This window comes from Hylobates moloch, unplaced genomic scaffold, assembly GCF_009828535.3.
Source record: "Hylobates moloch isolate HMO894 unplaced genomic scaffold, HMol_V3 SCAFFOLD_9, whole genome shotgun sequence".
NCBI classification, from domain to species: domain Eukaryota; kingdom Metazoa; phylum Chordata; class Mammalia; order Primates; family Hylobatidae; genus Hylobates; species Hylobates moloch.
The window spans coordinates 18,585,753-18,656,053 of record NW_026652284.1 but is presented as its reverse complement, the minus strand read 5'-3'; the positions used below and the strand labels follow the sequence as shown (position 1 = coordinate 18,656,053).

General features: G+C 47.9%; 2 protein-coding genes across 10 annotated transcripts; one reads left to right on the top strand and one right to left on the bottom strand.

Annotated features, from left to right (window-relative positions):
- Window positions 1-15,601: 15,601 nt before the first annotated feature.
- Window positions 15,602-23,251, top strand: PLA2G2D (phospholipase A2 group IID). Of its 2 annotated transcripts, XM_032760992.2 has the most exons (4): window positions 15,602-15,689; window positions 18,673-18,817; window positions 19,537-19,643; window positions 20,950-23,251. In XM_032760992.2, exons 1-4 carry the CDS (start codon window positions 15,602-15,604, stop codon window positions 21,093-21,095), a joined length of 486 nt encoding a protein of 161 aa, XP_032616883.1. In that variant the 3' UTR covers window positions 21,096-23,251. The 2 variants fall into 2 exon arrangements, with proteins under 2 accessions (XP_032616883.1, XP_032616884.2); XM_032760993.2 differs by lacking the exon at window positions 19,537-19,643 and having other exon boundaries at window positions 15,612-15,689.
- Window positions 23,252-43,248: 19,997 nt separating this feature from the next.
- PLA2G5 (phospholipase A2 group V) lies at window positions 43,249-66,290 on the bottom strand. 8 transcript variants are annotated; one of them, XR_009214866.1, is made up of 6 exons: window positions 50,671-50,894; window positions 50,349-50,398; window positions 48,990-49,134; window positions 45,277-45,383; window positions 44,310-44,591; window positions 43,570-44,167 (listed from the first exon to the last, which is right to left on the bottom strand). XR_009214866.1 is itself a non-coding variant. In XM_032759158.2 (5 exons), the coding sequence occupies exons 2-5, from the start codon at window positions 50,386-50,388 to the stop codon at window positions 44,467-44,469; spliced, it is 417 nt and encodes a 138-aa protein (XP_032615049.1). In that variant the 5' UTR covers window positions 50,389-50,398; window positions 64,836-65,107; the 3' UTR covers window positions 43,249-44,466. The 8 variants fall into 8 exon arrangements, 7 of the variants coding, with proteins under 7 accessions (XP_032615049.1, XP_058300095.1, XP_058300094.1 ...); XM_032759158.2 differs by lacking the exon at window positions 50,671-50,894 and adding an exon at window positions 64,836-65,107 and having other exon boundaries at window positions 43,249-44,591; XM_058444112.1 differs by lacking the exon at window positions 50,671-50,894 and adding an exon at window positions 66,243-66,290 and having other exon boundaries at window positions 43,570-44,591.
- Between the last annotated feature and the right edge of the window lie 4,011 nt (window positions 66,291-70,301).

Genomic DNA, 70,301 nt, shown 5'->3' with positions numbered 1-70,301 from the left:
GCTCCAGAGGCTGCGGGGAGCAGGCCCCAGCTTCACGCTGCCTCGCACGCTGGCAGGGGAGTGCCAGAGCAGTGCCCCTGGGCAGGAGGCAGGTGACATATGCCCTAGAAAAAGGAGGCTCCACCTCCTCCTCCCTCCCCCACAGCCCTGCCCACAGCCAGCTGGTACAGTCCCCACCCCTAGGTGCTCTGGTCTGCCTGACTTGGGGGTTTACATACCTGATAGGAGAATCAGTCTTTCCCCATAACGCATCTGAAAGGAAATTAGCCCAAAGGCCTCTCTCTCCCCATCTGAAAGATGTTAAAGATACAACATCACTCAGTGACACTTGTTGAAACACAGTAAGGTAGGCTTTGTTCAAAGGGGCCATGGGGACAGGTGTAGGGCCATGGCAGTGGGTTCCACAGTGGGGAAGAGACTGGACTCAATGGCAGATACAATAAGAAAAAGCGGGAATTCATAGCCAAGGAGCAGGGTGGGATCTGAGGATGGAAAGTTAACCAGAAGAAACATCAGGGGTCGCGGGGGATTGGGAGACTCTGGCTAAACCGATCCACCAGGATTCCTGCTGAAGGCAGGTGGGTTGCTCAGACATCACCTGGGGGCCACGGAGGATGAGAAACCCAATCAGATATGGAGGACAAAATTGAGGATTCTACCTAAACCAACTTAGCAGGGTTGCGACATTGCCAAATTCGCCCTTGAAGGGGGCACAATGATCTGATGGAGAGCCTGGGGGGCCTGGTTGTCAGCACCATTTGCCTTTTTTGAAGGGGGGTGGTGTGTATGAGAAAGATGGGGCTGGAGAGAATCCAAGGCAGTGTGAGCTCTGGGAGCCCCTCTCAGGGCTGAGTCACCTGGGCTGAGCTTGGGGGTTTGAGCAGTCGCACTGAGAGAAGGTCCCATGCCAGCACCCCCACTTCCCAGCCATGAGGCCTTGGTAGGAGAGCTCCCTTCCCTGGTCTCTGAGTTCTCAGCTGTAAGTGCACATAACAAGGCCTCACTGAATGAGGGTGATGCTCATACGAATCAGGTGTCGTGGTGGGTGGGGGCAGGCATAGGTGCCCAGTTAAAGATCTGATTGTTACAAAGTAGAGGCCCGAGCACAGCATGATCACTCACACCTGCAATCCCAGCACTGTGGGAGGCCAAGACGGAAGGATTGCGTGAGGCCAGGAGTTTGAGACCAGCCTGGGAAACATAGTGAGACCCCATGTCTACAAACAACAGCAAAGTAGGGGCTGATCTCCAGCCTTGGGGAGAATTGAGATGCCGGGAGGGGACGGCAAGGGAGGCAGGAGAAGATGACTCTTGGAAGTTGACACTGCAAATAATCCCCTCACCTTCAAGTTGATCCATCTCTCTCAATGTCCTCAAACCTGCCAACAAAGGGCAGAAGAGACCCCTGGGGCTTCCCTTCCTGCCCCTAGCTTTGCCAGCCTCCTCTTCTGGCTCTACCAAACCACAGTCCACATGTCATCCCCCTCACCCAGCCCCAACCCTTCCTCTGCCCAGCTCCCTCTCTGTGGATCCAGGTCCATCTCCTCTCCAGGAAGTTATCCCAGAAAAACCCCACTGCATCCAATCACAGGTCCTTGCATGGGAGGGTGTTTATTTGCATTTGGTGATGTATTCCAAAACATATACAGGTGATGCTACCTGTATATGTTTTGGTTTATGAATCTTGACACTTCCTTCAGACTGGGGATCCTGGAAGGAAGAGGCCTTTGTTTCTTCCAAAAGCCTAGGGCTTCCCCCTTGGGACAAGGCTGCATCTGCTTCATCAGACTGGGAGTGATTGGAAAACAAGACTAGTCTCTGCCTTCACTTGTCTGCACAAAATCTGGCTTCTATCTTTGCCTCTATTTTCTCAAACACCACTTAATGATGTCACCACACTCCAAAGAAGGAAGAATCGAGAAGTAAGGCCCAGTATGTCCAAATCCTGAAGATAAGGAAGAATCGAGAAGTAAGGCCCAGTATGTCCAAATCCTGAAGATACAGCCTCCAACCTGCAGATAAGTAGAGCCACTCCGACGTAGGTCGAGGAGGCCAAGGCTGGGGCCGGGGACCCCTGAGAGCCTCTGAGCAGCATCACTGCTACTTTCTCAACTGGAATTCCCACTGGACATGCTGGTTGGGCTGGTCTTCAGAGAGGCTTGATCCTTGAGGAAGAGGACGGGCTCTTCCCTCTCCCTCCACCCTCCCCCTACCAAGCTCAGAGTGCTCAATAGCGAGTCAATAATAAACTGGTTGACCCAGTAATTCCACTTCTGGGACTGCAAACCAAATGCCAACTTGAGTGGCTCCTAGAGACACTGAAGGGGTGTTTTCTTGATGCTCCCCCAACCCCATTAGAGGCAACTTAAATTAGGGGTTAGTTAAGCAAATTATTAGCCATCCACCCATAATCATGTTTTCAAATAATATTTGTTGATACAAAAAAAACCACCCTGTACTACAAGGTAATAGCATTTTTAAAAAGGAGTTGGTGTACACAGGTATAAAAATTATCTAGAAGGATACAGTGTAAAAGCATTAGTAATGGACATCTTTAGACAGTGGAATAAATGGTGGTTTTTATTTTTTTATTTGTAATTTTTGGTATTAAAATGAGTGTAAAAATACATTCAACAATTACAATAAAATGGTCAATTTCCTCAAAAGACACAAAGTCACTCAACTGGAAATAGCTGGATGTCTATGAAAGCCGCTGAATGTGTAGTTTAAAATCTTCCCATAAACAAACTCCAGGTCCAGATGGCTTCACTGGTGAACTTGACCAAATACTTAAGGAAGAAGAAACACCAATTGTATTAGTTTGCTAGGGCTGCCATGACAATATACCACAAATAGAGGGACTTCAATAACAGAAATTTATTGTCTCCCAGTTCTGGAGTCTGGAAGTCCAAGATCAAGATGCTGGCAGGGCTGATTTCATTCTGAGGCCCTTCTCTGTGGCTCGAAGATACCATCTTCGCTCTGTGGCCTCACGTGGCCTTTCCTCTGCGCATGCCCATCCCTCGTGTGTCTTTGTGTGTCTAAATTTACTCATCTTATAAGGACACAAGTCATGCTGGAGTAGGGCCCACCCTTGATTCCACTTAATCACCTCTTTAAAGACACTATCTCCAAATACAGCCATATTCTGAGGTACCATGTGTTAGAGCTTCAAATTACACATTTAGGGGAGGGGAAAACAATTGAGTCCATAACACCAATTACACACAAATTCTTCCAGAATATTTAGATAAAGAAAATGCTTCCCAATTCATTCTACTAAGCCAACATTATTCTAATACCAAAACCAGATAAAGACATTACAAGAAATGAAAACTACAAGACTACGATTCCTCATCAACATAGATAAAAACATTCTTAACAAAATATTGGCAAACAGGCAAATGCTGGTAAACAGGAAAATATACCATGACCTAGTGGGGTTTATCCCAGGAATGAAAGATTGGTTATGCATTAAAAATCAGTCAATGTAAATATACCATGCTAACAGACTAAAGAAGGAAAGCCATATGGTCATCTCAACAAATCCGAGAAAACAAAACAAATGCCATTTGACAAAATCCAACATCCATTCCTGATTTTAAAAACTGTTCACAAACTGAGACAGAATGGAACTTCCCCAATTTGAGTAAGGATATCTACAGCTGGGCGCGGTGGCTCACGCCTATAATCCCAGCACTTTCGGAGGCCAAGGCTGGTGGATCACCTGAGCTCAGGAGTTCAAGACCAGCCTGTCCAACATGGTGAAACCTGGTCTCCACTAAAAATACAAAAATCAGCTAGGTGTGGTGGCATATGCCTGTAATCCCAGCTACTCAGGAGGCTGAGGCAGGGGAATCGCTTGAACCCGGGAGGAGGAGGTTGCAGCAAGCCGAGATTGCGCCACTGCACTCCAGCCTGGGCAACAGAGCCAAACTCCGTCAAAAAAAAAAAAAAAAAAGAAAAGATAAAGGGCATCTACAAGAAACCTATGGCCAACACCAGGCTTAATGGTGCAAGACTGATGCTTTTCTCCCGAAGATTAGGAAGAATGTCCACTCTTATCACTTCTATTCTACATTGTACTGATGATTACAGTTAGTGCAACAGCCAAGAAAAGAAATGAAAAGGCTTCAGATTGGAAAGGAAGAAGAGAGTTGATGTCTATTGGCATCAACATAATAGTCCATATAAAAAATCCTGTAGAAGCTACAAAAAAAGCTGCTGGAACTAACAACTGAATTTAGCAAGGTTGCAGAATATAAGATGAAAATACAAAATAGTCACAATAATTGTACTTCTACATACTAGCAATGAATAATTGGACACTGAAATTTAAAAAAATATTTACAATAATATGCAAAAATATGAAATATTTAGGGATAAAATTGACCAAAAAACGGATACTTGTACGTTAAAAACTATAAAATGATGCTCAGAGAAATCAAGGAAAACCAAAGGAAATCAAGGGATATGTCATGCTTATGAATCAGAAGGCCCAATATTGTTACAATGTCAATTCTCATTTGTTCATTAGTCACTACACTCTCAATCAAAATCCTAACAGACTTTTCTTGTAGAAATTGACAAGCTGATCCCAAAATTCATATGGAAATTCAAGGGATCCAGAATAGCCAAATCAACTATAAAAAGATGAATAGTATTGCAGGACTTACACTACCTGATTTTAAGACTTATAAAGTGGGCCAGGCGCAGCAACTTACACCTGTAATCCCAGCACTTTGGGAGGCCAAGGTGGGAGAATTGCTTGAGCCCAGGAGTTCAAGACCAGCCTGGACAACATAGCAAGACCCCGTCTTCACAAACAAACAGACACAAATTAACATGGCTTGGTGGTACACACTTGTATTCCCAGCTACCCGGTGGGCCGAGGCAGGAGAATTGCTTGAGTCTGGGAGGTCGAGGCTGCAGTGAGCTATGATTGTGCCCTGCATTCCAACCTGGGTGACAGAGTGAGACTCTGCCTTAAAAAAAAAGTTACTGTAATTGAGATAGTATGGTATTGATATAAAGATAAACAAATAGGTCAATGGAACAGAATAGGTGATTGAGAATCAGATTTACAAATGTGGAAAATTTATTTTTGACAAGGATGCAAAGGGAAGTTCATGGAGAAATAACAGAATTTTCAGCCATGTTGCTAGGCCAACTGACTATCAACAGAAAGAGAGAGAAATAGAGAGAAAGAAAGGGAGAGAGAGGCAGGGAGAGAAAGAAAAAAGAGAGAAAGAGTGAGAAAGAGAGAAAGAAACAGAGGGAGGGAGAGAAAGAAGAAAGAGGTTGAGAAGGAAAGAGGGAAACAGAACAGGGATCAGGGAAGGAAGGAAGGGGGAGAAAGACAGAAAAGAAATAAGAATTTCAATTCATACCTCTAACCATATACAAAAATTAACCGAAACTCATCACAGGTCAAGGGTGCTAAGACAATTCAATAGGGGAAAAAAATGGTCTTTTCAACAAACATTGTTGAGATAACTGGATACCTATATGCAAAAGAATGAAGTTGAACCCCTTCCTTACACCACATACAAAAGTTAACTCAAAATGGATCAGAGACCTAAACGTAAACTATAAACCTTTTTCCAGCCTGGGCAACATAGTGAGACCTCATCTCTGCCAAAAAAAAAAAAAGAATGAGCTGGGCATGGGCATGTTTGCACATGCCTGTAGTCCCAGCTGTTCAGGAGGCTGAGGTGGGAGGATTGCTTGAACCCAGGAGGTCGAGGCTGCTGTGAGCTGTGATGGTGCCACTGCACTCCAGCCTGGGTAGCAGAGTGAAATTCTATCTCAAAACAAAACAAAACAAAACAAAACAAAAACAATAAACTTTTAGGCTCAGTGCAGTGGCTAACACCTGTAATCCCAGCACTTTGGGAGGCTGAGGCGGGTGGATCACGAGGTCAGGAGATCGAGACCATCCTGGCTAACATGGTGAAACCCCGTCTCTACTAAAAATACAAAAAATTAGCTGGGTGTAGTGGCAGGCGCCTGTAGTCCCAGCTACTTGGGAGGCAGAGGCAGGAGAATGGCGTGAACCCTGGAGGCGGAGCTTGCAGTGAGCCGAGATTGCGCCACTGCACTCCAGCCTGGGCGAAAGAGCGAGACTCCTCTCAAAAAAAAAAAAAGAAACAATTTCTACATTTATAACAAAAATATTTAGATAATGACCATTTCACCAAATATTTCCTAATCATTAAGCTGTTAGCTCTGGAGAGGGAAGCATCAAAGGTCATTATTCCCATTTTATGGAGGTAGAAACTGAGGCAGCAAGCTGGGAAGCCATGTGTCTCAGCCCCATGAACCAGGGAAGACCTGACTATAGGCGGCTCCCTGAGGACCAGGCCAGTCCCTCTGAGCAGGTCTCTGTCCTGCAGGGATCGCGTGTGCATACCTGGGGGCCAGCAGGATGGGAGCAGGCAGAAGAAAGAGAGCAATGACCTATCAGCTGCTCACCTCCTCCAGGAAGTCTACCGTGTAATCATTATTTTCTCTGGCCTCTCTTAACACCTGTATTAGTTTTCCAGTGCCGCCATAACAAAGTCCCACAAACTGGATGGCTTACACAATAGAAATTTATTTTCTCACAGTTCTGGAGGCCGGACATCTGAGAGGAAGGTGTCAGTGAGGCTGGTTCCTTCTGAGGCCTCTCTCCAAGCTTGTAGATGGCCACTTTCTCCCTGTCTTCACATGATCTTTTCTGTATGCCTGTCTATGTCCTGATCTCTTCTTCTCATAAGGACACCAGTCATATTGGAGTAGGGCCCACGCTAGTAACTTCATTTTAACTTAATCACCTCTTCAAAGGTCCTATCTCCAAATACAGTCATATTCCGAAGTATTGGGGGTTAGGACTTGAACATATCGATTTGGGGTGGGGGACACATGGGCTGTGGTGCTGCCCATGACAATACCATATGGCTCCTGACTGCGGGCCTCTGGGGGGAAAAATTAGGCCGACAACAACATTGACTTATACATTTGAATGAATATCTTGATAAAGCTGTTTTTTTGTTTGTTTGGGGTTTTTGTTTTGTTTTGTTTTGTTTTTTGAGACAGAGTTTCGCTCTTGTCGCCCAGGCTGGAGTGCTGTGGTGCAATCTCAACTCACTGCAACCTTGGCCTCCCGGGTTCAAGAGATTCTCCTGCCTCAGCCTCCCCAGTAGCTGGGACTACAGGTGTGCACCACCATGCCCAGCTAATTTTTGTATTTTTAGTAGAGATGGGGTTTCACCATGTTGTCCAGGATGGTCTCCATCTCTTGACCTTGCGATCCACCCGCCTCAGCCTCCCAAAGTGCTAGGATTACAGGCATGAGCCACCACGCCCAGCCAATAAAGCTGTTTTTAAAAACAGATTATATGACTCAGCCTGAAAAAGGAAGAAAATTCTGATATGTGCTACAACACAGATGAACTTTACGAACATTGTGCTAAATGAAAGAAGCCAGGTAGAAAAGGAGAAATGCTGTGTGATTTCACTTATGTGAGGTACTTAGTCAAATTCATGGAGACAGGAAGTAGACCCTGCAGAGCCCCACCAACCTCATCTGCATGTGGAAAAAATAGTGCCCAAAATATAAAATGTGCTTCGAGGAGCAAGAAAGATAGAAGAATTCTGTGCGTGCCCAAGTGCTATTTCCTGTGGAGCGGATGGTGGACCTTTCCAGGCTAACCCTTCTGCCAGATCTCATGAGGCTGTGAGCCCCTGTGGAATCATATTAATAGGAAGAAATGGCTCTGTCCCACCCACATAAGTCAGCCCACTGGCCCTCCCAAAATAAAGCCTTGCCATGTCAGCTGAGCATCTCCAGAAGCGTCTCGGGAGCCTCAGCTGCTCATATCCCTCTGCCCTGCTCCCCTGGCCCCAGTGTTGACACTCACAACTACTCATGGAAGCCTTGGCACCCACAGAGATTGGGCCTACCCCAGGGTGCTGACCTTAGATTCCCCCAAAGCTGCAGACTCTCAGGGTGCCAGGAAAGTCGCCTTACCTTCCAGTCTCAGAGCCATACCATGCTCTGCATGGAAGAGGGGCATGCCCCCAGTCCCATCCCACGCCACAGTGACACCCTCTATCACCTGTGCCTTGCGTAGCCCCTCTCGGTGACCAGAGGGGTGCCAGGAGGTTCTACAGGGTTCTCTCTGCAGGACTCCAGCCAAACCCACCAGACAATTATCTTGTTGTCCACAGTCAGCCCTCCATTCCAACTCCTCCGGCAGGGCAACCAACTTCTATGCAAATCAGTGTGAGCCCCTCACCTGCACCCACCGGACAGGCCACCAACTATCTGCACTGCCCAGGTCCCAGCCAGCTGGAAAAGTGTCTGGTCACTCTGAGGACACTGTAAGTTCCTGGCGGGCAGGGCCTTGTCTTACTCCTTCGTCTCTGCACCCTGCACAGTGTGCTGAGTCTGGCTGGGGCTGGCACAGAGTAGGTGCTCAGGAATGTCCGTGGAATGGAATCATGTGCTGGGCTCCTGTGGGACTTCCTGGAAGTGTGCTTTTTGCCTCTCATGAGCTAATACTAATAACAGCACCACCAAATACCATTATTGAGTGTTTATTCTGCATGAAGCACATTGCCAAGTGCCGTGCATGCCGCACGTCTAGGAATCCTCATAACAATCCCACTAGCTGGGTATTATCAGTTTCCCCTGCCCCGTGTAACAGATGAGAAAACAAGGGGAGTCAGGATCCATGTCAGGTTTGTCTGACCCCCAGGCGTCCTTCTGGATGCCCAGGCTCTGCAGCCTCCCACCAGACGTGGCCTTTATGAAGCAGCAGGGGGCTGGGCTGCGCCTAAACACAGGAAAGAATCTTCCAGCAATGACCATCTGGAAGCTGCTGGGCATGGGGATTTCAAATGATTTTGAAAGTGCCTTCTCGTGGCCACTGGCCTGGGAATCCCCCCCATTGCACGTGACCAGCTTTGTGTCATTCTGAAACAAGACTCTCTGGGCTTGAGGTGCAGAAAGAGGGCAGTTTGCCCTGTCCCTTGCCTGAGTTTGAACCCTAGACCTTTTCCTCCTATTACTGACCACTTACCATGTGCCATTCATGCTACCTGTAATCATGACAACATGCCTAAAGGAGATGCATCATTAGTGCCATTTTCCAGATGGGAAACTGACACTCAGAGAGATGAAGCACCCGGATCAAAGTAACACAGTTATTAATCTAGAACCCAAAGACAGAGCTTTCTGATATCAAAGCTGGGGCTTTCTTTCTACTACAAGGCCTTGGTTGCTCATAATCTGGAAGGATACTTAATAATTTGGAAGGATGTCCAAAGGACTTCCTGCTGAAGTTTGAACCTATTTTTTTTTTTAAGAGACAGAGTCTCAGCTGTCACCCAGGCTGGGGTGCTGTGGTGCAATCACAGCTCACTACAGCCTCGAACTCCTGGGCTCCAGGGATCCTCTTGCTTCAGCCTCCTGAGTAGCTGGGACTACAGGTGCAAGCCACCCTGCCTGGCTAATTTTTATTTTTGATAGAGATGAGGTCTGGCTATGTTGCCCAGGCTGGTCTCAAACTCCTGATCTCAAGTGATCCTCCTGCCTCAGCCTCCCTAAGTGCTAGTATTATAGGCACTACAAAAAAAAAATTAAACCATCATCCTCATCCTCATTATTATCATTCAAATGCATGGTAATGTAACATACATCCAGGAAAATGCACAAACCTTAGTGAACAGCGGGATGAATTATTGCAATGTGAACACACCCATGTAACCAACACCAAACAGACAGAACATCGGCAGCAGCCCCCGAAGGAAGACCTCTAGTAACCCCCTCTAATCAGCACGCACAGCTGTGGGGAACTGCTGTCCTGACTTGTGAAATCACACATGAGCTTGACTATTGTGGAACGTTGTAGCAATGGAGTCTCACTCACACTCTGTGCTCTTTTGTGTCTGGCTTTATTTTTCGTTCTATGCTTGTGGGATTCATCCATGTCCTTGTGTGTCATTGTGGTTTGTTGACACGGTGTACTCATCGGTTGACTATACCGCCACAGGTCTCTCCATTCTGCTGTTGACAGGCATTTGGGGGGAGTCTAGTTGTTTAATCCGTTTCCTTTGATTCAGATGGAGAAAAGTGGGTCACTCTCCCACAAAAGCTAATCTCTCCCTCCTCCCTCTTTCCCGCCCTGGGGAAGCCCTTCTCCTTTGCTTCCCTCTGATCTTGAAAACCTATGGGAATTTGGAGCTTCATTTCAGGTACACTCTGGCAGGCTTTCATGGTGAATGGAATCCAGACAGTGGGACTCTTCTGGTCAACAGGACTTTGCACGGGAGGTCTCCTGCCATGGGCTGAGAGGACGTGCTGTCACCTTGGGGGGTATTCTTAGGAAGTGAGAAAGAGGGTCCACTTTCTTCTGGTCTGCAGTGAGGGTGGAGGCAGCCGACTTCTAGGCTCTGCCAGCTCTTCTGGCTTCCACGGTTGTCTATGCTGGGCGGGTAAGAGAATTCATATGGCAGTGCTCCAAGACGCAGTGACTCATCCATGGAGTGGAGATTATGACAGTACCTACTTAGATTTATTATATGTGGAGTTCTTAGGGCACTACCCCCACACACACAGTAAGGTGGGCTCCAGCAGAGCTGTGGTCTAACCCAAACTCTGCCGTGTACCTGCTGTGTGACCCTGGTCAAGTTTCTAACCTCTCTGAGCTCCAGCTTCCTCACCTGTAATATGGGAATAGCAGTGTCTTCTTCATGGTGTGGCTGTGAAAATCAAATGACATAAGAATTCAGGGCCTGATATATGGTAGAAACTCAGTCGGCAGTAGCTATTTTTAACAGTCTCCCCTCTCAGCAGCTGATAGCCTTCCTGCTCCCTTCCACCCTCCACCTGGAGAGCTTGCCAGGTTGTGGCCTAACAGTATCATCAATGTTTTTCCGACTGTTGCCAGGGAAGTAAAAACACACAGACTTGCTGATATGTCCCAAGAAACAACCAGGCACCATAGACACTAAGACCTGCTGATGGGCAGAAGCAAGGGGGTTTCAAATTCACAGACTTTCAGAGAAAGGAAAAGGCATGGAAACCTTTATATATTCATCCTTATTGTTAATTATTCAAATGCAAATTATATAATGCCTTTTTTTTCTTGAGATAGGGTATCGCTCTGTCGCCCACGCTGAAAGAGGTGCAGTGGCATGATTGTGGCTCACTACAGCCTCAAACTCCTGGGATCAAGCAATCCTTCCACCTTAGCCTCCTGAGTAGCTGAGACTACAAGCCCACATCACGATGTGCCGTGAATTTTACTTCTTCTTCTTCTTTTTTTTTTTTTTTTGAGATAGGGTCTCACTCTGTCACCTAGGCTGCAGTGCAATGTCTCGATCTCGGCTCACTAAAGCCTTGACCTCCTGGGCTCAAGTGATCCACCCACCTCAGCCTCTCGAGTAGCTGGGATTACAGGCACACAGGACCATGCCTGGCTAATTTTTGTATTTTTTGTAGAAACAGGGTTTCACCATGTTGGCCAGGCTGGTCTAGAATTCCTGGTCTCAAACAATCTGACCACCTCCGCCTCCCAAAGTTCTGGGATTACAGGCATGAGCCACCGTGTCCGACCTCCCAGCTAACTTTTAAATTTTTAGTGGAGATGGGGTTTCACCATGTTGCGCAGGCTGGTCTTGAACTCCTGGGCTCAAAAGATCCACCCACCTCAGCCTCCTAACTACCACACCTAGTCTCCAAAAATCTTTATGTCTTCAGACCCAGAAATTTCACTTCTGGAAATGTATACTAAAGAAACCATCAAACAATAGAAAAATGCTCAGTAATGACACAAATGATAGAATTAGTAGTTGGAGGACATTGAAAGTTATAACTACGGTTGTCCTCATTTATCTTCAGGGGATACATTCCAAGACCCCCAGCGGCTGTCTGAAAGCACGGATATGACCCAACCCTATATAGACTGTTTTTTCATATATGAGCCGTACAAATGTATGGTAAAGTTTAATTTATAAATTAGGCATGGTAAGAGATTAATAATGACAACTAATAATAAAACAGAACAATTATGACAATATACTATAATAAAAGTTACATGAATGTGGTATCTCTCTCAAGAGAGAGTGACAGCCAGTGTCACGGCTGGGCGCTGTGGCTCACCCCTGTAATCTCAGCACTTTGGGAGATCAAGGTGGGCAGATCACGAGGTCAGGAATTCGAGCCTGACCAACATGATGAGACCCTGTCTCTACTAAAAATACAAAAATTATCTGGGTGTGGTGGTGCATGCCTGTAGTCCCAGCTACTCGGGAGGCTGAGGCAGGAGAATCACTTGAACCCGGGAGGCAGAGGTTGCAGTGAGCCAAGACTGTACCACTGCACTCCAGCCTGGCGACAGAGTGAGACTCCATCTCAAACAAACAAACAAAAAACCTCAGTGACCTGTATACGACAGGTCACTGAAATTTTGGAAAGAGAAACTGCCAGGAAACTGATAAAGGGGAACTACCATAGATTCTCTATGTTTAAGGATATAAAAGAAGCCAGGGACTGTGGCTCACGCCTGTAATCCCAGCATTTTGGGAGGCCGAGGTGGGTTGATCACCTGAGGTTAGGAGTTCGAGACCAGCCTGGCCAACATAGTAAAACCCCGTCTCTACTAAAAATACAAAAATTAGCCAGGCATGGGCGCATGCCTATAGTCCCAGCTACTCGGGAGGCTGAGGCACAAGAATTGCTTGAACCTGGGAGGTGGAGGTTGCAGTGAGCTGAGATCACACCACTGCACTCCAACCTGGGCAACAGAGCGAGACTCCATCTCAAAAAAAATTTTTTTAATTAAAAATAAACAAAGGAAGATGAGCGTGTTAAGTAGAAGCACAGAAAATATTTAAAAGACCCAGATTAAATTTATAGAGAGGACCAAATGCACTGAGATGGGAAAAAAACAGTGGATAGTATTAACAGCAGATCAGAGAATGCAGGAGAAAAGGTTCGTTACTCCACTTATTTTAAGCAGTGATGATGAGGGTGATGATGAGGAGGAGGAGGATGATGGGAGTCACTGCAGCTGACATTTACGGTCTCTAGCTGTGGACCAAACCCTGTTCACGTATCATCTTTTCATCCTCACAGTAACCCTATGAAGTAGGTACTGTCATCACCCCGTCTTACACAGGAGCAAAAGGAAGACACGGAGCTAATAATCAGCTTGCTCCAAGTTAAGCAGCCAGAATGTCAGGGAGGCCAGGCTGTTAACCCAGGCAGTCTGGGTTTGAATCCCATCTCCCCAGTCCTCTTAACCTCCCGTGTTGTGGTTACTGTAATGGCATTCCCTGGATCAGTGAGGCTTGGTGCTATGTGCTTTATGGACATTGTATCTAAATCTCACAGCCATCAGAGAAGGGAGGGACTGTTGATCCCATTTTGCAGATGAAGAAACCAAGGTTCCTGGAGATGAAGTAATTTGCCCAGGGTCCCACCATTGGTAAGAGAAGGAGCCAGGATTTGAACCAGATCTGTCTGATCCCAAACCTTGCCTGCTGGATATGCCCTGGGGCTTCTGGAGGTGTCCGAGGTAACTCTGAAGATGGGGCTTTTGAGGACGCTTTGTAGCATCAATATTGTGCCTTCTCTCCCTTTAGGGAAAAGCCTTCTAGAATCAACAAAGGGCTTGTGGCTACTTTTGCTCTCATCCCTCCATATCAGATGGATGGAGGGTGGCGTGAGTTCTGACAGGTAGCCACATGGCCCACCAAGAGTCCCTGTCTAGAAGATTGTCTATAGGGTAAGGTACCACACTGGTAAATGCACAAAACTATTGAGCCTACATAGGAGGGGGTGCAACAAAAAATGTGCCCAAGGCATCTACTTTGCTTGCTGTTTAATTACTTTGCATGTAGATTGTTGACACACATATGAGCTGGTCAGTTGGTTGACTGAGTCAAGGAACAAAGGCAATAATCAGATTTAAAAGGGAGGGAAGAGAAGAGAGAAGAGAGAGAGAGAGAAGCTCCTAGCAGTGGCTGTTGCTGGCATATTCTTTTGGATGAGCTGATTTGCTGGCAACAGAGGTCAGCCTGGGCATTCTGTCCTTAGACAGCCATCTAACAGGCATCAAAGCTGTGGGAACAAGGTTCTTGGTGGAGCCCTGGTGGCTGACCTTCTCTGTGTCGTGGCCATGCGTGTCCTCCCGTCAGCTCCTCCACCCAAGTTGGGCTGGCTCCACCCCATTTGCCTCATTAGGATTCTCACATGTAAACTGGGGCAGACCTTCTGTAGGGTAAGTTGTCAACACATATCAATTGCCTGCCTTCAAATTGTGTGTGTGCTTTGACTCAGCAAGTCCACATTAGGAGTAGATCCTATGGAAGCAGTTCTGGACATGTACTGACTGAAATTTGGCCTTCTTTCACTCTACGGTCTAGATTAGTAAAAAAAATATCAGAAGCCACCCATATATCCATCAATGGAGCTTCATTAGATAAACGGTATAACAATATAATAATATATATAATAGTATAATGAAATAGGAACCTGCCTTTTTCTTTCTGAGATGGAGTCTTGCTGTCGCCCAGGCTGGAGTGCAGTGGCACAATCTCGGCTCACTGCAACCTCCGCCTCCTGAGTTCAAGCAAGTCTCTACCTCAGCCTCCCGAGTAGCTGGGATTACAGGCGCCTGCCACCACGCCCGGCTAATTTTTGTATTTTTAGTAGAGATGGGGTTTCACCATCTTGGCCAGGCTGGTCTTGAACTCCTAACTTTGTGATCCACCCGCCTGGAGCTCCCAAAGTGCTGGGATTACTGTCATGAGCCACCGTGCCCAGCCAGGAACCTGCCTTTCACAGTGTTACTAGAGAGGAATATTTAATGACATAGAAATATGTGCAAGTTATATCAGCAAATGAAAAAATAGGCTATGAAGCACTGCATATATAATATTTTCCTAATTTGGTTGGGGAAAAGTATGGAGAGAGAGAGAGACAGAAAGAGAGACAGGCAGCAACAGGACCACAGAGGGACGTACACCAAAATGTCAATGGTGCTTAATAGGTTTACAAGTGATTTCAAGTTTATTGTTTAGGTTTTCCACATCTTCTACACTGAGTGTATGTTTCTTTTACCAAAAAGGGCGTGGTGGGGAAGCCAAGGCATGGTGCTCACACCTGCAATCCCAGCACTTTGGGAGGTTGAGGTGAGATGATTGTTTGAGGCCAGGAGTTCGAGAGCAGCCTGGGCAACACAGTGTTGTCTTAAAAAAAATTGCCAGGCATAGTGGCTCATGCCTGTGGTCTCAGCTACTTGGAAAGCTGAGGCAGGAGGATTGCCTGAGCCCAGGAGATCGAGATTACAGTGAGCTATGATCATTCCACTGCACTCCAGCATAAGTGACAGAGTGAGACCCTATCTCAAAATATACATATATATGAATATAAATAAATAAATACATTAAATAAGTAAATAGGGAAAAAAACATGTTTAAAAAAAAAAACTCCCCAGTGCCAGAAAAGTGGAAGTGAAAGAAGCATGTGTTGCCTCCATGAGAGTGGGGGCTGGGAGGGAGGGCTGGGCGAGGCTGTGTGGGGTGCATCTGATATAAAGGGGCAGCCTGCATGGAAAGGGACTGCCAGCATCTGCCTCCACTGCTCTGTGCTGGGATCATGGAACTTGCACTGCTGTGTGGGCTGGTGGTGATGGCTGGTGAGTCGGGGATGGGACCCAGGCTGGGAAGGGAAGGAGGGAGGCCAATGTACCCCTGTGCTCTCTTTCCTAGATTGGGGGGCCGCTGCTCTGATCCCCAGGACCCTGGCCCCTACTCCCCAATCCTTCTGCCCCTCTGCAAAGAGCCTTCAGTAGCCACCAGTCTCCTAGCATGGTAGCTTCAGCCAGAGAGCTCTGGGTGGCCAAGCTGTGCCGCACGTCTCTGGACTGCTGTGAAGGTTCAAACTAGAAGTCCAGCACCAGGGTCTGCTGCGCCCATGATGATGATGCTTTGGACACAGGTCACTTCATCCCTGCCTCTCCCACTGAATAGGAACAACCTGTACAAATGCATAGTACTCCATATTTTTAGAGCCATTTCATGTTCATGATCTTCCTTGAACCTGGGAAGAGGGTTCCCTTGACCTTCGGTGAAGAGGGGACAGTTTCTATTTGATCTTAAGCAGACCAAATATAAAGTGCAGTTGCTAGCAAATTGGCCATTTTGTCCTCAATCCGTCTCAAAATTGTGATTTTGGAAAGGGCTTGCATTTTACAATGTAGTTTCATGTTATCTCGGGACTCCGAAATTCGCTAGAGGAACATGTCTCCAGGATTGCAGCAAAAACCATTAGGAAATTTGCAATCGAGCTGCAAAAATTCATCTCTCAGATGTAAAGAGGGAAGACACCATAGAGATCAAATACACAGATGAACCTGCAGTCAAATGCAGGCCCCGCCATCTCTTGGCAGTATGACTTTGGCCAAATCACCCAACCTTTCAATACCCTCATCTGTAAAATGGGCACAACACCCTTCATAGGGCTGTTAGAAGGACTCTAATGGGAAAACAGATACTAAGTGTTGAGTAAACGTAAATAATAGCTTCACACATGGCACATGCATGAAAGATGGCAGTAGCACCTCCTCCCACCCACTGTGTCCATCCCTTGGGAGAAGGAGCTTCATCCCTGTCAGTGGCAGCCAAGGGTGGGAAAAGTTACCCAGGCAAGAACTGCTGACAAGCTAAGCCAGTTCACCAACACCTCCCCAGCCACAGCTCCAGCTCCGTTTCTCAGGCTGGGTCCTCCTCACCTTAAAATTATGGCAAGTAAGACCACCCAAAAGCATTCTGAATCAAAGCTGAATGTATTTCTCACATGGCAAGAAAGAGCTGCATCATTCAGGTGTGAGTTCAGTTTATGTATTTCTGAGCCCAGATTGAAAGAGCTAGATTTAGGGCAAAAAAAAAAAAAAAAAAGAGGACAGGGGTACCCTAAGAAAGGGAAGATTCTGAATGCGGGGCTCTGGTTGATCTGCAAGGTTGTCTGCAGTTGGGTTCCTTATCATGGAATCCAGGAATCTCTGATGGATTGTGTATGATTCCAGAGGGCCCAGGATCCTTCACCAGTGCAGCCAAAGCTTAGCAAGGCTTCTCTTGTACATGTCTTAACAGCTAGAGCCACCATGTCAAACAGGCATGGCAACATGGACTCCCACACATTGAGGGGACATACTGGGGACACGATGGCCCAGTCACTTTTAGTTGCAACCCAAGGCCACCCGTGTGTGGTCTCATTCTTTGTCCACTGCATGAGTTTCTCCCAACCACCCTTCCCACCCCAACGGGCCCCAATGTGGGGCTCACCCACTGTGTACTATTGACTTCATTTGCCTGAGGCTGGGTGTGGGTTCCATAACTAGACTCACTCGAAGAGGGGCTGCCCAGCCCAGTCTCCCTGAGACTCTGGGCTCCATCGGGATGTGTGCTCCCTGCATTATCTAATCATCTCTAGGAGTTGCACACAGGCACAGCTCCGTTCCCTTCTGTCATCTGTTTCTCCCAACCTCTCACTTGAATTCATGGACTTAATAAATTTTATTTCTCCTAACTCAACATAATGCATTCCTCTCTCCCAGTAAAATAAATTTCCCTTACTATCAATTCTAATCAGCAGTTATTATGAGTGAAATAAAATTATCCATGAAAAGCATTGATTTCTAAATCATGCTGCCTCCCAGAAGACCCACACACTCTCTTTATTACAGACTCAGATTTTTCTAGGGGCTGGAGGTAAGAAGGGTGGCTTGGGACCATTCCTCCTATTGTGGAGTTGGAAATCAACACCCAGAGACAGAGAATGAAACCAGACTGTTTTAAGTGATGAATTCTGGCTCCATTTACCAGCCACTAAGACTCTGAGCAAGTTACTGAGCCTCAAACTGCTCATCTGTAAAATAGGGATTAAAAATAATATTCATTGTACCAGTGTTGGTTTTAGCAAATGAATCACAAGTAAGATGATAACATTTGAGGAAATTGGCTAAGGGGTATACAGGAGCTTTCTATCTTCGCAACTTTTTTGTACATCTGGAATTATTCCAAAATAAAAAGTTTATTTATTTAATATAACAGTAATTATCTAGCCAGATGGAGTCAAGAAATCAATACAAAAGAAGACCTATAGTAACCACTCAGTAATTGTCACTTTTTTTCCTTGAGACAAAGTCTCACTCTGTTGCCCAGGCTGGAGTGCAGTGGCACGATCTCGGCTCACCGCAGCCTCCAGCTCCCACCTCAGCCTCCCAAGTAGCTGCGACGACAGGTGTCCACCACCATGCCCAGTTAATTTTTGATGTTTTGTAGATACAGGGTGTTACCATGTTTCCCAAGCTAGTCTCAAACTCCTGGGTTCAAGCAATCTGCCCACCTTGGCCTCGCAAACCCGAGATCACGCCACTGCATTCCAGCCTGGGCAACAGAGCGAGACTTTGTCTCCCAAAGTGCTGGGATTACAGACGTGAGCCACTGTGCCTGGCCTGTCGCTATATTTTTAATAGCAGCAGTAGATGTCGTTTTATTATTATCATCATTTGAGGTCACTCATTTGGTCTGGGCAGAGCAGAGGTGCCGTCCTGTGCCCAGTGGTGCTGCCCTGAAATTCATCTCCTCTCCTCTCCTGGTTGCTGGGCTACTTGGCAGGTGTGATTCCAATCCAGGGTGGGATCCTGAACCTGAACAAGATGGTGAAGCAAGTGACTGGGAAAATGCCCATCCTCTTCTACTGGCCCTACGGCTGTCACTGCGGACTAGGTGGCAGAGGCCAGCCCAAAGATGCCACGGACTGGTAACTCCTTTCTCAGGGCTGGCAATCCTATCCTGCCCCCGACTATGGTACTCTTCTTTTCTCTCCACCCACCTATTCATTTAGTTGAGTTGAATCCATTTTGTTGAGCATCTACTATGTGCTAGAAACCACTGAGTGCCAATACGGTCCCAGCCCTCCTGGAGCTTGCCTTCCAGAAGGTTCCCCAGGGTCCCTGAAGGCCAGACATCCCCTTGCACTCCCATCCCCTACTCTAGTGGCAATGCCCAAGTTCACTCCCCACTGCAATGGACATTGGTTTTTTAAAGCCCCTCCCGGCACCTCTTTTTTTCCGTTATCTCATTTGATCTTCGTAACAACCCTGGGAGTCAGCTAGAGGAGCGGTGAGAGCCAGCCAGGCCTGGGGACACTGCCCTGATCTGCTACTTACAGGCTGTGTGACCTTGGGAAAGTGTCTTGACCTTCCTGAGTCTCAGTTTCTTCATCTCTGAAGAGGGGATAATATGAGTACCTCCATCCCATGGTGGTTTTAAGGAGTAAGAGAATGCGTAGATAAAGCAAGTGTCTGGTGCATAGGAATTGCTCAAAAAATGTTAGTCATCATGATCCTGAGGAAGACTGCAGCCCTGCAGGCCTTGACTCTTCCCAGGTGGGGACACGGGTTCTTCTCCGGTGGGGGGAGGAGCCAGAGACCCCAGTAGGCCGGGGACCCATGCAGCTGTGCACCCTGTCTACTCTAGGTGCTGCCAGACCCATGACTGCTGCTATGTCCACCTGAAGATCCACGGGTGCGGCATCTACAGGGACTATTACAGATACAACTTTTCCCAGGGGAACATCCACTGCTGTGAGTACCCAGACCTCAGGGCAGGAGCTGGAGACCCCAGGAAGGGAGTTCTGGCTCTCACTGCCTTCACAGCACAGCTACTTGACCTCTCTGTTTTTTTGCATGGGTCCACTGGCTGCAGTTGGGCTGTGAAGAGGCAAGAATGGGTATGGGGATATGGAGAGGACCCATGGGAGGTTTGGCCCCTTTAGCACCTGGAATTCAGGCCCATGACCGACCAGCTTGGTGACCATATTGCTTAACCTCTCTGAACCTCAGTATCCTCATCTGTAATCTACCCCATTAAGTTATTGCAAGAACTAAAATGAGACAGACAGAATGGGCCTCACAGGATGCCTGCCATAATAAATTACACAGAGCTACCGATTGGCTGTTACTTTCATCATCACTGATGCTCGTGGCAGCCCGTCGAGGATCAGCAAAACCCTGATTGTCTCCATTGTACAGACCAGGAAACCAAAACTAGAGTGGGGAAGTGTCTGCCTCCAACTCACAGAGCCTGGGCTGGAACCCAGGGCACCTGGCCCCTGCATCCTTTCCAGCATCACAAGCATAGAAATGTAGCAGGTCCTCAGGGCTGGGAATCGAAAGGGCTCATCACAGCAGCTGCTGTTAATTGAGGGCTTCATAATAATAGTAACAATAATATCCAACATTTATTGAGCACTTACTATAGGCTAAGTGCCTTGTCTCATGATAGGCTAAGTGCCTTGTCTCATGACAGCCCCCTAGGCAGCTGTTGCCATTATCCCCGCTTCACAGACAATGAAACCGTGATTCCTCCTGCCCGGGAGTCTTTGCATAGACTGTTGCCATCCCCCACTCCCCAACCCCAGCTTCCTCCAGGAAGAGCAGACCCTTCCGATCTCAGCTCAGAAGCTCTTCCGCCCTGTTTTCTGATCTCCTAGCCCAGACCCTTCCGATCTCAGCTCAGAAGCTCTTCCACCCTGTTTTCTGATCTAGCCCTGCATGGTTCCTCATGTTAACTTCGCATAGTTGTTTTTTGCTCTCTGTGGTGCTCTAATACCTGCCCCTCTCCCATGTCCCTATCGTTCAGTCCCCTCCTGCCATGACACGGTAGGTGCTCAATAATTGTTTAATGAATGGGTGAATAAATAACTGAAGGTGCACTGGCACACAGGGTGGTCACGGTACGTGGCCAAGGTCATGCAGCTAGAATCGAGGTTGCTGGGACCGGTACCTCCACGACTGAGCGGGAACTGCACTGACTTCAGAGGCTGCTAGACTCATACCTGCCTCTGCCTCGGATAAGGACAAACACAGAGCCCCCCTCCTCTGCCCACAGCTGACAAGGGAAGCTGGTGCGAGCAGCAGCTGTGTGCCTGTGACAAGGAGGTGGCCTTCTGCCTGAAGCGCAACCTGGACACCTACCAGAAGCGACTGCGTTTCTACTGGCGGCCCCACTGCCGGGGGCAGACCCCTGGGTGCTAGAAGCACACACCCTCTACCCCGTTCCTCAGCATGGTGCTCCGGCATCCCCACCTCAGTATCTAACCTGAACCAGCCTGGCTTTTCAAACACTCCGGGAGGAGGTAGTCCCAGCCTCCCCCAGAACCCTCTACCAAGGCCTTCTGACCTTCTGAAGCTTTCCGAATCCTCCCAGTTGAGGCAGCAGCTGTGTCCTCTGAGGGTGGATGGGCATCTTGGGAGAAGCCCAAGCAAGGGAGCCCTCAGAGATGGTGTTTGGACCAAAGCATCGGGGTGGGGGAGGGGTCTGCTGCTGTCCCCCACCTGCTGGCCCCCCGGTCCTTTCTCACCCCCTCCAATATAGTCTCAGAGCTACAACCGGAGCAGCCACTATAAAGGGCAATATTGATCTTTCTGTCCACGTGGCTCTATCTCTTAAAATCTCAAGGCCCTCCACTGTCCTAAGATAAAGCCTCTCATAGGTGTTGAGGACCCCTCACAGTCCGGCCGTGTGACCCTCTCCCCAGGCAAGCTCTGAAGTCCCTGCAGGTGGAGGCCATGCCTGTCTTAAACTCGGTTGCATCCCTGGTGCTCAAAGCAACACTCAGAACCAAGAAGGAGCGCCGTAAATCCTTCTTGGGTGAAGCACTAGACAAAGCTCCAGGCACCAGAGCCTTGAGTACTTTCTCCTGCCTCCAGGCATTGGCTCAGGGTGAATTACAAGGGGCTACTGAATGGCTATTACTTTCATCACGACTGATCCCCACCTCCTCCGGGTCAAAGGGCTACTTTCTGGAAGTCTCCCTGGGCTGACTCCTCCTCCCTGACTGCAAGGGCTCACTCCGTCCTCCAAGCTCCCACAATGCTTCATGGCTCTGCTGCTTACCAAGCTTGGCCTAGAGCAGCAAATGGAATTTCTCTGATCTGCCCCAACTAGACTGGAGCCCCTGAAGGACGGAGACCATATCTGTGCCATCTCTGTTTCCCCTGTTTTCCCACATACTAGGTGCTCAATTCCTGCCTGTGAATGGAGTGAGCCCATAATGGATACACAGAGGTTGCAGCAGAAGGTGTGGGTACCTCACCTAGATCTCCTCCAGGCCCAAGGCCCCTCTCCCTGAGTGAGGCCAGGTGTTGGCAGCCAACTGCTCCAATCTGCCTCCTTCTCCTAAATATTGCCCTGGTCTACTGGGAGCTGCCTGCCCCCCTGGCCCGCCTCTCCCACCAAGAGGCCATCTGTCACTCATGGCCAGGAGAGTCTGACACCATGGAGGGTACAATTGCCAGCTCCCCTGCGTCTGTGCAGGATTGTCTGGGTGGAATGACACTCTCGAATTGGGATGGGGCTGAGGCCAGGCCTGTCCTGGAACCACCTGTCTGCTTGGTCCGACCCCGTGGGCTATCCAGTTTTCCTGGTTCCCTCACAGGTTTCTCCAGAAAGTACTCCCTCAGTAAAGCATTTGCACAAGAATCCTTGTCTCAGGCTCTGCTTCTAAGGAAAGAGATTGAAGAGGGACAGCTTTTTCCTATGAGGACTCCCAATCTGCCATTTGTATGTGGTTAGCTGTTTCCAGCCTGAGGGCTGAGGCACCTGCAGTCGCCCGCACTCTGGGCCTGTGGCACCATCTGTGCCTCAGCTGACTGAGCAGCTCTGAGATGTGGTGACTCACGTGAGGTGGTGTCATAGGAATGAAGGACTGTGGGCACTGGGTTCAAATTCCAGTTCAATGCACCACTCCAGATGGGGATACCCATGGGGGCAGCTGTGCCTGTGTGGGGGAACAGGATAGGGAAATCTCCGTACCTTCTCAATTTTGCTGTGAACCTAAAACTGCCATGTAAAGATAAAGTCTAGGCCGGGCATGGTGGCTCACGCCTGTAATCCCAACACTTAGGGAGGCTGAGGCAGGCGGATCACCTGAGGTCAGGAGTTCAAGACCAGCCTGCCCAACATGGCAAAACCTCATCTCTACTAAAAATATAAAAATTAGCCAGGCATCGTGGTGGGCACCTGCAATCCCAGCTACTCGGGAGGCTGAGGCAGGAGAATCGCTTGAACCCGGGAGGCAGGGGTTGCAGTGAGCCAAGATCGCAACACTGCACTCCAGCCTGGGCAACAGAGTGACACTGTCTCAAAAAATAAAATAAAACAAGATAAAATAAAATAAAATAAGATAAAATAAAATAAAATAGTCTAGTTTGAAAAAAAAAAGTCCACTTATATCACTGACTAACCATGTACCTTACAGGAGGAAACATTGTCTGCATGTAAAGTATAAATGAAAATAAGAAGAGACCAGCCTGGGCAACATAGACCTCATCTCTACAAAAAGTAAGAATTTTTAGTTGTTGTTGTTGTTGAGACAGGGTCTTGCTCTGTTGCCCAGGCTGGAATGCAGCAACGCAATCGTGGCTCACAGCAGCCTCGACCTCCATGGCTCAAGTGATCCTCCTGCCCCAACCTCCTGAGTAGCCAGGCACCCAAACGCCTGGGTAATTTTTGTGCTTTTTTGTAGAGATGGGGCCTCACTATGTTGCCTAGGCCGGCCTCAAACTCCTGGGCTCAAGTGATCCTCCTGCCTTGGCCTCCCAACATGTTGGGATCATAGTCGTGAGCCACTGCACCAGACTGAAAATTTTTTAAAAAGAAGAAAATAGGAAGGTGTTCATGTTTGTATTAAATAAGATTAGTGTAGATTAAATTCTTAGCACAACAGGCACCTGGCACAGGGCATTAACTTTAAATGTTAACGGCATGGTTACTGTTGTTTCGTAGTGACCAGATCTAAAATCAACCCCAAGAGAAATCAGGAGGAGAAAGTGTCCTCCTCCTTTCCCGCCAAGTCTTCTCCCAGTGCCACTGGATGCATTTATTCAAGAGACATCATCAGGAGCTGACGACTCTCTCTTATTTGTCTACCAAATTTGGCCCAATAGCTCCCTATGGCTTTGCAGCAACATCTCTCTTAATATTCATGTTGGCTGACTTAGCCATTACGATCCCCATTTTTTAAGTGAGGACCCTCCTGAGGTCCTACACCCCGAGAAAGGCAGAGCCACAGCTTCGCCCCAGCCTCTTCTTGCTCCGCTCCCTCGCTGCGTCACGTTTGTGTTGGTTAAGAAGCTTCCAGCTAAAAACTGTGACTCAGTGGGCTGAAACAATGCAGGAATTTATGATCTCACATGATGAGACGTTCAGAGAGGGGGTGGTTCCAAGTCCAGCTCTTCGGCGCTTGATATCATCAGGGCCTGGTTTCCTTCCTGCACCTGGCAAGCCACCCTCTGTGTGTTGGCTTTGCCCTCTGGGCGACTCCCCTCACAGCTCCAAGCTGGCAACCATGATGCCAGCCCTCAGGCCAGGACGTGACAGCATCCAGCCAAGGAGACGCTGTGTCTTCCTCTCTTCCTGTGTCTTTTCGTTTGTTTGTTTTTTTGTTTTTGAGACAGGGTCTCGCTCTGTCGCCCAGGCTGGAGTGCAGTGGCGCAATCTCGGCTCACTGCAAGCTCCGCCTCCCAGCCATTCTCCTGCCTCAGCCTCCCGAGTAGCTGGGACTACAGGTGCCCACCACCACGCCTGGCTAATTTTTTGTATTTTTAGTAGAGACAGGGTTTCACCGTATTAGCCAGGATGGTCTCGGTCTCCTGACCTCGTGATCCGCCCACCTCGGCCTCCCAAAGTGCTGGGATTACAGGTGTGAGCCACCACACCTGGCCCCCTGTATCTTTTTAATAAACCCCCCAGCACCACCCAGCAGACTTCCCTGCATGACAGGCTGCCCTAACCCAGAGGTTACCCAAGACAATGGGATGAGCCTTGTTGGTTTAGATTTCTTAGGATTTATTTACCACCAAGAGGGAACAGGATCAATGTCCCTGAGGGGTTGGGTAGCTGATGGAATTTGTGTTGGGTGAGCAAGCCCAGAGCCAGGGACTGCAACCTGCTGTCACTTTGGCCGGGAGCAGAGCGGTGCCTGGGGTGCTCCCACCTGTGACAACCTTATCACAGGGCAGGCTTGATATGTAGTAGACGATCAGTAGGGATTTGTTGAACAAATAAATGAATAATGAATGAATGAACGAATGAATCTCAGACTGGTAAAGACACGGGATTTATTCAGATGAGGGGGCTAGAGGCTCAGGTGGGAGCAGGACTTGGAACATCCCCCCCTGCAAGTTCTTGTCCTGAATCAGTGTCCAACGATTGAAACTGGATGAGAGGCACCAAGGAAGGAGTAATTCCCAGGAGAGCCTCTGTTCTCCACTTGCCCCTCTCAGTGCTCCTGGATGGCAGAGGCAGCCAATGTGCTTCCTGTTCCCTCTGGGGTTAGGCTGTGCCCGGTGTGGGAAGCGGAGTGGACACTGAGCACCTGTGGTGCCCATTCACCCCTCCTCTTACCTACCTTGAGGCGCTGGTGCTGTTACTGCATTTGACAGTGTAGAAACTGAAACTCCAAGGGTGAGTCACTGGCTGATAAGTGGCAGGGTTGCGATTCGAACCCAGGTATCTCTGGCTCCAGGGCCATGTCCCACTCTATCTCCCACTCTCTTGACTGAGACAGTCCCTGACTCACCCCTGGGTGCTCCTAGGGGAGGACTAGCCACACCCGGGGACTACCAGGTGGGGGTGATGTGTGTCAAAGGCAGAAACCTACCCATTGGTGGGTACAAGCCTCAGGCCACCTGGGATACAGGGTTCCACCTCCAGGGAGCCCAGCCCAGGGACAAAGTGACAGGGACGACTTCTCCAAGGCCCTGCCTGTCTTTCCAGCTGGATCCTGCTTCCAAATGCCCATGTTCATTCCCCACATCCTCGCCTTGCTTTGATGTGCAGGAGGGGCTGGGCTCCTGCCACCCCCTCCCCACCCTACCTCAGTGTCCCCTTGAGGAGGACTAGGGGGCATTCACACGTGGGGTTCCTGACTGAGGTCAGCCAGAGGGTCACCCTGACCTCAGGGCACCAGGGCAAGCTGAATAGCCCATGTCTCCCACTGGGTGGCCTGGCTTGTTCTCTAGAGCTCAGAGTCCCCTATTTTTTTAAAATTTAAAATAAAGAAGAGATTTTTAAAGCAGTTTGTAAAAGCTCAAAGCAAGGTAAGAGAAGGCAGGCTGAGGATTCCTCTCTGGTCCCTTTCAGTTTTTGGTTCCCGGCCAAGCCCTGTCCACCTTGGGGCCTCTGCTGGGGGATGCCTCCCTTGGGTCGTGGCAAGATGGGCTCCTTCTTCACCCAGAGCTCAGCTGAACTGCTTCTCCTTCCAAAAAAATGGCCCTGACCTGATGGTTTTCTTAATCAGCATTCAGCAATTCACTTCTCTCACCCCAACAATCGACTGGAATATGAATGCCTTGGACACAGGAAGGACCACAACATTCCCAGCATCTAGAACAATGCTGGGGGCATAGGACATTTCTGTTGAATGAATGAATGAATGAATGAATGAATGAATGAATGAATGGGGATTGATAGGAAAGCTCCTCCTATTTCTTTCAGCTGGGCTACTTCCCAGCTGTGTGACCTTGAGCTTGTGGTTTTGTTACAAGAAAGGGATACGGATCTGGACCCAAGAGAGGGTTCTGGGATCTCACACAAGAAGGAATTCAGGGTGAGTCCACAGAGTAAAGTGAAAGCAACTTTATTAAAAAAAAAAAAAAAAAAAGAAAAGAATAAAAGAATGGCTACTCCATAGGCAAAGCAGCCCGAGTGCTGCTGGTTGCCCATTTTTATGGTTATTTCTTGATGATATGTTAAACAAGGGGTGGCTTATTCATGCCTCCCCTTTTTGGACCACATAGGGTAAGTTCCTGGTGTTGCCATGGCATCTGTAAACTGTCATGGCACTAATGGGAGTGCAGCAGTGAGGACGACCAGTGGTCACTCTCGTGGCCATTTTAGTTTTGGTGGGTTTTGGCCAGCTTCTTTACTGCAACCTGTTTTATCAGCAAGGTCTTTATGACCTGTATCTTGTGCTGACCTCGTATCTCATCCTGTGACTAAGAATGCCTAACCTCCTGGGAATGCAGCCCGGTAGTTTTCAGCCTTGTTTTCCCCAGCTTCTATTCAAGATGCAGTTGCTCTGGTTCACACACCTCTGACAGTTTTACTTCTCTGATTCTCAATTCGTGATTAGTAAAATTAACCAATAACGCCTATCCTTGAAAGGGAATTTTTGACCAAACCTGCATCTTTTTCCTACTGAGAACTTCCCACCAGTGAGAAGGCTGGGACAGGGTAGAAGGGGTGGGTGGGCAGGTAGGAAAGGCAGGGACGTTCTATCACCTCCCAAGCCATCTCTCAGGAGGATCAGAAATTAACCCTTCACCCTCTGCCAGGAACACTCCCCCTACTTTCAGGAGGCCATTGAAGTGGGGTCAAAGTGCATTCTGCTGGTGGGCTGCCTCTGCTGGAGCCCCTTCCAGGATCCAGGGCTAGGCTGGGGTGAGAGGAAGCCAAAGCTGTCCCTGTTCCCTCGTCAAGGATTCAGCCCTGAGATGATGCAGCAGCTGGCCCTGGCTCTGCGGTGTGTCCCTCCCTGCCCCAAACACCAGCCCAGGAGCTGCAGAGCAGAAGGAAGGGAGTAAAATTCAGCCATAGTGGCTTCTGGCTTCCTGAGAGGGAATGGGAAAATGCCAATTTCTGGGTTCCCCTGTGCTAAGAACCTTGTATACATTTTCTCACTTACGCTTCATTCTGCATGACCCAGCAAGGTGGGTATGATTTTTTTTAAAAACTAAGGTGGGTATGATTGGCCACACAGTACAGATGAGGACACAGGTCCTGATGAGTTAAACTTCTTGCCTGAGGTAACTCACTCATGAAGAGGTGGTGGAGGCCACTTTGGGAGGCTGAGGCGGGTGTATCACTTGAGGTCAGGAGTTCAAGACCAGCCTGACCAACATGGTGAAACCCCATCTCTACTAAAAATACAAAAACTAGCTGGGCATGGTGGCATGTGCCTGTAATCCCAGCTACTTGGGAGGCTGAGACAGGAGAATTGCTTGAACCAGGGAGGCAGAGATTGCAGCGAGCCAAGATTGCACTCCAGCCTGAGTAACAGAGCAAGACTTTGTGTCCCCCCACCCCCTGTCCCCAGAAAGAAGTGGTGGAAGCTGGGCAAAAGTGAGCGAAAGCCATGTTAAGCCTGGGGTCCTGGTGCGACCCTCACCACCCCAGGTAGTGTGCTCCCTAGGCTGGAACTGTAATAGGTCTGTTGCCTGGTGCACACAGCAAGTTAACATGATGAGATACCAGGTTGCAGCAGAGAAGGAGATTTAAACTTAGGGTCACCAAACAAGGAGACAGGAGAGAACCTTAAATCCATCTCCCTGAGGAGTTTGAGGCTGGGGTTTTTAAGGGTTTCTTCTGGAGTAGGATGAAGTGTGGAGATCATTGAATGGTTGAAGAGTGCACGGGACGGGAAGAGGAAGAACATGCATTCTCATGCTGATCTCGTTCCTCTGTGACAGTCTTCAAGCTGGTGGCTGGAATTTGGGGTTTGAAAAACACCCTAAGCAATCCTTAAACAAGTCAGTCTTGTGATTCTAATGTCAGAGATCGTATCTATAGGAACAATGGGAATACAAACCAATCGTAGCGTCAGGAATCCTATCTATAGTAACATAAGATGAAAGTGGGTCGGTATCTAGTGCTTTGTGACTTTTAGCAACATGGAAGTGAGCCAATGGGCAGCCCGATTAATGCTTCATTATCACCAAATTTCTGTCCAGAATTCTTGAGGATGCCTTCAAAAGCAGCAGGTCTGAAACTTTATGGTGGACAAAAAATCACCCAGGGGAGCAAGTTTACAATGCAGGTTCTCGGGGCCCCAAACCTGAAGAGTATGATTCTGTAGGTCTAGGGTGGAGCCCAGGAACCTGTATTTTGTAAACTGAAAATAAAATTCTAAGGCCCCCAACCATCAGAATGGACCCCCTCCTCTCGACCAGGGGCATTCCAAAGTTAGCCTGAAAAACTAGTTTCAGGCCATGATGGGAAGGAGAAGCCAGACATGCCTCATTAAACCCTCCTCCCTTTTGGAATTACTCATAAGACAGACTCTATTAAGCCTGATAAGAAACATTTACAATCTATTAACTCTGATGCCTGCTATCTGGAGGCTTCATCTGCATGATAAAACCTTAGTCTCTACAACCCCTTATCATCACCCAGACATTCCTTTTTATTGATAATAACTTTTTCAACCAATTGCTAATCAGAAAATCTTTGAATCTGCCTATGACTTGGAAGCCTCTGTTACAAGAAAGGGGTCCGGATCCAGACCCCAAAAGAGGGTTCTTGGATCTCAAGCAAGAAGGAAATCAGAGTGAGGCCATAGAGTAAAGTGAAAGCAAGTTTATTAAAAAGTAGAGGAATAAAAGAATGGCTACTCCATAGACAGAGCAGTCCCGAGGGCTGCTGGTTGCCCACTTTTATGGTTATTTCTTGATGGTATGCTAGACAAGGGGTGGATTATTTATGCCTCCCCTCTTTAGAGCATATAAGGTAACTTCCTGACATGCCATAGCATTTGTAAACTGTCATGGTGCTGGTGGGAGTGTAGCACTGAGGACAACCAGAGGCCACTTTTGTAGCCATCTTGCTTTTGGTGGGTTTTAGCTGGCTTCTTTACTGCAAACTGTTTTATCAGCAAGGTCTTTATGACCCGTATCTTGTGCCAATCTCCCATCCCATCCTCTGACTTTGAATCCCTTAACTGTCTAGGAATGCAGTCCAGTAGGTCTCAGCCTCATTTTACCCAGCCCTTGTTCAAGATGGAGTTGGTCTTGTTCTAATGCCTCTGACACCTGCACTTCCAGTTGTCCTGCCTTTCCAGCCTGAACCAATACACATCTTACATGTATTGACTGATGTCTTATGTCTCCCCAAAATGTATAAAACCAAGCCGTACCCCCACCACCTTGGGCACATATTCTCAGGATCTCCTGAGGGCACTGTCATGGGCCACCAGTCATTCATGTTTGGCTCAGAATAAATCCTTCAAATATTTGGCAGAGTTTGACTCTTTTGGTCGACAGTTTTTAACAAGTGCTTCCCCAGATCCTGATGCACCTGGCCAGGGATTACACGCTGAAAAGTGTGTAGGCCCCCCCTCCTCTGTCACCCCCACTACCCCCACTTCCCCTTCTCGCAGCACCTGGAGCAGATAGAGACCTGTCTCCATTGCCAACCCAGGGATGGAGCAGCTGTTCACACCAAGGTTTGTCCATCCTGTGTAGGCACGGCTCCCTCGGCTGCCAAACTGGAGACCACATTCCAGAGCACCTGCACCCGAGCCTCCAAGGTTTCATCTGTCAAGCAGAAGATGGGGGAGGACTATGCTCAGAGCTCAGCTTGCCACAGGTCACCTTCCTGAGGTCCGGTTGAATATTTGCTTTTGGGTTTTTTGTTTTGTTTTACTTAATCTAAATTTATTTTATTTTATTTTATTTTATTTTATTTATTTTATTTTATTTTATTTTTTGAGACAGAGTCTTGCTCTGTAGCCCAGCCTGGAGTGCAGTGGCACCATCTTGGCTCACTGCAACCTCTGCCTCCCAGGTTCAAGTGATTCTCCTGCCTCCCAAGTAGCTGGGATTATAGGTATCCATCACCACACTCAGATAATTTTTGTATTTTTAATAGAGACAAGGTTTCGCCACGTTGCCCAGGCTGGTCTCGAACTTCTGACCTCAGGTGATCCACCTGCCTCGGCTTCCCGAAGTGCTGGGATTACAGGTGTGAGCCACCACGCCTGGCCTAAATTTATTTATTTAAGGATTTATTTAAGAAGGAAATTTATATCCCTCTGGCATAGGGGAAACAAGTATCACTTGTAAACAGAGGGTGACCATAAAAATAAATATAATTTCCCTTCGAGAAAGGTGCCCCCCATGCCTTGCACCAAGGAGAGAAGAGTGATTCTTATCCTTGAAGATGAATTTGCCTAAACTGACCTCACTACAGTAGCTCTTATCTCGCATTAGTTCCCCATGTCTTTCCTAGTCACTTCCCCACAATTTATTGTCCCTTGAAGCCCAAACCCACTTTCCTTTGTTAAAAGGGTATAGAAGCCCTGAGCTTTTTCACTCTGGTCACTTTGGTGTTGATGGGGAGTTGCAGGTCAATGTCACGGAGAAAGACTTTTCCTCTACTCTTTTTTTTCTTTTTTTTTTTTTTTTTTTTTTTGTGATAGGGTCTCACTCGGTTGCCCAGGCTGGAGTGCAGTGGCACAATCACTGCTCACTGCAGCCTTGACCTTCCTGGTTCAAGCAATCCTCCTGCCTCAGCCTCTCAAGTAGCAGGAACTACAGGTGTGGGCCACCACAACTGGCCTTTATTCTCTTATTTTACTGCACTGGGGCCCTGGGAATGAATAACAAAAGACCTATTAGCAGAAGAAAAGGCAGTAAATTTCTACTAATATTTAGACACATGAGAGTTCACATAAAATAAGTAAAATTCAAAGATGGGCCCTTGGGACACTGTCCACATTGAGACCTGCTCAATGGCGTCTGGCACCAGGAAAGCCCTGGGAAACACGGAGGAGCCACAGTCCCCGTCCTATGAGAGGCTCTGTACTATGGCCACGGGGAACCAGCTCAGGCTGGCAGGACTGCCCCAAATGCCAGGATCTGAGAGCCTGGTTCAAGTTCTGGCTTCACTACTAACTTGGGGGCAACCTTAGGTGAGACACTTTTCTCTCTATCTCTTGGTTTTCCACTCTGTAAAATGAGATGTTGTGAGGTGCAAATTGGGTCATGGATTTGAAAACACTTTGAAAAGCATAAAATGTAAAAAGGTCTGTGCAGAAGGGAAGTCTGTAAAATGACTCTTTAGAACTTTGACTAGATGTTCAATAGGACAGTATAGCTGTCTCTAGATAGAGTTTCTTAAGACAGTAACAGATGTGACCATTGCTTGTAGATCCACACAGAAGATGTAACAATAACTTGCTTGCAACCCACAAGTTTATTTGAAACCTGAGTAATCTCAGCATCCAGCAGCTGGTTCACTTTGATTTATAGGAAACCGATTATGCAACATTCTGAATTTACTGGATCAACAGTTTAGAACCGATGACTCAAAGAGACATGGTAACTAAAGAATTGTCGAGTTCTCTGAATCAGGCTTGCCCCGATTTAATGAATGAGTTGTTCACTGATTCTTAGAATCGACCATTTTGGAATTGTTGCATAGGTTACTTTGCGTTCGAACTTTTCTTTCTGTCAGGTTTATCTCACTATCCCCCAACTGTTTTGCTGGGCCAGGAATACGTCACCGCCAGGGCATTAACACAATGACCCCAAATTATTTTAAAAAGGTTAACCAAATTATAGGGGTTGTATTCAGTTCAAAAAGGCAAAGAGGTGCATAACACATTTAAAGAAAATGTTCTATCAAAAGATGAAAAATGTTTTAAATAAATTTTTATCATTTTATTTTATATGCGGCAAGGTCTTGCTCTGTTGCCTTGGCTAGAGAGCAGTGGTGCAATCATGTCTCACGGCAGCCTTGATCTCCTGGGCTCAAGTGATCGTTCCACCTCAGCCTCCAGAATAGCTGGGATTGCAGGTGCACACCACTGTGCCTGGCTAATTTTTAATTTTTTTTTTTTTTCTGTAGAGATGAGGTCTCACTATGTTGGCCAGGCCGGTCTTGAACTCCTGGCCTTAAGTGATTCTCCTAACTTGGCCTCTCAAAGTGTTGAGATTGCAGGTGTGAGCCACCGTGCCCAGCTTAAGTACATTTTTAAAGGAGAAAGCTATAAAATGTCCATGTTAGGGGGATGATGATGGTGATGTTTTGTTCTTTACTCATTAGGATGGTGCACCTCTCACCTCTCTACCCCAGAGTGGTGCACAGCCCCAAATTTAGAAACTTGGAAAATCAGTACCAGGACCAAAGCTTCTTTCAGCCTCTGGGGATGTCATCAGGTATACCTGTCGATACGTGTGAGTAGATCAAGTAAGTTTTGCTCATCTCTTGGTGCAAAATGACAAAATAGCATGTGCGAGTGGCCCATACGGCCCCCCAGGGCTTGTACCCCTTCCCAGTGTCCCACACCTGACCACTGTGGTTGCATCACTGAGGAGCTGGTTGACAGATACAGATGTCCAGGCCCTAGACCAGCTGTGCTGATTCCTCTCGGAGCTCTGGTCGTTCTGATGCAGCCCTTCTACCTGTCAGTCCCTGGGACAGCCTCAGAATCCACCAGGTCCCAGCTTTCTCCTCTCCCCTAGGCCTGGATTCCTTCTGTCCCAGTGGAGGCTGTGCCTTGCCACTGGGGAGAGGTGCTCACTGAACAGGAGTCACGAGGTTCCCCCTGTGGGAGGAGGGGGCTGAGAGACTGTGAATCAGACCCTTTACACACAGCGCATGCCAATCTCTGCTGGCTTTGGTGGAGATGGAGCCAAGGGACTCATGGCAAACTGCCTGCTTAGACATAGCTGCTTTGGTTTTTGTTTTTGAGACAGGGTCTCGCTCTGTCACCCAGGCTGGAGTGCAGTGGCATGATTACAGCTCACTGCAGCCTCAACCTCCTGGGTTCAAGCAATCCTCCCACCTCAGCTTTCTGAGTAGCTGAGATTACAGGTGTGGACCGCCACATCCAGCTAATTTTTAAATATTTTGTAGAGACGGGATCTCACTGTGTTGCCCAGGCTGGTCTCAAACTCCTGGGCTCAAGCAATCGTCCCGCTTTGGCCTGCCACAGTGCTGGAATTGCAGGTGTGAGCCACCACAGCCTCTTGGTTCAACTCAAAATGCTTTCACTGGCCTCCTGTTCTCATCACAGTGTGGAGTTCTTGCTTGTTGCATGTCAGTCCCTGAGAGACTAACAGGTGGTGGTGGAGATGTGGTGGCCTTAGTTTCTAGCCCAGGCCTGGCACACTAAATGTGTGTTGAAGCACTAACTGCGGGTGTTTGAGCGGATGAATGAACAGGATGATGTGGGAGCCAGAAGAGAAAGGAGGATCTCTGCTGGGGAAGCAGGGGAAGTGCATGAGGCAGCCTCCATGGAGGGAGAGATTTTGCTGGTGGGATAGGGGGACAGGTGTTCCAGGCAGAGGGCACCACCCAGGCAAGGGCTGGAAGTGTCAAGATGCGCCACTTTGGGACCAGCTGCAGGGCTGTGTGCCCTGGACCCAGCTTGGATCTCCCCACAGGTGCTGTCTCCCGCATGATGGCTGCTACTTCCTCTTGACAGCTCACCAGCGCTCCCCTAAGTGGGACCGATGCAATTCCAGCATCACCGGTGGCCACATCCAACGTAGTGAGTGCTTCATGGGATAGCCTGGGAAGATGAAAAGAGGGGCCACCTTCTGCCCCAGACACCTGCCTTGGCCCCTAGGACTTGGGTTTAGGGCTGATGGTTGGAGTCAAAACTCTTGGGCTGGGGTTTGGTGGTCCTCTTCCATGGCAGGTGCCATTGATTGAGCACCTATTGTATATAGGGCCCTGTAGTGGATGCTTTATGTAGATTGTCTCATCAAATACTCCCAGCAACCTAGTGAGGAAAGTCTCATTAGCCCACTTGACAGCAGAGACCACTGAGACTTAGATCATTGAAACCACCTGTCTGAGGTCACATGGTGAGGAAACACACAGGGCCAAGATATGAGCCCTGATCTGATTTTAAGGCCCTTACAGCACAAGCTCTGCATGATTTAAACCCAGTGGCTTGGATGTCTATCCCACAGAGGAGCCAAATACCCGTGCTTGTGTGGCTAGTTCCTGTGCTGGGTGGTTAGTGAACGTGTTGGGACTGATGCCATCAGAGGCTTGGAGATTGCAGGCCAGAAGCCCAGTTCCATTTGTTTGTTTGGAGGTTTTGTGTGTGTTTGTTTGTTTTTTGAGACAGAGGCTTGCTCTGTCGTCCAGGCTGTAGTGTAGTGGCGCAATCTTGGCTCACTGCAAGCTCCATCTCCTGGGTTCAAGTGATTCTACTGCCTCAGCCCCCCAAGTAGCTGGAACTACAGGTGCGCACCAGCACGCTTGGCTAATTTTTGTATTTTTGATAGAGACCAGGTTTCACCATGTTGGCCAGGCTGGTCTCGAACTCGACCTCAGGTGATCCACCTGCCTCAGCTTCCCAAAGTGCTGGGATTACAGTTGTGAGCCACTGCACCCAACCTCAGAAGCCAGTTCTGATCTAATGTTTGAAGACAAAAGAGAAGGATGAGGGGGAGTCCAGGGACATTAAGCCCCAGGGGAGCCTTTGGGGGTTTGTTTAATTAAGACTAAGACACTAAAGCCACTCAGACACCTGCGACTTCAGAGACAGAAGCACCCTGAAAGGTTATGGGAATGAGGCTTTCTCAGATCCTTTTGAAGGCAACCCACAAAATGTAATAAAATTGACAGCTGGACCCAGTCAACCCACACATACACAGCCAGCATAGACACACAATGTGCTGAAGCAGCACTTTACTACTTGTGATATATTAACACACACATGTGCACACACACTGGATGCAACCCTCTAAACTGATTTCATGACCCACTAGTGGATGGAGACTGCAGTTTTTAAAACATGATCTATCAATTCTTCTGTAAAGATGAAAAGCCGAGGCTCATGACAGGTAAGAAGGCTGCCCAAAGTTAGTACATGTGCAAAGTCATGACTAGAGCCCGGCGTTTAGTTTCTTTTTTCTTTTCTTTCTTTCTTTTTTTTTTTTTTTTGAGATGGAGTCTCACTCTGACGCCCAGGCTGGAGTGTAGTGGCACAGTCTCGGCTCATTGCAAGCTCCGCCTCCTGGGTTCACGCCATTCTCCTGCCTCAGCCTCCCAAGTAGCTGGGGCTACAGGCGCCCACCAACATGCCCGGTTAATTTTTTGTGTTTTTAGTAGAGATGGGGTTTCACCGTGTTAGGCAGGATGGTCTCGATCTCCTGACCTTGTGATCTGCCCGCCTCAGCCTCCCAAAGCGCTGGGATTACAGGCATGAGCTACCATGCCTGGCCCTGAGCCTGGCATTTAGTTTCTAATACTTCTAGTTACCCAAAACTGTAGTTAATAGAACGTTAGCCCATCTTAGTATGTATGAGGTACTTGGATAATTTGGGGTACAAGACACTGGACTGCAACTCACAGCTGCAGAGGGTCTAATTCTGTGCTTCTGAGGGAGTTCAGAAGGTGCTTGAAATGACTCTGGCCAGTAGGAGACCCAGTGGGAGTCCTGGGGGCCGGTCTTCCCCCAGACCAGGTTTTCTGTGTTGAGTTCCTAATTCCGACTTCTTCCTCTCACATTGTAAAATCTGACTCCTGGGTGCGGTTCCCCAGAAGACACAGCTGTGACCCCTGCCCTCTGGGCACCACTGATGGCAGTCGTGATGTAGAGGCATGCATGGGATTTAACTCGTGGACATTTACTGGGCGCTCCCTCTGTGCCAGGCCCTGTGTCAAGCACAGTGGACAGTGATGAGAGCAGCGAGGCCTAGGCTCTGTGCCAGTGGGCCCAGCCTTGGCATTTGCAGGGACCCAGGCTCAAATCCCCACTCTGCCCATCCCTGATTGCATGGCCTAGAGCACACGTTCAGCCTCAAATTGAAAGTTCCTCCCCCATTAAGGGGGATGATTGCACATAGTTGTTGGGCTTTTGGAAAGATTCAATGAGATAACCTGTAGGAAAGTCCCTGGCACCTGGTAGACAATCAGCAGGTGGTAGCTCTTATTATTGTTACTGATTTTAAAAATACAATTAGTAGCTAGAGATAGGGGATGAACATTCCGGAGGGGGAAGAAACAGCAAGAGCAAGGGCAGAAAGGTGGGAAAACCAGAGCAAGAGCAGAGGAGTGGAGGTTTGGCAGGTGGCGAATAATTGGGAATTCAAACTGGAAAGGCAGTGCAGCCACAGCGAAGAACCTTAACTGTCAGGCTGAGGAACTTGGCAATGGGGAGCCATTGAGGGCCTCAGAGGAAGGGAGTGATGCAACTAGAGTTAATCAAAGAGAAGGTGGCCAGCAGATCCTTGATTGATAATATCAAACCCCCGCCAGGGAAGACACTGTATTAGTTGTGGGCTTTCTAAATTCAGCAAGAAAAGGGGCCCTGGCACCATCCTGGGAAGGTCTTGACACCTGGGTCAGGGTAGAGGTGGGATGGTCTGTCTGTCTGGCCAGAAGTGAGAACTCCAGATTTCTTCCCTGGCTGGTCCAGGTTCCGGGAGCAAGTGCCAGAAGCAGACCTGCAAGTGTGACCTGAAGTTGGCTTCGTGCGTGCAGCAGCACCTGGACACATACAATGGTTGGGAGCTCATTTTCAGCAGGAAGCCATGCTGGAAGATGACACTTCCCTGTGCAACACTGGGGGACTGAGTTAAAGACTCTCAGCCCCCTGAGGATACCACCTAGCACGCCAGTCCTAATGCAATGCCCAGCCCCTTACCCAGCCAAGCCCAGCCCAGGGAGACCTCAGGGACAGTGAGGTCACCGGTGAGCCCAGCTCTCATCCAGACTGCCCACTGCAGATGTCAAAATCCCACAATCACTGTATTGTCTGCCCAACTCATTGGTTCTCTCTGTTTCCACACTGGTATGTGAGCTTCCTGAGGATAGAAGCTGCATCTCAGTCATTTACTTATTTATTCAGTCACTCATTCATTCAACAAACATTTTCCAAGCACCTGCTACAGTCCAAGCATGCTGGCATGTTGATACAGGCACTGGGAAGCCTGTATCAACCGGGATTTGATATAAGCAACAGAACTACTAGGAGATACCTACATATAAAATAAGAGATGTATTATAGGGATTTAGCTTGCTGTGATTATGGGAACCAGTAAAACAGTGTGGGTGGGGCTGTTTCTGTTTGTGCTGGTGCTGTGACCTGCAGTCCCATGTCCCAAGTGGCAAGGCAGAGTGAACTACAGGGATGAGTAGAGCCCTATGAGGACAGACAACAACACCCTTCAGCCTCTTGCTACCCCCAAGTCTTCCATGTTGATGATGCAGTGTCTTCCAAGGGAAGCCAGCGCCCTTCATCATGGAACCAAGTATGCTTCTGGCTCCGAAGTAAGAGGAGCTGAAGATCCTCTGCCAGGACCTGGAGTTGCTTCAGCTCCCAATGCTTCCCCGCACCAACACCATGAGCCAGCACATCAGGGCCAGCATACATTGGCCACAACAGCATTTCATGCCCTGCTCCGACTATGAGATTGTAAAAATTAAATTACTCCATACCAGTTTCCAAATCTTATGCAAGACATCTCTTGAGACCCATGCTAACCTGGAACTCTGCAGGAAAGGGAATTCTAGGAAATGAAACTTTGGCTTAGTTAAGTGAAATAATACAAACCCCCAAAAGTCCACCCTTCGCTGACTTGGCACCCATATGCACCTCTCCCAAATAAAGGCAATAGCAAGATCATCTTCCTGCCTAACATAATGCCATTTTCCCTGTATACAGTTTAACAAGCTATCCTCTACCCAAAGTGGATAGAGGATACAAAGTTCTTTTATCCATCTCAATTTCTCATTTCTATTCTAGTTGAGTGACAATCCCCTTTTGATATCCTCTGACTTGAATATTGAGATACAAGGTTAACAACACTAATACACCTTATGTAAACAGCAGCACCCGAGATGGGGCTGCAATGCTACAGCCATCCTCTGTCAGGGAATGGTAGCATATGTGGAGAGCCATCTGTAAAACAGGCCCGGGTCTTTTTCTTTCTCCTGCAACTGGTCACAGGGAACTCACCATGAATTCATAGGTATAGGTGAAGGAGGAGGCTTGTGGCAGGCACTAGGGCCATGGGCATGCTCACACAACTTACTTGCGCCTTCAGAAGCTATTAAAGCCCAATTTCACACAGACCATTTCCATTTGATTATGCAATTGCTGCTATCCATGCTGAACTTTGTTTTGATGGGCCTGTTAACACCCAGTTCATGATAGGCAACTCAGGTCTCATAATAACTTGGTAACCTGAGGTCAAGCATTCAGTGTCTACCAAGACCTGCTGGCAAGCCAGATATTGTTTCTTAAAAGGAGAGTAGTCCTCTGCAGTTGATGGCATGGCTTTGCTCCAAAACCCTTAAGGTCTGCCCTATGCTTTACCCACAGATGCCCCTCTGAGCTTCCATGTAGCATCTCTATGTGCATATACACGTCAAGCACCATTGGATCTGCTGGGTCATACACCCAAGTGGCAGAGCCACTTGGGTGGCAGCCTGGACCTTTTTGTTCTGGGCCCCACTCAAAACAAGCAACCGTTCAGGTCGATTGGTAAGTGGGTTGAAGTGGTACTTCATTGGTACCACTGGTAAATGGTACTTCAGTGGTACTTTGACCTGAAACATGAGCTACTCTCTAAAATCTGAAGTGCCCACAAGGCACTGTGCTTCCTTCTCAATAGATGGGAGGGCCAGATGCTGTGACTTGTCCTACCTTTTGAAAGGGATATCTCAACATGCCCCAGACTAAAGAACCCCTGGAAAATGCCACTGCAGTAGCAGGCCCCTGAATTCTTGTGGGATTTTCCCCCCAAGGCAAATACATATCATACATGTCATCACCAATGCTGACGTCCTGTGGGATGCAAAGATAATCAAGGTCCCTCTGGACTAGATGATGGCATACAGCTGGAGAGTCGATGTCGTCCTGCAGTTGGGAAGTGTAAGTGTATTGCTGTCCCTGCAAGCTGAGAGCAAATGCTTCTGACAGTTTTACTAATAGGTATAAGGAAAAAGTCATTCTGCAGTGGAATAATTACAAAACAGGTGCCAGGGGATGTGTCGATTGGCTCCAGCAACAAAACTACAGCAGCTGCGATTGGAGGCATTGCTTGATTAAGTTTGCAGTACTCCACTGTCTTTCTCTAACAGGCATCTGTCTTCCATACAGGCAGGCAAGGAAGCATTCATGTCCTGTATGCAGATTTTATTTTGTAGAGGCAGGGCCTCACTATGTTGCCCAGGCTAGTCTCAAACTCCTGGCCTCAATGAATCCTCCCACTACAGCCTCCCAAAGCACGAGGATTATAAACGTAATCCATCATGCCTGGCCCTGTCTCTGGATCGTGAGTGAGATTTGAAAGCCTTGAGACCATCACTTTCTTTTTCCAAGTTCTCCAACCCATAATAATAGTTTTGTTTCCACTAACGTGCTCTGTGCCATCAACTACTTGGTCACCCTTGAACAGGTGTGTACAGAGGTGATCATTTAAGTAGCTGTTTTATCTCTTCAGGCTGTGGTCAATCAATGTTCCCCTTACCACTAAAAACCAGTCATTTATGCCTTTAAATCTAATCAAATAAGAAAACCAATTCCAGATGACCCAGAAGCAATTCAAAGAGCCCACCCTTCAGGCTGTTCCTCAGAAACCTCTCCTAGTACCAAATTCTGAAGAGGTTAAGGAGTTCAGGCAGAAAGGCAGAAGTACTCTCATACAACAATACTTTTTTGGTAGAGATTTGACCTGGTACAGTTGGGATTGCTGGCTTAGTCCTTCATAGGAGGCTGTTTCTCCTGTGCCTGGTGCTACAGCCTGAAGTTAGTAGGACAGACAGTCTGAAATGGAAGTTTGGTGTGAAGGGGCGGGGGGAGAGCAAGGACAAATTGGAACCTGGGAGGATGCATGGAACCCAAAAGAACAAACAGGAACCAGATGGGTCTCAATACCTTCCACCCTAGCTTCACTGCCTATGCACCCTGCAGGGGAAGCTGGCTCCCTTACTTACAGAGCTAAACACATATCTGGCCCAAGAGTCGGAGAAGTTAAACAAAGAAATCCAGCAGGCTCACCCCAGCAAGGCGAGCCAGCAGATTCGTGATCCATGGGCCTGAGCCACAAACACACCATGCCCTGCTCCCAAGTGTAAAGAGAATATGACTGCACTTCCCATCTGCCTTCCAAATCTCAACAAAACATCTCTTTGGGCCCTACACTACAGCAACTAACCAGAACCTAACCCAGAACTCTACAGGGAAAGGAATTCTGGGAAACATAGCTTAGCTAAAGTTACACAATCCAAACTTGCCACACCCACCCTGAACAAAATGTATTTTCCCCAGTGCCTGTTGCAAGACCTGGCCCCAGCTCCAAGTTTCCCCTGTGTGATGTTCTACTAAGAACACGGTTGTGGGCTGAGGTGGGAGGATCGCTTGAGGCCAGGAGTTCAAGACCTGCTGGGGCAACATAGCAAAAGCCTCAGCTCTACAAAAAAATAAAATTAGCAAGGTGTAGTGGTGCATGCCTGTAGTCCTAGCAACTCTGGAGGCCGAGGTGGGAGGATCACTTGAGCCCAGGGGTTTGAGGCTGTAGTGAGTTATGATCACACCACTGTACTCCAGCTTAGGTGACAAAGTGAGACCCTGTCCCTGAAAAAAAAGAGAGACCACAGAACATGGCTTCGGGATCAGACAGACTGCTTCCTTCCCACCTCTCTTCCTTATTACCTGTGTGGTCTCAAGCAAAACACTTCACTTCCCCAGTTGTCAGGTCCCACCCCTCACATGGGAATGAAAACAGCAGCCTCACTGGGTAGTTAATAATGTCTACATGGTGTCCCGCACAAAGAAGAAACTCCAGCCAGGCTCACTGGCTCAAACCTGTAATCCCAGCACTTTGAGAGGCCGAGGCAGGCAGATCACCTGAAGTCAGGAGTTCGAGACCAGCCTGGTCAACATGGTGAAACCCTGTCTCCATTAAAACCACAAAATTAGCTGGGCATGGTGTTGCATACCTATAATCCTAGCTACTCGGGAGGCTGAGGCAGGAGAATAGCTTGAACCCAGGAGGCAGAGGTTGCAGTGAGGCAAGACCATGCCATTGCACTGTAGCTTGGGTGACAAGAGCAAAACTCCATCTGAAGAAGAAGAAGAAGGAAAAGGAGAAGGAGAAGCAGGAGGAAGAAGAAGAGGAAGAAGGAGGAGGAGGAGGGAGGAGGAGGAGGAGGAGGAAGAAGAAAAAAAAAAAAAAAAAAAAAAAAAAAAAAAAAAAAAAAAAAAAAAAACACCCTACCTCATCAGCCCACCTTAGCTCTGTCCTCCTCCCTTCCCCATCCTCATCAGTGGGCTTTACTTGAGGCCTTTTCAGTTTGGTAACAACTACAAGGGAGCTCCCTGCTGCCCAACCCCTCTGTACATATGCTTATAGAGATCATTGTACTTATGTTTGGAGGCTCACATTTGTGCCTGAAGCCCAATTCAGATGACAGTAAAGGATCTGTATGTACAGGGCAGTCTGTCCATTAAGGATGTATAAAGATCTAGCTAGGGAGGCATTGCAATCTGGTCTGTATGTTTCACTAGCTCTCTTAAAATTGGATGACCTCCCTGATGGTTCTCCTGCCAGCCAATGAATCAGCAAATGCAACAGTTGAGGAGAACACCTTTCCCCAAGTTTCGAGGCTCCCTTTGCTCTCATAATTTCCCCAGAGCTGTTCACAGCAGCCAAGGTGGAAGACAGCAATGGGAGCTCCTCCACTGAGGATGAAGCCCAGAGCCCCAGACTGACTGGCCACCCGGGGACAGCCTCCAGAATCCAGAGATGGTTGCAGCAGGGAAGACATGGAGCTGGCCCTCAGCTGGAATCCAGGGGCTCCCCTGATGAACCCCTAATATGGGTGAGTCCCTGAAATGCTCCTTTTGTGGGCTGCGGTTGAAGGCAATGTGGGATAGTGGCCAGAGCCCAGGGTTTAAAGCTAGGATCTGAGATCGAATCCTATTTCTGCTGTTGATGTGCTGTGTGACTTTTGGACAGTCTCCTAAACTTTCTGGGCCTCAATTTCTTGGTAGATAAATGAAGGTTCTCCATGGTTCCTTCCAGCTCAATACCACACCAGCCTGTAGTGTTGCCTTCACAATCTCATAGCATCCTGCTCCTGTGTGGATGCTGGGACTCTGAGCTGGGATGTGCCAATGAGAAGGGCCTGCCCACACCCCCTCCTACAGAACTTACCAGCAAAACACTGCCCTGCCTCCCACCTGACCCTCATGGGAGAACAGAGAAATCTGGACTGGGTTTCTCTTCTCTGTCATCCAGAATATCATGATTGAAGGAAAATGGGATTAGAGTGAAGCCTTCAATTTCCCCCACATACCCATTCAAAATTGGATCTGAGAAATGGCTTTGATTTTAAATATTTCATGAGCAAATTCAGCATTTAAGTCCCTCCCCGTGTGGCATTGTCAAATATAGACACCGAGTCTAAATCAAACTTTTCTAAAGCACTGGTGCATTCAGGGTAATCTCATAAAATTAAATTTTATTTTGAAAACATTCAACACTGGAGCTTTTTAAATATAGACCCTATTTATCATTCAGTTATTTTGGGGTATGTCGGAATAAAGAAGCCATAGGTCCTTTCTTGGAAGGACATTCCTTTGTTTTGGAATACATCCTTTCTTCTTTCAGTCTTAGTATCAGAACGTCCTTTCTTTTATGAATTGATAGATGGGTTGGTTTTTTTAATGTCCTTACTTTGTAAAAAATAAACCCCACAGTTGACACCTATTAAAAAAATTCCTGCTGTGTGAAATCCTAGAACCTCAGCATCCCCCATATCAGCATCAAGGTGGGCTTTAGAAGTCTCATTTTACATTGCAAGGAACAAGACAGTTTCTTTCTCAAAGAGACTGAAAGTCAAAGAGGTTCAGTAATGGGTCCAAGACCGCACAGCTGAAGAAGCCAGCACCGGGATTTGAATGCCACCCTCTCTGGCCTGGAAGCTGAAACTGGCATAATCACCAGTTATCTTTCCCCGACCCCATCGAGGAAGAATGAGACCCAACACTGGAGAGGACCCCAAGGTTTAAGGAAATAAACCCAAGAGAAAGCCTGAAGCTCATCCCAGAAAACCCTGCATTTACTAATCTTCCCTTCTGTCTCTGAGATAATGTAGACACCTTTGGGTTTATTGCCCCAGCGGCAGAGAAAGAGGCACTAGCGATCCCCCACAGCAGAGGAAAATGCCAATGTGGTTTTTATTAGCCTTGAGAATGAATTTTATTTAATACCCATACACCAGATTTAGAGAGTCAATTTGGCTCTTCTTGTGTAAAAATTCTCTGGAGGGTGGTGGTGATGATAAGCTGATCGCAGAAGCTGAGAAGTAAGTGCATCTCAGGAAAGTGTTCCAAATGGAGTCAGGATGCTGTCTTCAGAGAAGAAAAGAGACATGGCCAACCCGGAGCTGGAGGAGAGCTTTTGGCACCAGAGGGGCTGCCCTCAGAAGTGGAGGTCTAGGGACCCTGGGACCCTACCAAGTCCTATGACCAGAGTCACTCTCCTGGGACTCACTGGAGGGTACAGTGTGGCCCTAGGGGTCCTCCAAGCTTTGAGAAAGACTGAGGTCTGTGACTTAGGAGCCTCTCTCAGGAACCAGGCAGAGTCGGAACTCTGTGTTGTAGAAAAACAGAGCAAAAGTCTTGGTCTGGGAGGAGCTCACTGGTGAGGCCTAGGAGCAGAGGATGTTGGGAAAGTATTGGTACTGTGGGTTGTAGCTCCATAGGTTTCTCTTGAGGCAGTAGACGAGCTTCCGATCACAGGCACAGAGCTGCACATGGCAAAAGGGCCCGGGCTCTGCAACAGGACACCAAGAGAAGAATGAGGGTGGGAAGAGCATGCTCCAGTCTCAGCAGAGACCCCATAGACTTCCTGCTCCGAGGAGCTTTCAGCCTGATGGAAGAGGCATGGCTCCTAAATCGGGGGAATAGAGAATCTGATGGAAGGGGCACAGCTGCTGCTCAGGGTGAGATTTCAGTCCAAGAGACAGCTCCTGCCCTCAGGGAGTTCCTAGTCTGATAGAGGAAGCATCTTCCTTCCTCTGGGGGACTCCCAGTCTGATGGTGGAGGCAGCTGCTGCTCTGGAGGAACTCTCATTCTCATAGAGCAGAACAATCCCCAGATTTAGCCTTGAACTCAGAGGCCCTGAGCTTGAATCCTGCTGTGTGCACTGGCAGGCCTTCGAGCTTCCCGTTTCGTGATATCTAAAATGGAGGAGACTAAACATACTCTACAGGTATTTTGGGGGGGGATCAAGAAAAAGGAAGCATGTCAAGCACTTTTGCACCCAGTGGATGCTGTCTAAGATGATTCAGCCCTACCCTGGGGGTCTGATACAGCTGCAATAATTCTGCTCGTGTCATCCCAGTTCTGCACCCAACTCCTCCTCCCGCAACAAGATACAGGATGGCTGTTCTCTAGGGCAGCTGAACTTAAAGTCAGGTGCTCTTCCAGTGGCCCGAACGGGAAGCCCCAGCCTTACCGCAGGTGACCAGGCCCCACGCGAATCTGTATTTGTAGGACTGTGTCCGAATGTTGCAGCTCTTCTCCTCCAGCTGCCCATAGCAGTGGTCATGCACCCAACAGCACCTGTCCGTGCAAGAGACTTAGATCCCGAGTAGGAGGGGTGCCCTCCTGACCCCATCCCTAATAGGAGCAAAAATTCAACCACCTCACTTTAGCAGAGGCCACCTTGGTGGACGTGATGTGGCAGGGAGGATCTGGTAGTGTGACTTGAGTAATTTCCTGCTCCTCATTTCTAGCCAGCAGGTCATGGACTCTCGTTTTCCTCTTGGTCTCACAACTAGACTACATTTCCCAGCCTCCCTTGCGAGTAGGTGTGGCCACATGATTTGGTCCCCGCCAGGGGAGGTAGGTGGAATTAATACACTCCCCCTCCAGACCTGCCCAGACAAACCACCCACACTTTACTCCACTGTCCCTCTGCCACCATCCTTCGGCTGGATGGAGATAACCCAGCAAAGGATTCTGAGGCCATAGGGGATGGCAGAACTCAAGATGGGAGGAGCCAATGTGTGATTCCTACTGAACTGTTATGTGAGCCAGAAATAAACTTCTCGTATCACAGGTCCCACATCTGTGGATCAACCAATATGGATGGAAAATGTAAGCAGGCCTATTTTCTTGTGTCTGTACTAAACACGTACAGACTTTTTTCTTGTCATTATTCCTAAACAATACAACAGCAACTTCCATAGCATTGACGTTGTATCAGCTATGATAAGTAATTTAGAAATGATTTAAAGTATGTGATCACAGCCGGGCGCGGTGGCTCATGCCTATAATCTCAGCAGTTTGGGAGGCCAAGGCAGGCAGACTGCTAAAATCCAGGAGTTTGAGACCAGCCTGGACAACATGGTGAAACCCTGTCTCTATTAAAAAATATACATAAAATTAGCCAGGCATGGTGGCACGTGCCTGTAGTCCCAGCTACTCAGGAGGCTGAGGTGGGAGAATCACCTGAGTGCAGAAGGTCGAGGATGCAGTGAGCTGAGATCGCACCATTGCACTCCAGCCTGGGCAACCAGAGTGAGACCCTGTCTCAGAGAAAAAAAAAAAGGTTGGGGGGATACAATCACGTAGGTTATATGCAAATACTATGCCATTTTATATCAGGGACTAGAGCATCTGCAGATTTCGGTATCCACGGGGATCCTGGAACCAGTCCAAGAGATGACTGTATGTTAGGGTAGCAGACTGCATATAAAAGGTTTTCTTGGTTTACAGAAAAATTGAGATCTTACAGAGGAAACACCCAGTTCCTCCTATTACTAATATCTTATATTAGTATGAGACCCTTGTTAGAATTAATGAACCAATATTGATACATTGATAATTATTCACTAAATAATAATACATCATTATTACCACACTAATTGTATTAAAAAAAAAAAAAAAAAAAAAAGCCATAATTGATTCAGAGTTCCCTAGTTTTCACCTAATGTCCTTTTTCTGTCCCAGGATCCCACTGGGGATCCCATGTTACATTTCATTGTCTTGTCTTTTTTTTTTCTTTTTTTTTTTTGAGACAGAGTTTCGCTCTCATTGCCCAGGCTGGAGTGCAATGGCACGATCTCAGCTCACCACCAAAACCTCCGCATCCCAGGTTCAAGCGATTCTCCTGCCTCAGCCTCCTGAGTAGCTGGGATTACAGGCATGCGCCACCACGCCCAGATAATTTTGTATTTTTAGCAGAGATGGGGTTTTTCCACGTTGGTCAGGCTGGTCTCAAACTCCTGACCTCAGGTGATCCACCCGCCTCCACCTCCCAAAGTGCTGGGATTACAGGCCTGAGCCACCGCGCCCAGCCCATGGTCTTGTCTCTTTAGGCTCCTCTTGGCTCTGGCAGTTCCTCACACTTTCCTTGTTCTTGACTGTTTTGAGGGGTACTGGTTAGATATTTTGTAAGATGCCCCACTATTGGGATTTGTCTGATTTTCTTTTTTCTCATGATAAGACTGGAGTTTGGGGCTATTTACATGGTTGCTAAATTGTTCCAGTGTTGGCCACTGGGGGCTCTTTCAGTCGGCACAGGTGCCTCTTGTCACATCCCCATCAATGTGGGCTTTCGTTTTGTTTGTGTTTATTTAAGTACTTCCTTACTTTTTGGCACTAAAAGAAGTTCCAGGCTCATCTTGTATATTTCCTGCCTTGGTCCTAGAATTGACCATTTCTTTAAGGAACCCTGGCTATATATATATGACTTGGAAGGGGCCTTCTATTGAAGAATGACATTGGAAACTAGATCTAGGCATTAAGTGTGCTTGTTGCTACTGGGATGTCATTTCTTTTAGGCCCTCTCCACTGATAGCAAAAGAATGTTTCTATTTGCCCATGTGTATTTAAAAAAAAGTATATGCTACTTGGGAGACTGAGGCAGGAGAATGGCATGAACCCGGGAGGCGGAGCTTGCAGTGAGCCGAGATTGCGTCACTGCACTCCAGCCTGGGCGACAGAGCAAGATTCCGTCTCAAAAAAAAAAAAAAAAAAAAAAAAAAAAAAGTATATGATCACACAGGTTATATGAAAATACTGTGCCATTTTATATCAGGGACTAAAGCATCTGCAGATTTTGGTATTCACAGGGGTCCTGGAACCAGTCCGAGGGATGACTGTATGTTAGGTGTAGCAGATTGCACATAAAAAGTATTCTTGGTTTACAGAAAAACTGAGAAGATCTTACAGAGGAAACACCATTTTCTCCTATTACTTACGTCTTATATTAGTATGATACTAATATATCCATGATATCTATGCATACTGCTACCTATGCATACTTCCACATGTAAACATCTGCATCTACAATAAGCTAAACAGGAGTCCATACTGATGTCTCCAACTCTAGTCCTTTTGCACGTGGATCATTCTGGCTTCCTGCCTTGGCTTATCCCACTCCAACAGTGAGAAACTTGGCCCCAACCATCTGTCCTTCATTTGCTTGATCATCCCTTTCCTTTATATATGTCTAGCAGTATCAGAATTGTTAACCCTGTTGGGTATGCCTTCCAAGGAACAAAATCTCCCATTTCACACATTCTTCTAGAACTTTAGCACTTCCCGATCAAGAGGTGGAATCTAGATGCCCTCCCTCTTAAAGCCTTTGTGACTGCCTTGACCAAGAGTACAGTGTAAGTGACACAATGGGATTTCTGAGGCTGACTGTAAAACACCATACCCTTTGGTCTTGCAGTTTGGGGTCACTCACTCTTGCAACCCAAGAGTCACCATGCTGGGAGGAATCCCAAACATCCTTGGAGAGGCCTAAGTGACAGGAATTGAGGCCTCTGACCCGCTCCTAGGCCAGGAGATGCTGAGTACTTGCCAGCCATAGGAGTGAGCCATCTGGAAGGTGGATTGTCCAGCCTCAGTTGTCCAAGCTGAAGCTGAGACAAGCCACCCCCACAAGCCCTACCCAAATGGCAGATTCATAAGCAAAGTAAATGACCAGTGCTGTATAAGCTACTACATTGAGGACCACTTGTTATGCCACAGTCAACCAACTGACACCTTAGGCCACTGAGATCTTGGGATTGCCAGCTAACTTCTTTGAGGCTTAGTTTTCTTATTTGTAAAATGGTACTTTAATACTCATCTTCCAGAACTGATATGGAATTGAATAAGAAAACATGGGTGCAGAGCCTGGAGCCCAAAGGGCAGTTATAGCCATCAGCTCACCAATCGGTGCCATCCTTGGGGGTTCCTCGGCCGCCCCAGCCGCAGTAACAGCCGTAGAAGCCATAGTTTGTCAGCGCATTCTTCCCTGTCACCTTCTCGATCATTGATTTTAGGTCCAGCAAGCCTCCTTGCACAGCAGGCACACCTGGAAGATAGCCCATGTCCCCAGGTGACACCCAGGCAGCCCAGCCCTGCTTTAGGCCCACTGCCCAACATCTCCTACCCTTTCTCTCACCCAGGGCTTGGAGGGACCTGCGTGTCTCTTTTTTATTCTCTCCATTAGTGGGAAGGGAGGTGCAAGCAGTATGAAGAATTGGTTAAGAGTTTGGAATTGAAAAATGAGCAGACCTGGGTTCAAATCCGGGCTCTGCCACTAATTCAAAGTATGATATTGAATGGAGTCAGAGCCTCAGTTTCATCATCTGGAAAATGGGGACCCAAAATTAGCAGCTACATCTTGGAGTTGTCATGAGGGTTAAAATAAGATCAACTATGTAAATTTTGAGCACGGTGGCAGGCACATAGTAAGTGACCGTGACATTTAAGGTATAATTCATAATGTATTTGCATGAAGCAGGCAGACAGGAGCTTCCTGTCTCTCTTGGCAATATATCCCTCTTCCCTACCACTCCCTCCCCTCACACCCTTTAGAACATAAGGCAGAGAATCTAAAAGCAGGATGGGACTCTTAGAAAAATCGCTGAAGCCAGTTCCCTCATCTTACAAATGGGAAACTGAGGCGTGGAGGGAAAAGGTGCCCTGTCCAGGGTTTTACAGTGAGCCCAAGGCTCTCTCCTTGCACCAGGCTTCCAGCTCCTCCTAGAGTCTCTAGGGATCTAGCAAGACATCAAAGAGCAGGACAGCCTGTCGGGGGTTGTATATATGGTCACGGGGCCACAGGATGGGACTAAAGCCATCTATACAGTCATTTCCCAGCTGGACAAGCCTGAGCTGAGAATGACCCAGGAATCATAGGTTGGGATATTTAGATTAAGAGTTTTGATTTTTATTTGGATTGATTTGGGGATTTTGTAAATCTTATTTTATTTGCATACAAGGAAAAAATCTGCCTCCTACATTTGCCAGCCACATAACCTCCATGTCCACAACCTTTACACAGCTGAGGTACAGTATCTCCTAGGACCCTGCCACAGCCTTACGCATGGACTGCATTAGCCCATGCCAGATGAGGAAGCAGACGCTCGGAGGCATGAAGGCTCTTGCTGACGTCTATGCAGTCAGTGCAGAGCTGAGATTCAAAACCATGTCTCTACGACCTCAATGGCTGGCGTCCTTTTCACCACCCTGTTACTCCCATGGGGTAAAAGTTCATTCGGAGGTCATGGGGCCAGCACTTACTACAAGCCAGGAACCAAGCCAGTGGGAGGAGGCCTTTCATCTCTGGGGTTCTGGAAAAAACAACACAACCCATGACAGGTCTATCAGGCAATGCCCCCGTGGCCCATTCAGATCCCACCCTGGCTCTCCACCAGGCCCCACCTATTCTACTCCCCGTCATGGTGGGCAATAAACAAGGTGAGTCCAGCCAGAAAAGATGAGGCAAAAAACTGGAGGTCCACTGAGGGCCCTGGAGGCACAGGGGCAATAATGGAAGCATTCGCAGGGACACTGTCCCTACCACCAGTGCACTTTTAGCCACAAACGCCCCAGACATACTCACCCCATTAGCAAAATGGTTAAAAGGGACCAGAGAATGGGCAGGGTTCTTAAACGGAGATTTGGTGGCATACGTGAAGAAGCAGGACTTGATATAACCTAGACATGGCCTTTGATGAAAGATGTAAGACAGAAGAAAAAAATTCCTGGCCACAGAGCACTTGATGCCCACAGCAGGAGGGCAGAAAGAAAGCTGGTGATTCTATATCTCGTACTCCTTTTAGCTCACAGTGCTGTAGTTGCCTGTTTTCAAGGATGTCTACCCTGATGGTTCTTTGCAGGCAGAGGCTGGGCAGATGCACCCCTCTATTCTACCACTGAGAATAGTGCCTGGCCCAGAGGAGGTGCTCAGCAGTGAAGCCTGGGCACCCACAATGTGCTAGTGGCTTTCAGGGCCTGGTTATGGCTCTTATGGGCCCCAAGCGCTTTTGCCTTTGTAGGCATCTTTCTGCTATCTCTTTATATTTATATCTATATTCACACGATTATTTTTGACAACTATGTTGCTATAAAGAAAAATATAATCCAAGCTGGATTTATTATTATATATTCATTATTATGTTCATTTCTTTCCTCTTGGTTTTAAAAGAATTTATAAAATTAAGACATTCTCCTGGGACCCAGGCACTGTGTCTGCCTAAAGAATAAGTCAATCCTGGGGGCTCACGAGAATGCTGCGGGGTAGGTATTACTGTCCTCATTTTGCCACTGGGAAAGTTGAGGCTCAGAAAGCTCAGGGACCTTGCCAGAGGTCACACAGCCATTAAGCAGTGGAGGCTGGATTCGAGCCCCATCCTTCTGCACCCCTCACTGCACCACACAGCCTCCCTTCCCAGAGGTATGAATCATTTGAGGGGTCTGTGTTTGTTCCTTCTCATGCTCTACCTCTCAGGCCAGAGCCCTTGGCTTCACTTCTTAGAATCTGTCTTTGGTAAAAACAGCTATTGCCAGCCTGGAGTCCAGGAAATTCCATGTGTCTCAGGCCAGCACCTGATTCTAATTTGGCTTCTCAGCGGTTCCTTGCTGGCAGCTGCCTGATTCCCTTCCTCCCAGGATCCAAAGTCCTTGTTTGTCCATAGCTGGGCAGGCCTGGGGCTCTCCCCTTCAGTGCTCTGTTGTCTCAAGTCCCTGAGTTGAACGGTCGCTTGTGCCAGAGCTCTACCTGAACCTCTGGCACCTCCCAAGACCTGGCCTCCAAACACGCCTCAGACTCCCCGGGGCTCCTGGCTACTGGGCTGGCAGGCCAGCCCTTGTCCAGTAGCAACTCTGAGTTCCAAGAACATTCCTGAGGGTTCTGTCCACAGCTGGCCTCCAGGACAACCCTTGTCCAGCAGCAACTCCAAATCCCAAGAACATTCCTGAGGGTTCTGTCCACCCATAGCCTCTGCTCCAAGGGCTCCAAACAGTCAAAGAAATGGCCCTAGAACCCACCATTCCACACCAATCTTTCTCTGCTGCTCCCTGGAGCTGCGGCACAAGGACACCAACTGCCACTCACTGAGCACCTCTGGTGTGCCAAGCACTATCCACTATCTCTCTAAACCCATCAGTGACCTTGGCAGGCCCGGTGTCTGTCCTTTTAAACAGTCATTTGTTCAATGAATAACAGTTGTTGATTTTACAGATAAGGAAATTGAGGCTCAGGCAGGTGAAGTGAGTTCCCCAAGGGTTTAGCCCAGGACTGTGAATCTATTTCTTTGACTCTATTCCACTGCCTCTGAGCATCTCTGGGCACTAAACATGCTTTTGATTTTCTATATTTTAGGACGCTTTGACATCTTGGAGGCCAGAGACAGCCTGCTCCTTCCAGGGCTAGTTAATTCCTAGACACCTCAAATGGCTCCTCTGTGAGCCTGCCTTTCATATGCAGACCGACTGTGACAGTAGGTAGCTGATCAGACAGGAGCAGGGCAGGAATGTCAGGTGACCATCAGGTGATGGGCAGGCAATTGTTAACCGTCTCTCTAAAATAATAACTGGTCACAGCCAGCACCAGGGAAAGGCAGTCTCCCAATAAACAGGAACACCTGAAGCGGGTGATCAGCAGCTTCCAGTAAGATCTCAGGAGCTGGGTGAGTGGACTCACACATGCGCATGAAGAGGCAAAATGGCAGCATTTAACTGGTATATGACCTGCTAGGGACGTTCAGCTGGTAAGGGAAGAACACCTCAAGGGAGCATGTGTACAACTCCAGTAAACACACTGCGCATGCTCCCTCCCAAGTGCTGGCAGGTCACTGAACGTGTGGACAGCCCACCCCACCAACCCAAGGGAAGAATCAGGGGATAAGGAAAACAAGACCCTGGAAGTATGCCAATGTATAAAACCCCAAGTCAAAGGTCAAACAGAACCCCCGAATCTCCCAAGTCGCCTGGTTGGCCCCTCTTCCAAGTGTACTTTACTTCCTTTCATGCCTGCTCTAAAGCTCTTTAATAAGCTTTCACTTCTGCTGTGAAACTTGCCTCAGTCTCTCCTTCTGCCTTATGCCCCTCGGTCGAATTCTTTTTTTTTCTCACTCTGTCGCCAGGCTGGAGTGCACTGGCACCATCTCGGCTCACTGCAACCTCTGCCTTCCAGGTTCAAGTGATTCTCCTGTCTCAGCCTTCCAAGTAGTTGAGATTACAGGCACCTGCCACCATGTCCGGCTAATTTTTTGTATTTTTAGTAGAGACGGGGTTTCATCGTGTTAGCCAGGATGGTCTCAATCTCTTGACCTCAGGATCCACCCACCTTGGCCTCCCAAAGTGCTGGGATTACAGGCATGAGAATTCTTTCTTCTGAGGAGGCAAGAACTGAGGATGCTGAGGCCTGTATGGATACGTCCTACTGCTAACATAACCAGTCCCTTGGCACACCCGGGCCACCTTTCCCTCACTCTCACACTCCAAGCCAAGGTTTCTCCTACCCTAAATCACCCCAGGGCCAGACACTGGACAACTAGGGAAGCCTGGAGTTCCACTGACATGATTCAAACTGGCCGGTCCTAAACTGTGTCCCCTGCCCTACCAGCCTTTCCCAGAGATCACAGCAAAGGCCCTGGGCGATGCTTCCCGTGGCTCCTCCTGACCTGCTGACCTGGCACTTCCTGCGTGGCCCTGGGTGGGAAGCACGCCCTCTTCTGGGAGCTGTAAATAACAAGCTATCTTTTAAATGGCAATCATTTCTCGATCTGTTGGCCTCCCCATACCTGGAGAAAACCAACCTCCCAGGTGCATTTGAGAACACCCTGGAAAGAGTGAAAAAGCAGTTTTGTGGCGGAGGTGACAGAGGCATGGAGTGGCTGCCCCAAAGAGTGGAGAGCCACTCCACTCAGTAGAGCCCAAAGCGGGCCCCAGAAGGAGGATGTGGGCTCAGCTATTTTAGTCAAACGACCACAGAGAGGAAGCGCATAGCCGTGAGAGAATTTCGGAGGAGGGCAGTGGTTGCAGTAATGAGAGGGGAGAGAATAGAGACGGACAGCCCAAAGGAAGATGTGGAGGCCAGGATGTGGCCAGGTCGCCAAGGAACGGGTCCCCCAAGTCCACATGCAGCAGCTCCAGGACCTCCCAGTTCACGTCTCCTGGCTGGAAAGAACGCACATTGCGGAGCCTCACTGCACAGAAGGCGCCGCTGAGCCCTCCTGCTGTCTGTGAGAGAGGTGATGGGGGTTCACTCCTCTCCAGGCCCTGCTCCCCTGGCCAAGGGGGCCAGGTGTCTCCTCTCATAGCCCCTCTCTCAGCCCTGCTCTCCGCACCTTCCTCAGGCAAAGCAGCTCCAAAGATGAGATTCCTCACCAGTGTGACCTTTTCTCCGTCCTCAGGCCCACAGAAGAGGCCGGGGCTGGGCCCGCCTGGTTTTAAAGACCTCTCTGTCACCTCCCACACTCCTGCGTGGGCCAGCTCCAAGATTCCTGGTAACTCACATAGGAAGCCCTACTTCCCCTCACCCTGGCACGACCCCTGGGGATTTTTTTCCACTGTGTATTCAGAAGCAGTTGTTTATTTTGGTTGTTTTTTTGAGACAAAGTCTGGCTCTTTTGCCCAGACTGGAGGGCAGTAGCCCTATCTCAGCTCACTGCAGCCTCTGCCTCCCTGGTTCAAACAACTGTCCTGCCTCAACCTCCTAAGTATCTAGGATTATAGGCGCACGCCACCACGCCTGGCTCATTTTTGTATTTTCAGTAGAGACTGGGTTTTACCATGTCGGTCAGGCTGGTCTCAAACTCCTGACCTCAAGTGATCCACCCACCTCGCACTCCCAAAGTGCTGCGTTTACTGCCACAGAAGCAGCTGTTTTCTGAAGCAGGTCACAGTGCCCAGGTGGCCATCAGGAGAGACAGTGATCAGAGTTGGGCTTGGGCCACTCACGATCCAGGGCTCTTCCCCACCAGAAACAGGAACCCTGGAATCCCCCTCCAGGGCACAGCCTCCCTCCCACCCACCACACTGGGTCTTTGCCAAGTCCCCCAGCCGTGGGCTCCTGCTCAGATTTTATCCTGTCTCGCTCAGCCTCAACCCAGGAACAGCCAGGGAAGACAGGCAGCCCCGCTCCCGAACTTGAAGCTTTGTCCCCGTCCTCTTCCTCTTGTTCCTAACTTGCCAGCCCCCAACTTTTTCTGCTCCGTTCCTGAGCTGGGGTGAGTCGGGAGATGCCTGCAGAAACACCACAGAACATTGCCTGCCACGTCCAGGTGGTAGCCCTTTTTTGGCACCTGACTCTGTGCTAATTTCCTACAGTTCTTCCCTCGGAAGGGGAAAGTGCCAGGCTTGCGGTTAGAGAGATGCAAGCTGGAGTCCCAGCTCAGCTACTTAGTATCTGTGTGACCCTGGGCAAGTCACTACATTTCTCTGTTCTTAATGTAAAACGTGAGAATTATGAGCCCCTCCAACCCCAGAGGCTCCTGGTGAGGAATGTACTATATAAAACAAGGCACATGTGGGTCAGGCACAATGGCTCACCCTGGGAGGCTCAGGTGAGAGGATGGCCCGAGCCCAGGAGGTCAAGGTTACAGTGAACTATGATTGCACCACTGCACTCTAGCCTGAGCAACACAGCAAGCCCCTGTCTCTATTAATGAATAAATGAATACATAAAAATAAAAATCAGGCATATAAACTAATGTCAGTTGGGGAAGTGTGTGGCCCAGTGGGTAACATCACAGGCTGTATATCAGCTCCAAGTCCTGGGTTCAAATCCTGGCTTCCTCACCACTAGCCACATCACCTCAGGGCTGACTGAAGCTCATCTGCCTCAGAGAGCTGTTGTTAGGATTAAATTAATTTAGAAATTTATAACTTAGAGCCATAGCAAATGCAGAGTAATGCTAATAAATCAATGACAGCTCACCTTCTAGAGTGTTCTCACAGGACATAGGTAGCTACTAGTATTCTCCATTTTCTACTTCTATTAATTCCACCCCTCATGCCACCACCCCACACACACTTTTTTGAGAAGACTTATTTTTTGCTTTTTTTTTTTTTTTTTTTTTTGAGACAGGGTCTGTCTCTGTCCCCCAGGCTGGAGTGCAGGGGCACAATCACAGCTCACTGCAGCCTCCACCTCCTGGGCTCAAGCCATTTTCCCTCCTGCCTCTGCCTCTCGAGTAGCTGAGACTTCAATGGGCACCACCATGCCTGGCTAATTTCTTTGTGCATTTTTTATAGAGTCAGGGTCCCACCATGTGGCCCAGGCTAGTCCCAAATTCCTGGGGTCAAGTGATCCTCTCACCCATGCCCCCCAAAGTGCTGGGATGACAGGCATGAGCCACTGTACCCCGCCAAAGACTTGGATTTTTGGCTTCTGCCTCTCCTTGCTGTTGACTTTTCTCTCCCGCTCTCTTGTCATGGTAGCATTAGAGAGAAGCCCCTCCTTAAGGCCCCCATGAACCCTTCTCTTCCTAGGACTAACCACTGGGCTCCCAGAAGAACCCTGTGAATTCAACTCAATATCAAAAATATTTATGAAATGTCTACTACTTGCCAGGCACTGGGATCCCATGGTGAATGAGACAGAACTTGTGCCTTCACAGAGCTGCCCTTGTGGCTGGTGGGAAACAGATAGTGAAGACAGAAGCAAACATAGATGGTGTCTGGCTGTGATCAGAGCCGTGGGGAAGAGTCCTCTCCCCATCCTGTATTTTCATTTCTCCTTCTCAACCAGTTTCCTCCCCTACCTACGAACACACACCTGCCCCACCATTCTCAAACAAACAAAACCAAGCCACAAAAAGGAAAAAAATAATCCCTTGTCTCTAGTGACAATTCTACTTCTTTTTTTCTCTAAAAGCCAAATTTCTAAACAGAGAAGCCTGCCCTTCGTCATCCCCCACTCTGAACCTTTCGCTGTCTGGCATCTGCTGCATCCTTGAGCTTGCCCTCAGGGACCCCCAAAGCCTGGCATAGCCCAAGCTTGGGGGTCACCTCCTCAGTCCCTCAGGGCACTCATCTCGAAGTCCACCTCCTCCTTCTCAAAACTCTCTCTCCCTCTGGGCTTCACAAGGCTGCACTGTGCCGGCTGCCCTCCTGTGGCTAATCCCCCCGTCCCATCTCTATTGGCCCCCCAAATGCAGGTGTGTTTGTGGGACCTGCCCTCTGGAGTTGCCCTTCTCTGTCTCAGCCACTCTCTGGATGAGCTCATCCGATTTCAGGGATTTAGCTCTTATTTCTATGCAGGCATCCGGGGGTATCCCGGACAGAGCAGTTTGGCCCTAGCTTTGACTCAACAAACAATGCTTAATGAAGGAATGACTGAATACAGGAACCAGGAGAAAGCACAACGTCAGATCCAAGATCCAACGTAGGAGAGACGTGTATTCAAATCTGTGTCTCAGCTCTGACCACGTGTGTCACCTGAACCAGCTTTTTCTCCTCTTTGGGTCTCAGTTTTATCTGTGTAAAATAGGATAATCATAGAACTAGCCTCGCTTAGTAACACTGATAATTCGATAAGTCAGGCAGAGGGGCCCGAGACAGTGCCTGGCACCCTGTAGGTGCTCAATAGGTCATAACTACCATAAATATTATTGTGATTATGTCTTTCCAGTAAACTGAGAACTCCATGAGGGTAGGCTCTGTGTCTGCTTCACCTCTGTAAACCAGCACTTGGCACACAGTAGGTGCTCAGTAAGAGTTTGCTGAGTGAATGCATGATTCCTCTGGCTCCAGCTCAATTCTCACCCCACTGCCCAGTCCACACATCAAATATGATTACACAGGGATGGATGGATGGATAGATAGATAGATAGATAGATAGATAGATAGATAGATAGATAGATAGATAGATAGATAGAGTCTGATATTCTATCCCAATAACCCTTGGGAACCTCAGAACTAAACTCACTGTCCCCTCAAAACAGTCTTTCCCAGTTCCCCTTTCTTGGTAATGGATCCAACCATTCACACTTCGGTGATTAAAGATGCCCCAGCCACTTCCACCTCCAATTGAATGGAAGCCTCTTGAGGGCAAAATTCTCCTCTGATCCATTTCTGATCTCAGCACCTAGAACAATGTCTGACCCATTATAGATCCTCAAGAAGTATTTGTAGAACAAATTAAACACACTTGTTCTCTGTCATTTGCTGGGTCTATCAAGTGCAGGCTTGCCCCAGGGCTAAAGCCCTGCCAAGGGTAGCCATGGAAACCTGGACACTCCCTCACCCTGAGAACCTAAGCTGCTGAGATATCCCTGGCCTTGTCAAATGGTTTGCTGGCACATGGAACAGGATTACCCAGGGCTCATTGGCAGAAAATCTACATCATGTCCTCCTCCTCCAGGAAGTCTTCCATGATCCTTCTTTCCACAGGGAGCTTACCTGCCTCTGGAATGTTATAGAACTCATCTGATATGCTGTCCACGCTGGCATTTCCTGTTGGAGGGGATTACAAGGCTGATGGCTCAGAAAGGAATGAGGGAAGAACTCGGTCTTTAATGAACATTTGCTATGCCACAAGTGCAAGGCAAGTTCAGCATTCATGGTATTCCTTAATCTTCACAAAATCTCATGGGGGCATTATGATCCCAATGTGTAAGCAAGGAAAGAGAGGGGCAGATGTTAGGTACTTCGTCCAAGGTCACACAGCTAGTAAAAAGAGGATCCAGAATCGTACACCTGACCCATCTGTCTGTCAAATCCATGTTCTTTACAAAAAAGGGTTGAGACCCAGTAAGGACATAATGATTAGGATTTTCACAAGACATCTCACCAGAGTGTCACGTGGTTTCCTTATATAAACAAGGTGGAAAAGTGAGAGCTGAGTTACAGTTGGTTAAGTTGGTTCAGTGTTCCAATAATTGCTGATGAGTGGAACTGGATTTTTGGTTATAAACTTTCAGCCCAGGGCTCCATACAGCCCTAGGAAATGCTTTGCTTGATCTACACGGTGCTTTAAAAAAAAAAAAATGGAATTAGCTGCCAATGTATAGATGCTAAGAGATTGTAGACAGAAATCCACATTTCCAGGCCAGGCACAGTGGCTCACGCCTGTAATCCCAGCACTTTGGGAGCCCGAGGCAGGCCTGAATTGAGGTCAGGAGTTCGAGACCAGCCTGGCCAATGTGGTGAAACCCCATCTCTACTAAAAAGCACAAAAATTAGCCGGGTGTGGTGGTGAGTGCCTGTAATCCTAGCTACTTGGGAGGCTGAGGCAGAAGAATCGCTTGAACCCAGGAGGCGGGGGTTGCAGTGAGCCGAGGTTATACCACTGCACACCATCCTGGGGGACAAGGTGAGACTTTGTCTCAAAAAAAAAAAAAAAAAAAGAGAGAAAGAAATCCACACTTCCACATTCCCATTTCCAGTTTCTTTTTAGAAAGATCTAGGAATCCTGGGTCTGGACTCCTACAGGCAACGACTGGCCATTGCCAAGAAGTAGCTGCCCCCATAGATGTGGTCTGTGTTTTGCTCTGCCCTAGTCCTCAACCACTCCCTACAGTTTTAAGTCCAATCTGCCTCACAATTGCTCTCTGCCTGGAGGAATCTCTGGTCAGTCCTCATAAGCCAATACAAGCTGCAAACCATGGACTGAGGCTGGATGCAGGGTGCCCATGCCCTGGAACCACCACTTATTAGCTGTGTGACCTCTGGCAAGTTTCTTAACTGCTCTGTGCCTTAGTTCACCATCACAAATAATTGGGTAAATAATTGTACCTGTCTCATCTCTATGTTCTGAGTTGATACACAGTAGGTGTTTAGGCACGTAGTAAGGTCTCAGTAAATATTGGTTATTTTTAATAGAATGGTGGGACATGCCCCCAAGTGACTGCTCAGGAACTTTCTTCAAGTGGTTAGGAGGAATTCAGGAATGGTGGGAAGGACTGGCCAAAGAGATGGAGCTGCGTAGGTCACAAAGGCCCTTGGGGGTCAGACTAAGGAGGTTGGATCTTGATCTTGTCCTGATCTTATCCTGATCTTGATCAAGAACAAGATAACCTGAGCTCAATAAGAAGAGAGTGAACAGGCCCTGTCCAAAGACCCCCAAAGCTGAAATGTACAAGGATAGGGTTGGTAACACAGCTCAGCAATCACATGCGTGACCCCCAAACCCAGTACTAGTCACATCACAGAGGCAGTGGTCGTCTTTGGCGGTTATGGCAGGAGTGTGGTGCCCAGAATGAGGGCTCCTAGCAGGCCACACCCAGAGGGATGTGCCTGGCCCTGGGCCCCCATGTGAGCAGGCTTAGGTGGTGTCTGGATCATAGGAGACAGAAGGGAGGGAATTGGGGAATTGGGGCTGACTTGGGTTTGGAAGGTGGCTGGGGGTACCCAGTCTGTCTCCAAATCTCTGAAGGGCTGTGGGGAGTAGGAGGAATCAAAACTGTCCCATGTGGCTCCAGATTGCGGAACCAACACCCACCAGGCACGGACGCGCTAAGCAGTCAGATTTTGGCTCGATCCAAGAACGTTTTTCTAACAGCTCATGTGTCCTGGGAATTGAATGAGCTGTCTTGGGAGTGGTGAGTTTCCTCTCCCCGGAAGGCACTTTTTATTTGCCACTTTTTAGGAAAATAAATGTCGCATAGGAGGTGGGCACTGAGTGGGTGGGCTATGCCCCTGCTCGACTTCTCAGGAAAAGGAACTTAATCTTTAAGTGTTGGAAACACTTAAAATGCAGACAAGATCTGTCAAAGCTCATGAAGTCAGCTTCGTCAGTTATGAAGCCTCAGTTCTATCCTGTAAAAAATGTTTTTAAAATTACATTTTGCCAAGGTTCAAAAACAAAGAAAACTCATAAGCCCTTCAGCTGCTCCGTAACATGGAGACAGCTGTCAACTGTTTTGTGCTCCCTGCCCTGTAGGGCCCCCTCCCCGCAACATTTTATGCAGGCCAGAGTCATGTGCAGATATGTGGCAAGAGCAATGACCAGCATGAGAGAAGTGGATGGGCTCCAGGGTGCCCGCAGGCTCTGACATTCCGTGCTCTCGAATTGACTTATTCTTGAACTCTCTGAGCTTTTCCAACAACAGCTTTTGCATTTCCTGCTCCCCCTGCCTAGAATACTTAGTCCTTGATTCTTTATCCTCCAGGTCTTGCCTTAAATGCCACCTTCTCCAGGAGGCCTCCCCTGACTACCTACCCAAGGTCACTCTGTTTTTCCCCTTCATGGCACTGACCATCATCTTTAACTCTCTTTTACTTACTTGTTTATGGCTCATGTGCCTTATGCCTTCCCCTAGAATATAGGCATCTGAGGGCAGGAAACACGTTCATCTTGTTCTTTGTTATATTATTAGCAGGTAGCAGAGGGCCTAATGCATATCTTTTTCTTTTTTAGACGGAGTCTCCCTCTGTCGCCCAGGCTGGAGTGCAATGGTGTGATCTCGGCTCACTGCAACCTCCGCCTCTCGAGTTCAAGTGATTCTCCTGCCTCAGCCTCTTGACTAGCTGGGATTACCACGCTGGGCTAATTTTTGTATTTTTCATAGAGACAGGGTTTCACCATGTTGGCCAGGCTGGTCTCAAACTCCCAACCTCAAGTGATCTGCCCACCTCGGCCTCCCAAAATGCTGGGATTACAGGTGTGAGCCACTGCACCCAGCCCCTAATGCATATCTGGTGGCTGATAATTATTTGTGGAATAAAAGAATGATGGGATGGATGAACCAATTAAATCTGGAAGTAGAAGCAGCCCCATGTGGGTTTCAGCCAGGCTGTAAATTGGCAGCTTCCTGTAAAGATACACACCGCTAGTTCTATCTGGGTGTCAGCCTAGGATGCACATTGCAGCTTATACATATGTTACAGCTATTGGTTAATAACAGGCTCAAGTTCAACTTTCACCATAACTTTGGCTGAGAAGGCAATCCACACACCAACTTCATAGCAAATACATGTTTTATCTTTGAAAAATGTAATCCATTAAACTGTTCATTCTTAAGAAATCTACCATGAACTAACCTTCCTTTCTTTCTTTCTGTTGTTTTTCCTCCACCTAAAATGCTCTCCACTCTCTTTTTCTAACTGGTTAAAGCCTACTTGTTTTTCCACATGGTAATGTCCCTTCTTTTTCTGAGGAGGGAGAAACCCAAGGAAAGGCTGTCACTCTGCCTGGCAAGATCACAGATGGTGCCCAAGGTTCTAGGTTCATGAGCCTGAATCATCTACAATTCAAGGCCACTCCACCTGTCTCAATCCCAATCCAACCCAGCAAATGTTTCTTGAGCAATTTTGTGGGCAGAGGTCCCATTAGGCACTACGAGGACCAAATGCAAAGTGAAATCCACCAGTGCAAGCACCGAAAAGTTTCTAACCCAGTGTCTGTCTGTTAGGAGAGGGGATGTGGGAACGGCCTTCAGAATGTTCATCACATCTAGAATAACATTGAAACTCTTTCCCTGGGCCTAAGAGGAGGTGCCTCCTCTTTTGAGACACCTTCCCTGATACCTCCCCAGCAGAGTTCATGGCTTCCTCCTTTTTTCCTGGGTCAATCTTCCTAACCTCTGTAACAGCACATAGCACATCCACCCAAGTCAGAGGCACCTGTATCCCCTCACAGGACATGGCCCCGCACAACTTGGCCCCCCACCTACTCCAGCCTTGCCTTATACCACCCCTAAACATTCCTGGGAAGAAGCTGGATGTGAAGGCTTTTAGTTCCTTAAACTCACTAATTTCAATCTCTCTCTCTCTCTTTCTCTGTCTCTCTCTCCCTCCCCCGTTCCCTTTTCATCTGTTATTCCCTCGCTTTCTTCTCTTACTCAACTCCTACTCATCTTTGTAAACTTAACATACTTATCGTTCAATAACTATTTAGCAAGCACCTATTATGTGCCAGGCACTGTTCTAGACACTGGGGATACAGCAAAGAGCAAAACAGATGAGAACCCTACCCTCATGGCAGAGCTTGCACTCTGGAGGGAGAAGACAGAAATAGACAAGCGAATAAGTAAAATGTACAGCTTGTCAGGTGGTGATCGATGCAATGGAGAAAAATAAAGCAGGGAGCAGGGTGGGAGTGCTAAGTGTGTGTGTTTGGGGATGGAGACGGGGACTGTTGATGGTGGGAGTGGCCACTTTTGATTTATTTATTTATTTAATTATTTATTTATTGAGACGTCTTGCTCTGTTGCCCAGGCTGGAGTGCAGTGGTGTGATCTCAGCTCACTGCAACCTCCACCTCCCGGGTTCAAGCAATTCTCCTGCCTCAGCCTCCCAAGTAGGTGGGACTACAGCTGTGCACCATCATGCCCGGCTAATTTTTGTATTTTTAGTAGAGACAGGATTTCACCATGTTGGCCAGATTGGTCTCGATCTCCTGGTCTCAAGTGATCCACCCACCTTGGCCTCCCAAAGTGCCAGGATTACAAGCATGAGCCACCGCACTGGGCTGGAGTGGCCACTTTAAACAGGGTGGCCAAGAAAGGTCTTGCTGGGGAGGTGACACTTGAGTAAAGCCATGAAGGAGGTGAAGGAGCAGGCTATAGGGATCATCCTAGGGGAAGAAAGCTCCAGGCAGAGAGAAGAGCAAGTAAAAAGGCCCCAGGGTAGGAGCGCACCTGTGAGCTGGGAAACATGGAAGCTGGGTCTGCCTTTGCCAAAATGTCTTGTGAATCCATCGCCCTGCCCCGAACTGGATCAGCCCCCTGCTCTGAGCTCTCCCAGTACCATGTGCTCTCTCTTTTCACAACACCAATCATATTGTGTTGCAATGTCTCTCCCACCAGGCTGTGAGCAACCTGCGGACAGGGACAGTGTCTTTTATTAATACTTTGACATCTCCAATGCTAAGTGTAGGGCATGATACATATTCATTGATGAAATCAATCAACAAATGAACAAACTAGACTGTGAATCCTTGAGGGTGTCTCTTTTATCTCTCCCTGGCAGCACCTAGCACTCTGTATGGTACAAATTGGGTCCTAGGAAAAAATGTTTGTTGAACGGCTAATAAAAATAGCTGATGCCTTATTGAGCCCAGATACCATGCTAAGTTCTTTATGGGGCTTCTCTCATTTTATCCCTAAGGTGACCCTATGAGGTAGATATTACTATCATATGCACTTTGCAGATTGGGACACTGAGGCTTGAAGAAAAAAAAAATGGCTCACACCTGTGCAGAGCTGGTCAGTGACAAAGCTCAGAGTTGTCCTGATCCATTTGACTCCCAAGGCCACGTATACTTAGCCCAAAGCTAGACCGCCTTCAGAGAGGTGAGCGAGAGAGAGAGAGAGATGGAGGAAGGCAGGAGAAAGATCTCCCTATAAGGGCATCTTACCCTCCTCTGGGTTTCTTTCTGTGTGTACCAAAATGTCTGGCACACAGTGGACGCTCTCAACAGTTAAGGGATGTTAAATAGATGTCGGCGAGTTCTCTCCCTAAAGGGGAATATTTGCCTGTGGTTTAGGTTAGAAAGAAATCCAAGCAAGGCCTCAGATTAACGTAAACACAAGTCCTAACTCAGCCTATTCACAGCTCTCCCTGGTTTTGCCCGTAATTTTAGGTATGACCTTCTGGTAACCTCCATCTTCCCTTGAGGTGTGGCCTGGCCTCCTTAAGAGCCCGCTCCCCAGGCCTGACAATGACAGGTGAAGGACCCCAACAGCCTTAGAGAGACTCCTTCAACAGAGGCTGTGCCTGCCCACCTCCCCCTGGGCCTCCTCTTGGGCTCTCCACACACCCCCTTCTCCAGTCTCTCCCTCCCAGCTGGCATCCCTCCACAAGCCCCAATTTGTGCAGCCCCCATCAGTAACTAACCTCTTTGGCCTGGCCTCAAATCCTGCTCTAGAGGTCTGCTCCCATGAGCAACTTCCTTGGGCAGACCCCGGAGCCCCGGGTCTTGCTGGCTCCCCGTCTCCAGTCGGAACATTGGTATCCACAGACCATGGATCCGGGGGGAGCCAAATTCTTGGCCTCCAGAATCTTAAAGCTGTGAATGGGAGTGACCAATGATGAGGACAAACCCGGAGGTGGGGAGGAAAAACTTCTGCCTGGACCCAGCTGGGTAGAACCCTGCTCAGCCTCCGACTGCCTTTGCAGAGGCAGGAAGTCCTGCACAATCAGGGCCTGTGGCTGGCTGTCCTGCCAAAGGGGCTGGGCAGTCACCCAGAGAATTCCAATGTGAGTGGATTTGAGTCCTGAAGTATCCAGGTCACGGCTTTAGCACTTCACAAGCCTTTGCTAATCCCCTCAGCCTGAAGTAACCCCTACCTTAGTCCTGGGTTCAGAACCTTCTTAAGGCTCTGACAGCCTGCTAAGAATCTTGACTATCTGAGTCCATGGGGGCTCATCAGTCTTGGCGGGGACAAGAACATGAACACAATACTGTATCTAGTATACAGTAAAACTATCTAATATACAAATTTCCCCTATTGTCCCAATAATGGTTTTTATATCCAATTTGTTGGCTTTTTTCCAATCCGGAATCCAAACAAGAATCAGGCATTGCCTCTAATTGTTGTGGCTCTTTGGTGTCCTTTAATCTAGAAAGTTCTTTAGTCTGGTTTATTTAATTTATTTATTTATTTTTTTTTTTTTTTTGAGCTGAGGTCTCACTTTGTCACCCAGGCTGGAGTGCAGTGGTGCAATCTCAGCTCACTGCAGCCTCGGCTTCCTGGGCTTAAGCAATCCTCCCAGTAGCTGGGACCACAGGCACATGCCACCATGTCTAGCTAATTTTTTTTATTTTTTGTAGAAACGGGGTTTCACCATGTTGCCCAGTCTGGTCTCAAACTCCTGAGTTCAAATGATCCACCTGCCTCAGCCTTCCAAAGTGCTGGGATTACAGGTGTGAGCCACCACGCCCAGACTTAATCTGGTTTCTTTTTTAAAATGACATTGATGCTCTTGAATCCAGACCAGTTGTCTTGCAGAATACTCACCAATTTGGATTTACCTATTGCTTCCTCATGATTATCAGGTTAAATGTTTTTGTAAGAATATTACATAGGTCAGATGAAGGGCGTGCACACTTTCAATGTTACTAGTCATTCCCAAAATACTCTCTTGAATGGATGTGCCAGTTTACACTCCTGGCGGCACCATAGCCAGCACTTGATAAGATCACATTTGTCAGTTCTTCCCAATCTGAAGAGTATAAAATTGTGTATCATTGTTTTCACTTGCTTCCCCTGGCTGTTGGTGCAACTGAGCATTTTTACATACACATTATGGCCGTTTGGATTTCTTCTTCAAAGAATGGTCTGTTGGTATCTGTGCCAATTCTGGACCTCTTTGTCCTAACTTCCATCCGGGTCCTTCCTGGCTCTGCTGGGTTGGAGAAGGAGGCAGGGGGAGTGTGTTCCCTCAGGCTTCTGTATCAGCAGCTTCCAGGAGGCAACACATTGGAAGACAAGACAACAAGTGTTTGCTACATATGTTGCAAATATATTCTGTAAGCATGCCAATTGTCTTTTATTTATGGCATTTTTATAATATAAAAACTTCTGGCGGGGCGTGGTGGCTCACTCGTGTAATCCCAGCACTTTGGGAGGCCGAGGTGGGTGGATCAGCTGGGGTCGGGAGTTCGAGACCAGTTTGACCAACATGGAGAAACCTCATCTCTACTAAAAATATAAAATTAGCTAGGCATGGTGGCACATGCCTGTAATCCCAGCTACTCAGGAGGCTGAGGCAGGAGAATCGCTTGAACCCAGGAGGCGGAGGTTACGGTGAGCAGAGACTGTGCCATTGCACTCCAGCCTGGGCAACAGAGTAAGACTCCATCTCAAAGGCCAGGCACGGTGGCTCACGCTTGTAATCCCAGCACTTTGGGAGGCCGAGGCGGGCGGATCACGAGGTCAGGAGATCGAGACCACAGTGAAACCCCATCTCTACTAAAAAATACAAAAAAAAAATTAGCCGGGCGTGGTGGCGGGCGCCTGTAATCCCAGCTACTCGGAGAGGCTGAGGCAGGAGAATGGCGTGAACCCGGGAGGCGGAGCTTGCAGTGAGCTGAGATTGCGCCACTGCACTCCAGCCTGGGCGACAGAGCGAGACTCCATCTCAAAAAAAAAAAAAAAAAAGACTCCATCTCAAAAAACAAAAAAACAAACAAACAAACAAAAAAAACCACCACTTTTAACTTTCATGCCATACAAGTTATCAATCAGTAATGTTTAGTACCTTGTTTGCAAAGTCCTGCATGACTCTCTGATCGTGAGTTTAACAATATTTTTCTCAATATCTTTCTTCTATTGGTTCTCAATTTTGGGGTTTTACACTTAGGGCTTTAATCCTTTAATCCATTTGGAGTTTATTTTCGTGTGTAGTATGAGGCAGAAATTTTGTTTTATTTACCAATAAGGAAAGTCAATGATTCCAACACCTTTTGTTGAACAAACCAATGTTCCCCCTCTGATTTTATTTAATTTTTATGTATTTATTTTTTTTTTTTTGAGATGGAGTCTCGCTCTTGTCGCCCAGGCTGGAGTGTAATGGCACAATCTTGGTTCACTGCAACCTCCACCTCCCGGGTTCAAGCGATTCTCCTGCCTTAGCCTCCAGAGAAGCTGGGATTACAGGCACCTGCCTCCATGCCTGGCTAATTTTCGTATTTTTAGTAGAGATGAGGTTTCACCATGTTGGCCAGGCTGGTCACGAACTCCTTATCTCAGGAGATCTGCCTGCCTCAGCCTCTCAAAGTGCTGGGATTACAGATGTGAGCCACCGTGCCCAGCCTCCCCTCTGATTTTAATGTTTTCTTTATCATGTAAGTTTCCACCTATGCTTAGATCTATTTCTGGGCTTCCTTTATGTCGCTTTGGTCTATTTTTCTACACTTGCCCTAATATCACTCTGCCTAATTACTATAATTTTTTTTTTTTTGAGACAGAGTCTCACTCTGTCACCCAAGCTGGAGTGCAACAGTGCGATCTCAGCTCACTGCAACCTCTGCCTCTCAGGTTCAAGGGATTCTCCTGCCTCAGCCTCCTGAGTAGCTGGGATTACGGGTGTACACCACCATACCCAGCTAATTTTTGTATTTTTAGTAGAGATGGAGTTTCACCATGTTGGTCAGGCTGGTCTCGAACTCCTGACCTCAGGTAATCCACCCATCTCGGCCTCCCAAAGCACTGGGATTACAGACGTGAGCCACTGCACCCAGTTTTTGTTTTGTTTTGTTTTTTTTTTTTGAAACAGAGTCTCACTCTGTCACCCAGACTGGAGTGCAATGGTGCAATCTCAGCTCACTGCAACCTCCACCTCCCAGGTTCAGGGAATTCTCCTGCCTCAGCCTCCCAAGTAGCTGGGACTACAAGTGTACACCACCACGCCTGGCTAATTTTTTGTATTTTTGTAAAGACAGAGTTTCACCGTGTTGCCCAGGCTGGTCTCAAACTTCTGAGCTCAGGCAATCTGCCCGCTTCAGCCTCCCAAAGTGCTGGAATTACAGGCGTCAGCCACCAAACCTGGCCTAATTACTGTAATTTTTTTAAGTCTTCATATATACTAAGGAAAATCCCTCTTCTCTCTTCTTTAGATATATTTTGGTTATTCTTTTTTTCCAAGAGATAGGGTCTTGCTGGATGAGATGGCTCACACCTGTAATCTCAGTACTTCAGTACTTTGGGAGACTGAGGTGGGATCACTTGAGCCCAGGATTTGGAGACTAGCCTGGGCAACATAGGGAGACTCCATCTCTACCCAAAATTCAAAAATTACTTGGGCATGGTGGTGTGCACATGTAGTCCCAGCTACTTGGGAGGCTAAGGTGGAAGGATCACTTGAGCCTCACAGGCAGAGGCTGCAGTGAGCCATGATCATGCTACTGCACTGCAGCCTGGGTGACAGAGTGTGACCCTGTCTCATAAATAAAAAAAAAAAAGGCAAGGTCTCACTCTGTCACTCAGGCTGGAATGCAGTGGTGTGATAATGGCTCACTACCATCTCGAACTACTGGGCTCAAGAGATCCTGCCACCCAAGCCTCCCAAGTAGCTCGGACTACAGGCACATGTCACCACAGCTGACTAATTTTTTTTTTTTTTTTAAAGATGAGGTCTTGCTATGTTGCTCTGGCTGCTCTGGAACTCCTGGCCTCAAGCAGTCCTCCTGCCTCTGCCTCCCAAAGTGCTGGAATTATAGGCATGAGCTACCATGCCTTGCCAAGAGCGATTAAATCAAAAGAAAAATAAAATACCAATATCTTACATATGTACACAAAACAAAAAGCTTCTCTGCTACATAAAAAAGTTATAACTAAAGTAATAGACCAACTGGAATGATTCAATAGAAAGTTTGTAGGATGCAGTCGTGTGCTATAAAATGGTTTAACAATCAACTCTTGTAAGGAAGGTGGAAATCCCTACTTTGTAGAGTCTGCCAATTTCTTCAGTGTAAATACCCTCAATATGGCTGATCCCGAGTTACCAACATGATACCACTGAATGTGGAGCTGGGAAAATAAATGTTAAGTTGTACTTTATTAAAATATGAAACTTCGGCTTTGTGAACAATACAAAAGTCACAGACTAAGAGAAATGCTTCCAAAAGACATATCTGATAAAGGACTTGTGTCTAAAATATACTGTGAACTCCTAAAACTCAAAAATAAGAAAACGAATAACTCAATTAAAAAATGAGCAAAAGATCTGAACAGACACTTCGCCAAAGAAGACAGACAGATAACAGGTAAGCATATGAAAACACATTTAACATCATGTGTCATTAGAAATTGCAAATCAAAATAACCATGACATACCCATTAGGATGGCTAAAATCCAAAACGTTAACACCACAAAATGCTGCCAAGGACGTGGAACAGGGACTCTCATTCAACGCTAGTGGGAATTCAAAATGGCACGGCCACTTTGGAAGACAGTTTGACAGTTTCTTTTGTGCTTGTGTGCAGTGGCTATTCACAAATATGATTATAGCATACTCCAGTTTCAAACTCCTAGGCTCAAGAAATCCCTCCTGCCTCAGCCTCCTGAGTAGCTGGGACTACAGGTGCATGCCACCACACCCTGCTCCAATTTGACAATTTCTTACAAAGCTAAATATAGTGTTACCATTCGATCCAGCAATTGTACTCGTAAGTATTTACCCAACAAAGCTGAAAACTTATGTTCACTCAAAAACCTGCACACAAATGTTTACAGTAGCCTTACTCATCATTTCCCCAAAATGGAAGCAACCAAAAGGTTTCTCAATAGGTGAATGTATAAACAAACTGTGATACGGCCATACAATGGGATGCTATTTAGCAATAGTATAAGAAATAA

What these genes read in the sequence shown, in the direction of transcription:
- PLA2G5 (XM_058444108.1), bottom strand. Translation starts at nt 50,738, where the DNA reads ATGCCACCAAATCTCCGTTTAAGAACCCTGCCCATTCTCTGGTCCCTT. An exon ending in GGCTTGGTTCCTGGCTTGTA is followed by an intron (nt 49,135 to 50,348) that starts GTAAGTGCTGGC and finishes GCTATCTTCCAG; the next exon opens with GTGTGCCTGCTGTGCAAGGA. An exon ending in CCCAAGGATGGCACCGATTG is followed by an intron (nt 45,384 to 48,989) that starts GTGAGCTGATGG and finishes TTGCACGGACAG; the next exon opens with GTGCTGTTGGGTGCATGACC.
- PLA2G2D (XM_032760992.2), top strand. Translation starts at nt 15,602, where the DNA reads ATGGAAAGGGACTGCCAGCATCTGCCTCCACTGCTCTGTGCTGGGATC. An exon ending in TGGGCTGGTGGTGATGGCTG is followed by an intron (nt 15,690 to 18,672) that starts GTGAGTCGGGGA and finishes GCTACTTGGCAG; the next exon opens with GTGTGATTCCAATCCAGGGT. An exon ending in CCCAAAGATGCCACGGACTG is followed by an intron (nt 18,818 to 19,536) that starts GTAACTCCTTTC and finishes TGTCTACTCTAG; the next exon opens with GTGCTGCCAGACCCATGACT.